General features: G+C 42.3%; 1 protein-coding gene across 6 annotated transcripts; it reads left to right on the top strand.

Moving 5' to 3' along the window:
- Positions 1-24295: 24295 nt before the first annotated feature.
- KCNS1 (potassium voltage-gated channel modifier subfamily S member 1) lies at positions 24296-69128 on the top strand. 6 transcript variants are annotated; one of them, XR_016280390.1, is made up of 6 exons: positions 24296-24627; positions 43127-43271; positions 43538-44530; positions 59231-59424; positions 59522-59701; positions 69043-69128. XR_016280390.1 is itself a non-coding variant. In XM_089513947.1 (6 exons), the coding sequence occupies exons 3-5, from the start codon at positions 43565-43567 to the stop codon at positions 59663-59665; spliced, it is 1263 nt and encodes a 420-aa protein (XP_089370073.1). In that variant the 5' UTR covers positions 24296-24627; positions 43127-43271; positions 43538-43564; the 3' UTR covers positions 59666-59701; positions 69043-69128. The 6 variants fall into 6 exon arrangements, 5 of the variants coding, with proteins under 5 accessions (XP_089370073.1, XP_089370071.1, XP_089370075.1 ...); XM_089513947.1 differs by having other exon boundaries at positions 59231-59383; XM_089513945.1 differs by having other exon boundaries at positions 59231-59701.
- Positions 69129-72089: the final 2961 nt, after the last annotated feature.

Genomic DNA, 72089 nt, shown 5'->3' with positions numbered 1-72089 from the left:
CATTCTCACGAGGAATTTAAAAACATCAGGTTTGCAGGCAGATGTGGGCTGCAGCCACACTATAGAAATAATCCAGTTTGAAACCACTTTGACTGTCATGGTTCAAAGCTATGAAATTTTGGGAACTCTACTACAGTTCCCAGAATTCCATAGCCTTGAGCCATGGCATGTAAAGAGGTGTCAAACTAGCTTATTTCTACAGTGCGGATGCAGCCCTAGATGACTAGCAATCAGAGCCAGGCTGATTCAGCCTGTGTGGACCATGCAGGCTCATCATCAACCAAATGTCACTCTAGTTCAATAGTACCAGGGACTGAAATCCATTAATAAAGAATGGGCAGCTGGTGTCATCCTAATGAACATATTCAAAAGATGTATTGCACTGTCTCTGTAGTCAGTGAATTCTTCAGAGTAATGCAGCAGGGCTCAATAGCAAACTCATTATCCAATTGTTTTGTGATGTGTCGGGCTTCCTCACCTCCACCCAAATGTTTTGACGACATATAAGGCCTTCAGAGTCTTAATGTGAAGCGTCAGCTTTTCCCCAGAGTGAAACCCATGGCAGCTCAGAGGAAATCATAACAACTGAATTTTAAAAACAGTGAAAATCATTTCATTTAAATCAATATAAAATTGTTTTGAAAAGATACAAAAAATAAAAATAAATCACCCCCCCACCCCCAATAAGAAGCCCTGAGAGCATTACATATTAAAAAACTGCTTAAACAGAAAGGTCTTTGTTGGCCAGAGAAAGGAAAGCATGATCTCTGTGTATGTTTCTGTGTGTGTATAGAACCTATTGCTCTTCAGATGTCATTGGGCTAGGTCTGCACTGCAGAGATAATGCAGTTTGACACTGCTTTAGTTGCCCTGGCTCAGTGCTATGGAATTCTGGGAATTATAGTTTCTTGAGGCCCCAGAGCTCCCTGACATAGAGGGCTAAATGCCTCACAAAACTACAAATCCCCAAATTCCATCACGTTAGACATCTTAGGGTCCATATAGGCCGCCTCTATCTGTGCTGGATCAGGGTCACAGTCCTGAGCTCTCCTTTCCATGGCACAAAAAGGAGCTGCAAAAAGTGGCTCCTTTTTGTACCCCAGAAAGGGTGTCATAGTGCCGGTGTGCAGCTTTTCTGTGCACCTTTGGCACTGTGTCATATAGAACAGAGCTAAAGGAGCGGTGTGACACTGCACACCATGTGGAGCGGCATGCAGCGTCACACCAGCCTAGGCCGAAATCAGGGGGTGTGTCATGTGGATGCCATGTCCTGACTCTGCCCCCAGGCCAGCCTTAATGGCCAGTCTGTTGAGCCTCTTAGACACAGCCAACGTTCAGGCATGTCCTAGCCATCATAAACAATAGTCGAGGTGTTGTTCTACAACACCTGGAGGGTCATACATTTCACATCATTGGGTTTCATGATGGCATCAGTCAGGGTAAGTGAAGACAGATAAAAACACTTTCAATAATTTAATGAACATCCATGTGGAAAACACTAAAAAAAATAACCAAAAAGGAAAGCACTAGTGAAAACTCTCTCTCTCTCTCTCTCTCTCTCTCTCTCTCTCTCTCACCTCTCTAAAACTGAGCATTGAGCCCTAGTCAGAGATACTTTTCTTCAAAGGAAAATAAATAGAATTGAAAGGAAGGTGGGTTGAACAGTTTGTGCAAAATCAAATATTATTTCAAACAGCCAGTAGATACAACCATGAATTTATATCTAGACTACATACATACAAGAAATACAGCACTATGGCTAAAATACTGTCATTATATGCTCTGGCTTTCTTTCTTCTTGCCTGCCCTCTTCCCCAACAATTAATTCAGCATAGTTGGGGGGGGGTCCCCCTCATAGGAAGTGACTGAACCGAAAAAGATCCTAAAATAGATTGAACCTGACAGATTGTATAAATCTGGCAACAGATGAAACACAGCACTGAGATCCAGGACAAGAAAACCCCCAAAACAAATCTAATTGAAATGTCAGTCAGTGCAGTCACTGAGCCCAGCTGCATCACCATGCCATGAGGCTGCACCTTTCCATTGGCAATGAGGTCCTGATGGAGTTCTGTAAATTTGACACCAGTGGGAGGGTGCCATGATAATGAATCATGCAGTGATTATCAGATATTGGTGATGCATTGTGGGGCTGGCCTCTCACAACTACCCGTGCCTGTCTCCTAACCAATTATTATCATCTTGGCTTTTTCTGTCTGCTGCTAATCCATATATATTTATTTAAAATGCGCTTTTGTCATTGCAACTGCCAACATAAGGATGTCATATGGTTTTTCTGGAACATGTTCCAGTTTGTGCTTACATGAATATTTGTGTAATCAGCTCACTATTGTTTATATATTTTTGGTTTTCAACTGCTTGTTGGGAGTACCTATTGTGTTGCACACAACAGCACACAGCAAATGTTACCATTGAGCCCACAAATCCTATAATACCTCCCAGCCAGAAAAACTGTGGGATTGTGGGAATTTTGAGCCTGTTAAAGGGACCTGCATGATGCCCTTGTCACATGCTAGGATTGCCTTGGGTTGGAGCGCCCACATGCTCCGCAACACTAGCACGTGACTAGGGCGTCATCGCTGCACGGCACCATATAGACAGCGTGCGTAGCGATGAAGTTGCTGCTGCACTGCATCCAAATGGATCAGTGCAGCAACGACGTGTTTGCGCCGCTGTAGGCTGCTTGCGGCAGCGCAAAAAGGAGTCACTTTTTAGCACTCCTTTTTTTGCTGAGCAGCACCGCACAATTTGGTTGCTGCAGCACTGCTGAGCAGCAACAAAATGCAGCCCCAGCCCACCCTTTCGGGCCCATCTGTACCAGGCCATAGTCTAAAAAGCTCTATATTCTATAAATATATGGTTTTTAAAAGTAAAATATAGACTGTTAAGTGTACATAAGACTTTTAAGTGTTATATCATCATCAGCTAAAATGTATCTAGTATTCACCTATGATTTGCCATTAAGTTGTTGTATATTGTTGCAGGGTAGATTTTCCAAAACTGCAATAAATGGTCAGGTGTAAATTGAGACATAACTTTAATGAAAACCTTTAAAATATAGGTTTGCATTAAAGATACGTTTCAGGTCTAAAAATGTTGAAGCTATTTATCTGCTGCAGGGTCAAGCACTGTCACCCTCCAGATGTTGCTGGATATGGTGGCTAGGACTTCTAGAAGTTGTAAGCCAAGAACATCTGGACAACCTGTAGGAGAAATCTGTACATTGAGGGTCTATAGTAGAATGAAGACAGGAATTAATTGATAACCATATACAGGGCAGAAATCAACATTCAGGATGACAATCTGGCATGGAATCAAAGGCCCGATACATATGGGCTCTTTGTGGCATGGCGGCGGTGATTCTAGGGTTCGGGAGCCCGCACCCTAGTACATGCGGGCAGTGACATTTTTGAGCAGCACAACCCACACAAGGCATGTATTGATGATGTGTGGGCATCTCAGTGCCCACACATCTCTAAAAGGAAGTGGCGTCATAAAGGCTGCGACACAGCTCTTACAACATTGAAAAAAAGTAACCACTCTAGGTGGCTCATTTTTTATTGCGCAGCTGTGCCACGTGGTCTGATTGCCACAGCAACACTGCGCAGCACAATGGGCCGGCGTTTCCTTGCCAGTCTGTACTGCCCCAAACTTACACCTGACCATTTATTGCAATTTTGGAAAATCTACCCTGCAATAACTTAATGGCAAATCATAGGTGAATACTGGATACATTTTAGTTAAACACTATATAACAGTGATTGACTGATTGCACTTCTATGCAGCCTTTCTCTCAAAATGGGATCCAAGGTGGCTTACAATAATTTAAAAAGATCCAACTAAAATATTAATTTACAAAAGTTAAAACATTATTAAAAACATGGTTAAACCAGCTAAAACACTAAAAACACTTAAAACATATTTAAAACAGAGTTTCAGTACAAGACAAGAATGAAAAACATATATTACCAAGAAAGCACCAAGAAAAAGCTCTTCACATTGAATCTTTCCCAGAAATTTCAGATTGTTATTGTTATTAGTAGAAAGCACCAGTTAACTGATGCTAGTCTAACTGCATTAATTGCTTTTCCTTGAGATTGTTAAGGAGTTTATGACACAAGCCCCATCCTCACTGCAATCCAGCTAGTAAAGGGAACTGGATACATACTGGTTTTGAAGTATTCTATCTCACACATCCTTGCAATAGCACAAATGGGGCATGGCACTCTCTTCCACATTCCCCCCTAACCCCACCTCCCACTCCTATGCCCTATCCAACATGCCTTTCAGGGTTTTGTGTGTGTGTTCTTTAAAAATATATTTTAATGCAATCCCAGAAGAAGGTGGGATGTTAACAGTAAAAAGGAGAAGAAGCAGAAGTGTATCCAAATCTCACCGATGTTAACATCATTAGAGGCAAAAAGCATTTGCCCCAAAGGTGCATCACTTAGTCTTAAATCTGTGTAGTCATGTCACTGCAGGAAGTCTCAGAATCAGCTTTACAGAAATATGTTCCTTGTCTTCAAGTAGACAGAACTAGAGAGTTATTGGGTGGTCTTTTAAGTGCTTATGCATAAAAAAATATTGTTTTTTGCTAGCATAATTCCTATAGCAGCAGATAAAAGACTGGGACCATTGCTTTTTTGACTTGTAACTACCAAAATCTCTCAGGCAGCATAGTCAGAACTTATGCTTCCTGAGATTATTTTAGAAGCTGTAATAAAAAAAATCTTTTCCAAGCTTTGAACCAAGTCCTCCCACAACAAAATGTCTTTGCTGTTTCTTCCCCACTAACCACTTCCCCAGTCTTTGCTTTTGGGCAGCTGACTCAACTGCTTCTCCTTCACTGGCATATTACATGGTTTTGCAGATCGGCATGCAAATGTTGACATCCATCCACCTAGGCAAGAGCTGAAACATGGATGAATGTCACAGTTCCACTTAGCTTTAATTTGTCCATTAATTAACACTCGTTGTTAGCAAGCAAAAGTAACATCACAATAACAATGTGGTTATCCTCTTAGGACCTACTTTCTAGAGCCATAAATATCCAGACTGTAATTGATTCACTATTCAAAACACACCATCAAACGCAAAGTTAATTGATGGCAAACTTACAAGCTGAGACTAGAGCTTATTGCAAAAATGTATAAACCACTGAAGCATTTTATACTTTCCAAATATCAAGATCAGAGACACTTAATTAGAGGCTATTCCTTTGAGCTGATCTTTATAGCTTTACACCCTTGGGTTTCTAAACGGAGTCAACCCACTGTTAGTATTCTCTCTAGTAATTCCCAGACAGATGTCAGAAAAGGAAGAGCCTGTCCTCTAATGTTGGGACACTGTAATTCTAAAAGCATTGAACACTTGGCAGTCACATACAAAACCAGGAATATGGACATAGTTGTACATTATGTGCAAAGTTTTCCAAATAGCAATAAGAGACAGTAAAAATTCATGACATGCAAGGTTGACAATGAGGAAAAAGCTGTTAATAAATTTGTGTTCTACGTAAAGACCAAATGGAAGTATTGATTTCAGTAAGCAAAGGGATCTTGTAGCACTTTTGAGACTAAGAGAAAGAAGCTGTGACATAAGCTTTCGTATGCCACAGTTAATTTCAGTTAATGTATTTTTCTGTAAAATTAACCTATTGTCTACATTCATAAATGATATGATCCACATATTTCTGTTTTTATGAAGGGCCCCATCCAAAATACAGGGTTTTTTGTTGTTGTTGTTTGGTCTATATAAAAGGAAAAATCTTCCAGATCTCAGACTGGGAATTTCTTTTATAATAAGGATTCCTGCCAGCTCTTTAAAGGATGGACTCTCTGGCCTTGAAATAAGGGCCATCCCTTATAATAAAGGACACCTGATAACCCTAATGATGTGTACAAGGAAAGTCAACAACAAAATTACAAGCTTTGAGTCTTCAATGTAGATGAACCCTCAGAGCTGGTTCATCTTTGCCTTACTATGAAATACAGAAGGTATCTGGTATCAAGATATTAAGTCTTTCTTCATGCTTCCAAGGCAGCAAGAGAAATGAAGAGAAGAAAAGGACTGGAATGGCTGTAGTGAAGAAGTTGCAGAGCAACAGCAAACACCTCCTACTGGGTCTCCCTCTGTTGAGCCGGCAGACCCTGAGCTAAGTATGACCCATGCTCTTGGGGTCCTCTGCCATAGCCACCACCAAGGAAGGGGGGAAAGGCAGGAGAAAGGAGAAGAAGGGAAGGCCAAGAAAACTCTCAAACCGCTTTCGGCAAAAGGAAAAACTTTGTTGGCTTGAAGAGACACGTCCTGCAGGAGCGTAGGCAGGAACAAGACTGGGACTAGGGGGGCTAGCTCCTCCCTATATAGGGGGGGCGGTCTTTCTTCTATTGTCCCTGCCTACAGGAGCAAATTGGGAGGAGCTAACCCAGAATACAGGAGGTTATGACCCTGTCTGCTGGGAAATCTGAACAGACGTATTGCTAGACTGCTTGCATTTTATGATGCAATGCTAATTTCCTTTCTAGAAATGTATACAAGAATATGGAGAAAAATTAGAGCCCACCTGCTTCATCATCTTGTTTAAGCCCCAAAGCTTCACACACAGCATAAATGTAAGACAGCCCAGAAATGACCCAATGGGATCTTCTGGCTCATCCCACATAAAACTCCTCAAAGCTTCTGGCCTCCTTTAAGCCATTTTTGTTTCCTCCGTATTCATGCTTATGGGTTGTTTTAATTTATAACAATTGCTTGCTGGAGCTTCCAAGACTCAAGATCACTCTGAAGTCCTGAGGCTTTTCTAGGTGACTTTTTAAAGCATTAATTTCTTTTAGTGCTTTTGCCCATGTTTTACTTGCTGCCAAGAGCCAAACTACACCTGATGATAAATGCATTTCCTAAGTCATGCATGAATCTTTTTAGACATGCAAATCAGAACCATCTGATTCAGCACTGTAGATGGGAAGATTTAAAACTTCCCTTCTCTTGCCAATAAGTGCTTATTGCCCAAGGAAAACTGAAGGAGGCGGGAACATTTTTTTTTCTTTCAACCTAAATACATGATCAAGAACCAATATGGTGTAGTGGTTTGAATGTTGGCCAATGCCTTTGGGTTCAAATTGCTGCTTGGTTCAAATCACTGCTTGGCCATGGAAACCCACTGAGTGGTTTTGGACAAATCACATTTTCTCAGCCTGTGATAGGATCATTTTAGGGTTTCCTTAAGTCCAAAACAACCTGAAGGCACACAGCAGCAACAATTACATGAACACTTCTTGCAACCTTTTTCACATTTTCCAATTCCATGTCTAAATATAACTGCAAGGTTAATTGGTTTAAGGGTGTCAAAATTTTAACCAATCAGTGTAGCCCTGGCTTTGTTTTACAGCTGTTAGCAGATGCAACTTTTTTTTTTTACAGAATGCAGCCGCAACCTTTTTTTTAATAGGATGTAGAAATATGTGGTAATCTGTTTATTGCTAGGACATTAAAAACTGATGTTAAAAAAAGATATCATCTGATTCAAAGACTGGTAGCTCCAAGAAGTTTCTTCCTATAATAATATAATAATAATAAAGATTTATTTCTAGCCTGCCCAATCACAAAGAATCCAGGCGGGTTACAACAATAAAATACATCAGATTACAATGGAGTTAAAAAATCAAACCCTAGACCTACCCCCCATTCCCAGTACTAAAACAGAATTAACCAGTAATAGTATAAAAACATTAAAAACATTAAAAACATTAAACAACCAAAAAATTGGCAGAAACATAGGCAGGGAAGAATAGACAGGTGAGGGGACAAATATCTCTATATCTGGGGAGGGGTAACTAAGGTGCGTTACAGATGGGCCCCTTGAGGTGCCGTCATTACGTGTGAGGGGCAGCGCTTCCTGACGCGCCTTGCCCCTCACGCATAATGAGTGCATCAAAATGGTGGCACCCTATAGATGGGCGCCGCCATTTTGACGTCGCGGACGCACAGCGTCCGGAGGTCACGCACGCGCAGTGTCCAAACATTGCACACCGGAAGTGGCACCGCGAGTGCGCGCCTCATGCTTTGCGGCGCCTCTTCCGGGGCCCAGGAAGAAGCGCCATTTTGGTGCTTCTTTGTTGCTGCACCCGGGAACCGCGCGGTTTGGCTGCTGCGGTTCCCGAACGCAGCAACCGGCAGCAGCGCAAGACCACCCCTTTTGGGCGGTCTGTAACGCGCCTAAGAGATCCGTCTTGAGTGCTTTCTTAAAAGCTGTCAGAGTGTCAGACAGCTTTCTTAAAAGCTGTCCTATTGGTAAGCAGTGTTAGAACTCTAGAAATTGCCAGCTGTTGCTGTTAATTGTTATTAAATCAGCTTCAACTTGTGGTGACATCCCAAGATAGTCCTTCATCAACAGCCTTGCTCAGGTCCTGTAAACTCAGGACTGGGGTGTATTTGATATAATCAATCCACCTGTAATGCAGTCTTCATCTTTTCCTACTTTCTCCCACTTTGCTGAGCCTTATCAACTTTTCTAATGACTCATTATATTCTCAAATATGACAGCCTCAGTTTGATCGTTTTGCCAACCCATGATATATGTAAAACCCACCTCCAGCACCACATTTCAGAAGAGTTATAGGGTTGCCATAAGTCAACAGCAATTAGCAACAACTGTTCAATAGGACAGGCTCTCCAGCCTACTCTAGTCTAGGTCCAAGCCCAGGTCATATATCCCACACCCTGTTTAAGCCTTCAGTGTGGAAGATTTCTGGGTTAGAGAACACAAATGCCTTCTTCCTGATATGACCATCCATACTCCTAACTGGCCTCTCCCAATGATTTCATCAACATAGTTCTGATGCCCACAGAACACAGAGATTTAGAACAAATAACATGATGATAAGTTTGACACACATTCCATTCGTTAAAGAATGACAGAAGTACACATTTGCAAGGAAATATGGTTGGGAACATTCTAGAAGACTAAGCACGTCTGAAAGTTCAATAAGATCCTTTTAGGTTTCAGAACATTATTAGAAGTTGGTTCTAAAAAATAAATCCACACTCAGAATACCTAAAACATTTTAACTCACCATTAGGGGTGCATTTTTACATTGTGTCAGCAGAGTGCAACACTCCATTTGTGTACTTGCTCCTACTGTTCATACCAGAAGGCAGAGTGTACAACTCTGGGCATTTAGTGGACAGAAGAGGGCAAAATTTCCATGGGCAGCACCCAGCACAGCTTCTGCAGCCAGGAAATGAGAGCTGATGTTGCCCATCAAGATTGTACTTATTGGAGATCTGGGAGGGTGAGACCAGCATGCTACAGCTATTTAAAGCTACCTTCTGGGGAGTGTTGCATTGGGAGCATTGGACACCTCCTTCTACAACACTCAAAAAAAGACATACACTTGCAGAATCAGACTGTAAGAGTGTTTGTCACCAGTAGGATTCCTGTCTAAATTTTCTGTTTGATTCCACTAAAAACAAAAGCTAAAGTTCTATTTAATGGTCTATAGTTCCTAACTTTACAAATCCATAACTACATTGAAGAAATGCAGTGACACCTGGTAGTGAATTGCAAAATATACATCCAGGCACCAACAAGAAAGTTCTGAAGCACATTGGGTGCTCCTGCCATGCATCAGGCACATTAGGCACTTCTGGTGAATATCAGACACTTCTCATGCTCATTGGGCACCTGTGATATTCATTGTTTAGTTGTTATGCATATTGGACACTTTCGATGTTCACTGGATTCTTCTGATATACATTAGGCACTTCTGATGGGCACTGGGCCTCCTATTGCACTCTAGGACTTCTTAGTTAGTGTCCAGTTGCTGCACATTGGTGCTCATTACAATCTGGGCCTTGGCACCTCAGTCACTTCATTGGCTACCAAGGTGCAATGGACACCTGTACATTGTAGCATCTCAGTAGCCCCTGGGTGAATATGGACATTGTGAAACTATTCAGTTCTGTTTCTCCACACAAGGGACTGCACTTACAAAGATGTAGGTGCCATGCTGAATTCCAGCCAAAAACAAAACAAAGAATAATGATTACTGTATTAATGTGGGCCTGATATTTATTAATCTTCACATATGCACACCTACATAAATGGGGAACTCATGCAAATTGCTCCACTTTTCATATAATTCAGAATGTTAATTGCTAGCCAAAGAGGCCAGTGCCACCTGCTTTAAAAGTGAATGTGAACTATTTATCAGGTGGGCTACAGCTGTTGCCCTAAGCTAAAGCACCCGGCAATGACCAAGATTACCTGCCCCAAGAATTTAAGGTGCCAGAATATTATATGATTGCCCCAACAAGCCCAGTCTTTGGAACAGTATCACCTAATTTGGAATTCTTGAACCAGCACCTCTAAATGCTCATCTTAAAAAGAGAACACACCTACATGGGAAAGGGGGAAAAGATGGAAACAACCTACTTTGGTAGGCCCCCCTCTGCCATCTTTCAAAACAGCAGCATAAATCACTTCACCTCAAAAATGTGCCTTACAACAACCACCAGAGCTATTAGGGAAGCAGAATCAGTCACCAAGTGACATAAGTGTAATAGGTTTAATTATGTTCAAGATCGTTTTAAAGGGGGAAATACAATTAGAAGAGATGGAGAGAAGTGTGCAGGGAAGATTCTAATGAAAGATATGAGAACAACCCAAAGCAACACAACAATGAAATATCTGAAAGAGGATATTAAGCAGCACAAAGGGCTATTAAGTAGGAAATGAAAAAGCAAGAAAAATCTATAGTGAATAGGAAAGAATTAATTAAGATTCTGGGAAAGAGAATTGGTTTATTGATGGATATTGAGAAATGGAAGCAGGGATAAATCATACAAAAATACTTGGTATGATGGAGAGGACAGAAGGACATAAATGATTGCTTTATTTGCAGGAATAGTTAACAGGAATGGCAGGAGGAGAAGATATACTCCATTTAGGACTCTTTCAAAATAACCAAAAGAGCCTAAACAGAAGTGATATTATGATAAATGTTTCTCATAGAGAATCAAGCGATGAACATTTATGAGAAGAATGCAGCTACTTCAAAGTTGGGTTGTTGGATGATCTTATTCTTGGCTAATTTGCTGGCCACTAAAAATATAAAGGGATCTGCAGCATCTTTGAGATGGACTACACAAAAGCTTAAATGTCTTTTTCTTAGAATCATAGAATTGTAGAGTTGGAAGAGACCACAAGGGCCATCCAGTCCAACCCCCTGCCATGCAGGAACTCTCAATCAAAGCATCCCCGATAGATGGCCATCCAGTCTCTGTTTAAAAACTTCCAAGAAGGTCTTGTTGGTCTCAAAGGTGCTGCAAGATCCCTATATATCTTTTTATGCTGAAAAAGACTGAAATGGTTATGTCTTTGAATATTACTAGCCATTGTAAGAAACAGATTCTAGGTCCAATCCTAAAACTCAATCCTATTTACCTAAACATAAATTGTACTGGCCATCAGGGGAATGATTTTCTCATAAGCATGTTTAAGATTATACCGAGAGATCTGCAACATAATTAGAAGAAAGTGTTAAATATACTAGGGAGATGCTATGTGGATTTGTTGTTGTTATGAGCTTTCAAGTTGTTTCCGACTTATGGCAACATGAAAACAAACCTGTCATGGGGTTTGCTGGGGCTGAGAGTGTGTGACTCATCCAAGGTCACCCAATGGGTTTCCATGGCTGAGCAGGGAACTGAACCCTTATCTCTAGTCCAACATTCAAACCCCTGCACCACACTGGCTCACTATCTGGATTTACTAACACATATTAAAAGTTCTTAATTGACAAAGGCAGGTTACATACCGCCGAGAAGCAGTGCTGTCCCCCTGCCGCCGCTTGCGGTGTCCAGGAGCCGCAGCTGCCACACCGCGGGGCTCCCGGACGCTCAGTGGAAGAGGCGCCGCAAGAGCCCCGGAAGAGGCGCCGCAAGTGCCAAAGGGCGCACTCACGGCGTCACCTCCGGTGCATCACGTGCGGACGCAGAGCGTCCGTTACGTCAATATGGCAGCGGCCGTGTGGAATGGCCGCCGCCATATTGTACGTATTGAATACGTATTAGGGTTAGGGGTGTGCGGAAGCACCACCCCTTCCTAACCCTAATACGTATTCAATACGTATTTTTGGCGGTCTATAACCCGCCAAATATCACTTACTATGAAGCTTGGAATAGGCATTTGGCTATGTATGTCAATATTGATTTATAGAATTATAACTGGAAAATGAATATTGGAATCCTGGCACATGTATAGTTAGTAGAGGATTCATGTAAAATTTTGCCAAAGAGGTCAAGGACTCCAGGTAGCATCAAAGCTATTTTGTGGAGATTACAGGGTACATATAATATACATATAATTGTTATCTTCAGACTGCTTTTAATCATAGAAACAGGTGATACACGGACTTATATGCAGACAGCAGAAATGAATACAACTATGGATACATTAATTTAGAAGACTCTGGAGTTAAGAATGAGAATAAACTAATTTTTGACCAAATAATGGCAACAAGATTACTAAGAACAGAAAACCTGAACCCTAAAGACTCACTTTCAGTATGCTAATAGATTCATTTAAAAGTCTGATAAATAAGTGGCTTTTTAGAATTAGCACACAGCATATATTTAGAAAAGTGGGATATTGCTCTGCTGATGTATCCAAGTTATAAAATGGCATGAAGCCTATTATATGAGGAATGGGTCAAGCCTTACAATGAGCACAGTGAGGTGGGTGCCTGAGGGAGCAGATTTAGGGTGATTCAGAAGAGTAGCATGTTGTTAGTTATTTAATTTCTTATAATTCTATTTTTACTGCCAGGAAGGGAAAGAAGCACTTGCAGGATTTTCTGCGCCAGGTGCCAAAATAACTTGACTAGCCATGTACTACGTGCCTTGACTTGAGAAGGTGAAGCTTCTATTTATTAGTCTGCCTCAGGCAGAAACATATCCTGAGCCCACCCTCATGAGAAACAAATTCAGTTGGTCAGACATATTATGTATTATTGAAGGGAAGGGAGGGGGAGAGAAGAGATAGTCTAGTTTTATTTTTTATTTGTAATAATTTTATTTTAGTCTGTTTGATATCAAAGGAGGAGAAGAATAAGATTTCTTGGAAAAACAAACAAGAATTCTTCAGCAATAGTTCACCATTAGGTATATCTGCTGCTCTCACATATGAAATAAGGGCTACATCTGTACTGCAGAAATAATCCAGGTTGACACCACTTTAATTCTCATGGCTTGGTGCTATGGAATTCAGGGAGTTGTAGTTTTGTGCGATATTTAGCCTTTTCTTCAGAAAGGTCTGAGGCTACAGCAAGCTACAAATCCCAGAATTCAATAGCATTGAGGCATGGAAGTAAATGTGGTATTAAATTGGATTATTCCTGCAGTGCAGATGCAGGCAAGAGAAGACTGCAGGCTCTCCCTTTCTCTCTTGCAAAAATCTTTGCCTTTTCCATTCCAAATCAAATCATCTTGATAGGGGATTGACCCAAAACCCCAGCATGACAGGAACCCACACAGAGTTTATACCAGAGCAGCCTGTCCAGCCTCAGCCCTTTTCCCAGACCCACGATATACCATTCTGATATGTGCACATATGTGTCACAGTTGTACATGGATGGCCACAACTTAAGATACGTGGACAGCAGAGATTCTGCAATTGTGGAAAAAGGACAGCACAAAAATTATCAAAAAAATTATCTGACATTCTGCTGATAATATTATCTTTTTGGCTCATTGTTTTGATCTTGTCACAAACTTTTGATGTCCATTTAATGACTACGTGCCTTTTAAAGGATCCAGTAAAGTCTTCTTTGAACTTTTATGTCCTTATGCTTTAGTTCCCTGATATCTTTCAGCACATCTTCATTCCTTCAGCTCCATGAAATATTGCATTTTGACACCACTTTAAGTACTATAGTTCCATCCCATGGAGCCCTGGGATTTGTAGTTTTACAAGGTCTTTGGTCTTCTCTGGCAAAGAATGCTGGTGCCTCACAAAACTACAAATAGCAAGATTCTGTAGAATGGAGCCATGGCAGTTAAAATGGTATCAAAGTGCATTATTTCTATAGTGTAGATTCATCCCAAGTGTGACTTGCCCAAGGTCACCCAGTGGGTTTCCATGACTGAACACAGATTCAAATCCAGGTTTCCCAAAGTCCTAGTCCAACACTTAAACCGCTACAACACACTGGCTCTCCAGCAATTCCTTTAAGACCAATGTTATGTGTTGTCTATATGATATACCAATCAGCAATCTTGTTGCTGCATTTTGCAGTAGCTGTAGCTCCTGAGTCATCTGCCGTATATTGCAGAAGCTACCTCTCATAGTAAACTCAGTCAGGCTGGCACAGGAGACTGACAAACACACATATACTAGCTGTGTTGGATGGGAGATTCTAGGAACTCAACCCCAAAAAGTGACTTAGCCAAGATCTATTTTAGCTTGGAAGATCTCTTTTGAGATGTCTGGAAATGGCACACCCCAAGACTTCTTTCAGAAGCAAGGAGAGGGTCCCTATGGCTTCCTGCTCAGCAGCAGCAACAGGATTCATCTTAAATCTACCAAAGATCATGCAGCTCCCAGGCAGGTTGTAAAGAGGTGAGGTCAATATTCAAACAGATCATCTGTAGCAAAGTGAGAGCAACAGGAGAGAAGATGCTGAGAAGGAACAAGCCAAGAAAGGTCCAAGCAACACTCTTGGCTAGTCAACCAAGGAAGAGCCAAGGACAGACACAAGGAATGACATAACCTGAAGCAGTCCAGCACTGCCTGCAATGTTTTACAAAAGGTTTCTTTAAATGCCAGCATATTCTTATGCTGTTCAGCTCAGTTGACAGGCTTACAGCCTTTGCCTCTAGATATGCAGGATCTTGGTTCTGCACCTGTAAAAACCAGACTTTGGCAATGAAAGATGATTTAGGCAACAGCTGTTTTGTTGGAAGGGGTGCTTTAAAAATCTAGCTGTTAAATGTAGCAGTCTACTTATAAATCCAGTTTTACAGTGTCTCCTATCTCCTGTAAATAAAAGCCGATTATCCATTTTCTCCCCAAGCTGCAAGTTCATGACAGCTCTGGGCTGTTTAACTACCTCAACTAAGCTGTCTCTTCATGTGTTTCCTTAGTATCCCTCTGGCTGTTCCTGTGCTGGTCTTTATATGGAGCACTAAAAGGTATGTTTCAGGGGGCTTTTATTTCCATGTGGAGCCCATTGTAATACAAAGAGGTGTGCAGATGCAGCAGCTTGATTAGGGCCACCTCCCATATCTCATTGCTATCTACCAAGGTGTAATGGAGTGGGCAAAGGCAAGGTGTGCCAAGGGATGACTCATTTCATGCTTTGCAAGGACTGCTCGCTTCTGCCTCTGCACGACTTGCTTCTGGAGTGGAGAGAAAACCACAAGAGGAAGCTTCATCTCCCATCCACAGGCAGGGAATTTACCAGCAAGTGTGGGTTTGCCTATAAAATCTCCACTGGGCATTGAAAGAAGGGAGGAGAGGTATACCTGAGTATAAGATGAGCAAGGGCAGGTGGGGGGTAGGGAGGGCTGCAATAAAGAAATGGCAAGATATTTTCAGTTGACCTGCTTTTGTACTTGTTTTTATGCCCACATCATTGTGAGCTAGTTCAAACGTCATGTTCAATATACATAACCATGTTCCTTTCCAGTATGTGTAGTGGCATCAGAAGAAATAAGAGCAAGAAAAAAATGAAGTCTCAAAGTAACAGAGAACATGTCTAGTTTCCATGTAAATTCTGTCCTTTTTTTACTCTGACCTCCAAGATTTGGGATTTTCTTTGTGATCCTTGGGCATCACCGTTCATTTCTGAACCACATTTCCCTTCATCATCCATTATTTTGGCTCCTTCTTTCCAAGTAACTGGCACACAGATGTACTTCTTTTTTTTTCTTTTGATACATTTAAGCTAAACTCTAAAGAGGAGAAAAATGCTTGTCTAACATTTTAGTACAGCTGTGCTCTTATTAAATTCTCTCTCTCTCTCTCTCTCTCTCTCTCTTTCTATTTCCTTTCCTTTCCTTTCTTCTTTCTTCATTGCATTTAAAACCCACCTTTCCTCCAGTGAGCTCAAAGTGATATACATAGCTCCCACCCTCATTATCCTTGGTAGAAGGATAGCTCAGACTATAAAAGAGTGACTGTCCCAAGGTCACCCAGCCTTTTACTTTGTACCACATTTGAGAAAGAAATTCAATGACATTTGAGGACAATATTCTTACAACTTTATGAAGATTAACATGAAAATGGCTGGTGTAGTAGCTATGCCTTAACATTAGGCTTAAAGTACAATCAGTACATGATGATGATGATGATGATGATTATATATATATATATATATATATATATATATATATATGCTGGGCTGTCAAAATGCAGAGGAATAATTGCATTCATTCAATTCAGTGATCACACACAAAAAAGAGTCCTGTGGCAGCTTGTATGCTAGGGGGGATTTCAGGGGCAATTTTGTCTTCACAAAAGGCAAGGTTTTAAAGAAAGGTTTTCTGCCAGTGTGGTGTAGTGGTTTGAATGTTGGGCAATGACTCTGGAGACTAGGCTCTGAATTCCCATTTGGCCATGGAAACCCACTGGGTGACTGAGCAAGGTACACTTTCTCAGTCTCAGAAGAAGGCAATGGTAAGTCCCCCTCAGAACAAATTGTGCCAAGGAAGTGATAGTGATGCCTCACAGTTGCCATGAATTAGAAATAATTTGAAAGCACATAGCAACACCTTCTGCCTTGCTTTAGTGTAGAGTTACTACTCCCAGCAGCTTCCATGAATACTGATTCTCCTTTTTTGACTGTCAATGTTTTTTGGGGGACTGGATCTACAAGGGAACTGGAAACATACACAATTTATGACATAGGCCAGCTTAGAAGATAAGGTACAAGAGTGTCATATGTCAGGTGTAACTATGGGATTGTACCATAATGAAAATGTGTGTCCTTGTAGTCTACATATAAATATGGGCCTGTTACAGACTGCCAAAATAAAGCTGCTTCGGGTCTCTTTGGAGGTATGCTATTTAAATGATGCATGGGTCCTGAGAGTCCAGAGGTTGCACCAAAGCCACACTCCATTCCTAAGCACTGGAGTGCAGCTTTGGTGCAGCTTCCGGATTCTTAGGATGCATGCATCATTTAAACAGCATACCTCCAAAGAGACCCGAAGCAGCTTTATTTTGGCAGTCTGTAACAGGCCATGGATTTGTCACCTTAGGGTCATCATAAGTCAGAAACTACTTCAAGGCACACAACAACAACAACAACAACAACAACAACAACAACAACAATATGGTGTCTGGAGGGAGTGGAATTGAACAGTGGCACCAAAAGTACAGCCTCTGATCTCTGTAAACAAAACTTATGTATACACAGAATAGACCTGGTAAACAGAGTGTGCATATAAAGTAGGACTGTCAGGAAAACAGACAACAGATATTAATTCTCATAATCAGTGGTGCAGTCTCTCACCTGCAATGCACATTGACTTACCCACACATGCAACCCTTTAGTGTACAGAGGGAATCTTCAAAAGGTCCTTCCTGCTTAGTATGTCCAAGCAATCCCTGATAACATATGGCCTTCCTGATCCTCTTCTATTCTCATCTGACGTTACCCAGAACTTCAGTGTGACAGCTACTCCTGCAAAGAACATGAATATACACTGTTATATACAGTATATACAGGGCCAGGACTGCTAGTACCTTCAGTTTAAAGGGCCAGGTTGGGAACACGGGTTCGGAACCACTGGCATACAGCAATGGAAAAATATATTTTCTGTCAAAAACTACAGGTACAGTCAAACAATACAGCTGCTGAGTATCCTTGGGTAATTACAGTAAGCACAGACAGAGGCTGCTGCCACACTGCAGAATTAACTGCCATGGTTCTATCCTATGGGATCCTGGGATTTGTAGTTTGTTGTGGCATAAGAGTGCTGTGACAGAGAAGGCTAAATATCTCACAAAACTATTGAGGGGTGACAGTTAATGCAATGTCAAACTGCATTAATACTGCAGTGTAAATGTAGCCTGTGTTCCCACTGTATTATTCCTTGTATATACTATATAAGTATATATAAAATAAAATCTGAGGTTCTCTCCTCCCTACCAGGCCTATCCTGTGTATACATAAATGTATTTAAAATATATAAAGTGTATACATAAGTATATATAAAGTAAAATCTGAGGTTTTCTAGATTCCTTCCTCCCCAAAAAGATCAGATTGCATGGAGTCTAACACTGTATACCTAGATTACAACCCCATATATTTGCAGTCCTCGCCTCTGTGGAACATCTACAGCCTGTTCTATAGACATGTAATTTCTCTTCTCTCTACACACAACTGCATGATCATAATTTGTTGCAAAAGAGTCTCCCATGAACTAAAAAAAGGCCTCATCTGAGAGGATTCCTTTAACCGCTATTCATCGGTTCCCTTCAGGGCAAATCTGCTTCTGATAGAATGAGTGCCTGGGGAAAAAATCCAGATAATGAGGAGAATCCACACAAGCCTTTTATAACAGGACGCAGACTAAAATGCATTTAGATCCAGCCCCTCACATCCCGCAGGGCAAAGAAATCCTGACGTCTGTGTTCATAATTAGCCCCATGTAAGACAGGCGCTCTGATGAATTCACATGCATTTCCTTCTTGGCTTCCAGGCTGCTGAGCCATCCATTTCTAATTACCATAAAAAATAAATAGCTTTTACTTCATCTCACAGCAGAACAGTATCTTCATCCTCTTCTGAGGTGTCCCTCCTCCACTCCTTGATATCTCCCCGGCTACCTCATGTAAAAAACAAAAATAGCTGGAAAAAGCTTGCCATTGTGCTTGACTGACTCAAATTTCAAAGCCATTTCAATTGGCTTCCAATTAGATCAGAAGGCAGTGAGGATAATATCACGGGCCTGACATTAAGCACTGTGAGTTAGGTTTTATAATATTTTATTTTACCACATGCCCATCTGTAAATGCATCATGCTGACATCTTTTTAATTGGCTGTGTGGTACCATGAGCCTGCAACCAAGAACTTTAGCAGCAGTGCTCTGCTGTCTAATGCCCTGTGCCACCAGGGCACTTGATTGAAGGGAGCTACCAGTTTGGTCTCTGAGTGTGAATAACATGGCCCTCCAGATGTTGGGCTGCAATTCCCAGCAGCTCTAGCTGCTGAGGAATGTTTGGATCTACAGATGCCCACACTTGGAGGATTGCATGATTTGCTCTGTTGCTGTCAATCTATATCTCTAATTTAGCCACAGGCATCAGTATGTAACCACAGTGGGGGGACAGTTAGGACATTGCCACTCACCTAAGAATGCTGTCCTCTAAATGAACTTTTCCTTCACTCCCCAAATTTGTAGTATTGAAGTAACTTAAAACTTCGGTTCTTCATGTAGAAATATAATTGAAACATCCAAAGAAAAGGGGCAGACAAAATTACTGTTACTAAGGGAATCCAGACCTATCAAATGTAAGTGTGAATGATCTTTAATGGAGATTATTGCACACAGTTTATCCCATCTTTTCCCTGACGGAATACAGGTGTATTTAACTGTCAATAACAGATCTTACTGCATTCTCCTGAGGCCGGGTGTATGCAACCTATGTGAAGCGTGGGCATATCCTACGGCTTTTCAAGAAAAGGAAAACCCCATCCTTGAAAAGCTCAAGGAAAGGAAAATCCCATCCTTGAAAAGCTGCTGGATAAGCCCAGGTTGTATACAGGCTGCATATACCCAGCCTCAAAATACAATAAGATCCATTATTGACAGTTAAACACGTGTGTATCCCATTGAGGAAAAGACAGGATGAGTTGCGTGTGATAATCTCTCTCTCTCTCTCCACGCAATGCTAGAAATTTGAAGACTGAAGGAAAAAATTCATGGGGGAGGGCAGAATTCTCATTTGGAGTGGTAATACGTTCATTCCCCCTCCCTTTAGCTATTGCTTCTCTTTTATGTGATGAGGAGGAATAAACTGGAACTGACAGGTTTGTCAGGGTTGACCATGTAACATGAAGCCTGACTCTGAATCCCTCTGTGTTCAACCATATTTGTGCTGAATGAGACTTACCACCTCCTTTTCGCCAACTGACATGGGAGCTATAAATACCATGTATATTTTATAAATTTTTCCATGCTTCCTCTCTCTTTTTTAAGCCTTCCAAGCACATTTTCTTTTGGGTGCCAGAATTTCCTTGTAAGGTGTCAGCTAGGGATGATGAGAATTGTAGTCAAACACATCTGAAGGGCCCCACCTTGGGGAAGATGGTTGTTTGCCTCTTTCTGGACCATTTCCACATCGATAATGTCATTGTCTGAATGGTATTACCATTACTGTACAAAACATTTCCGCCCTTTGCCTTTGACTGCAGTGCCTTTATTCTGTCTTATTTGCCAGTCCTCTCTCCAAATGATCCATACCATGGAATTTTATTTTTAAAAAGAAAAACAAATTGCTGTTGCATCCTGACTTTGTTTTTCATTGATCTTTCCCCAGTGAATCACTATCACCACCAGTTGAGAGCCACCACCAGCTGAGTCAGTGCCTCCTGTTAGAACCATCCATCCCCCAATTAATAATACTTTGCATCACGGGTGGGCAAAGTGCAGCCTGGGGTGCATGTTTTTGCATCTCTCCAGACCACCCTTTTGCTTGCAAAGAAAGGTGTGAAGTAATTCTCCTGGAAGCCTCCAGGAGCGATAATATACCTTTTAAATACAAAATGCAGTAGCTAGGGTACTGATTGAAACACCATTCAGAATCCTTACAACACCAGTTTTAAAGCTATTGCACTGGCTGCCAATATGCTTCCAGTCCAAATGCAAGATGCTGGTGATAACATTTGAAGTCTTCAAGGGCTTGGGAATTTAATGCTTGAGGAACTACCTCCCCCTATATATGTTTGTCTGAGAACTGAGGTCTGTTGGAGAGAGCCCCTCTTTCTCCCACCAAATACATTATGGCAGCACATGTGAGATAGTCTCCTCTGTTGTGGCACCCCTGTTATGGAATACCTAACCTTCAGAGACCTGTTGTGTGAAATGCTTGTGTCATTCCAGGGCGAAGTCAAAACATGGCTTTTTATTAAAGCCTTTGAGGACTAACTGATGTCATCCAATTAGCACATATGCCATGGTCAGCATCATTTTAAATTGTCTTAACTGGTTTTAAACTGTCTAGATACATTGATTGAATATATTTTCAATCTTTTAAATTAGTATTATTGTTTTCTTAAATTATCTTAAATTGATCTTACTGCAAACCGCTTTGATATCTTCAGATATAGCGCTGTATAGAGATATACCATTGACCCAGAGAGCAAGGTTCAAATCGATTTATCCAAAAAGACGCAGAAAGAATCAGCGTCAAGAAGACGCGGGTTAAATGGATCTAGCGCATGACACACACCCCTCTTCAAATCATTTCAGCAATTTGGTTCAAGTGCAAACCAGGGTCATTTAAACCACTTCAAACTGATTTGCAAGCCAGTTTAAAAAGTAGTGGGAATGAGGCCCTTACTTGTCTCATTTAGTGCACCGATGAGGAGGCTCATTCCCCGATCAGGCTAGTGACTATTTTCCTCTCTTGCATGCAGTTGTAGAGGCATTTCTTATCTTTGTTTACCTTCCAGAGCATCTGGGATTTATCCCAGACTGTAGCCAATTCCTTAATGATCCTGACTGATACAGACACACTCTCACGCATCTAATTTCCTGTACAGTATTAGTTCATATGCCATTTACCTTCCATTCTACAGGCTATACTAGGGTACATTCCATTCTTTAAAGTTATATGAGCAGGCCAAGCAGTCAAAAATTGAATACGTCTGGCCTCTAACGGGGAGAGTACGGTGAGTATCTCTCCTCAGTACTTGATCTGCAGCTCCTTGGAAACATTTGGCCAGAATACTGCCAGCTGCAAAGGCGAGGCTTTATGATCATGTTCAGTAAGTAGCTGATGACCAGAAACATGACTCTCCAACAATTATGAGATTCCAGAGACATAGCCATGTTCATCTGGAATATCAGTATGCAAAGGTATCTTGTAGCATCTTTGAGACTAACTGTGTGAAAAAAAGTTATCGTGTAAATAGACTAGGGAGATTATCACACCAGAGCCAATTCAACAATAATTGTGGCAATGAAAGCTAATGCAACAGTAGCGCTACAGTGCTTGATATTTCTGCACAGTCATGCAATCGTGTGATTATTGTGACGTTATCATATAATATCGTGATTGCGTTTCTCATCATGAAATCATGTTTCTGTCTTGCACAGAATAAAAGACAACAAAATAAACTGTATTACTTCACCACACTGTTTTAATCCAGTATAAACAAAATTGTGCACCATACCTCAAAAGAAGACTGAAATCCACTGCAAAACCAAGGAGAATGGATTGCCTCCACCACAATGCATTTTGGGTATCCTTTGTTGGTTCTGGAGTAGTATGAATAAAGTGTGATTAACTTTTGCACTCTCACAATCACGCTTTATTGGTGCTATTGAGAAGCCATTCATGGGATTTCTCCATGAATGGTTTGTTTCTGGAGCATTCCTGGTTTTTCTCAGGATAAGTCCTGGATGAGTCTGATATCATTTGAAAATCTATCACACAATTGCACGATTGTGCCCTTTTCTTCCCCCCTTTTCCCCATCTGATAATCTCCTAGGTCTACTTCCTCAGCTGCACATAGACAAAGTCTATGGAAGCTTATGCTACAAAATCTTTCACACAGTTAAGTCTCAAAGGTATTACAAGATCTCTTTGTATAAAATTATGAGATTGTAAACCCAGTTTACAGTCTTGTAACGGATGAAAAGGATGCCAGCCTGAGTATTTCACAAAGGTGAAACCAGGCTTGGTTCAAAGGAGGCTTTTCTGCATCCTTAGGGTCCCCTTTCCCCTGAATTCATTGCCTTTCATATAGACCGACCCTATATACTTGAGACAAAAATGGGGCATTGGGACGGCAAAAGCAGGATGGGATTGTGTAATCTTTCCTGAGCATGAAAAAGTAAGAAGACGTTAAGTTTTAGTACATGAACTAAAGCTACTTGAGCTAACCATTCTCTTTCAGGGAGAGAACTCATACAAAAATTTAGGGAGACATAGAGGAGGACTGGATTTCACCATGATCGTACCATGATCACTTCCCCAATGAAGTAATCTAGCACAGCACATTTTGGCCTTTCAGCACCTTATTGTGAAATTTCTCACACTCCATGACACCATTTTTTTGACAACCACAATCTCAAAACAGGAATCTTCAAGCCATTTTTGCAACATAACAGGCCGTTTTTTCTCGAAAACAGGACTAAATTGACATTTATATTAAAAAGGCAGAATGATGGGGGGAAATGGTCCTGTCCAGTTTAAAACGGTACTTATGGTCAGCCGACTTTTCAAAGGTCTCCTTGGGGAAATCCCTCAGCCAAGGCAGCATGCCAAATGCCCTTCCTTGGCTTGGAAAACCTCCATTCCCACCTCCTTTTGCCTTCAGGGCCTGTCCTACATTTCAACCTACTGTCCAGGAGGAATTCCAGAATGTCCTCCACTTGAAGCAGGACAAGAAGCATGAACTTCTGCTGACATTATTTGTCTTTTGAGCTTTTCTTTGGCCATTGTCTACATTTTGAGCATGACCAAGAAGCATGAACTTACCTTTGTGTGAGCGTTTTTATAGCTTTGGGGAATGTCCTCCATTTCTTTTCTGGAATGCCCTCCATTTTGAGCATGCATTTACACGTGTGGGAGTGTTTTGAGCTTTTCTTTGGCCATGCCCTCCATTTTGAGCAAGACTAGGAAGCATGAATTTACTTTGGTATGTTTTGAGCTTGTCTTTCTCCTCCATTTTGGGGTGAAAGTACCTGGAGGCAAGTGTTTGGGGCTTTTCTTGGGTCCTGTCCTCCTCCACTTTGGGGCGAAGTGTCCGTGGTGAGAGGAGTGTCTGGGGCTTTTCTGTCGCCAGGTCCTCCATTCTGGGTTGCCCTTCCCTTGAGAGGAGGGTTTGGGGCTTTTCTTGGGTCGCTCGGGGCCTGCCTTTTTTCCATTGGGGGCTGAATGGCTCTGGGCCCACAACAAACTCGAGCTCCCAGAATGCCACAGCCTTGAGCCAGAAAAAGAGCTAAAGCGGTGCCAAAGCGGGTTCTCTCCCCAGTCTGGACGGAGGGGGCTGGGGCTGGGCCTCGTGACGTGGCTTCCAAGAGGCCGGGGATGAAGGGCTCCCCGAACTTGGGCGGAGAAGCAGCAGCAGCAGCAGCAGCAGCAGCAGGAGGAGCATCTCTGGAGCGGAGGCTGGCGAAGACCAGCAGCAGAGCTTCTGGGGCTGAGGCTGCTGCCTTGCGCGCCCAGAGGAGGAGGAGGAGGAGGAGGAAGAGCTCCGGGCTGAAGGGGCTCGGTCTTCGCTGCCAGCCCAAGGGCGCCCGGGAAAAGGGGGCTTTGGAGCCGACCATGGGGGCCCTCCTCCGCCGCCCAGGGAGCCGGGGCTGAAGAAGAAGAAGGAGGGCTGGAGACCCAGAGAGAGAGAGAGAGGCTCCGGAGAGACACCTGAGAGGTAAGCGAGGAGCCCTTCCAGTCAGGATCTCACTCCTCTCTGGACCCTCCACTCCAAGCCCCCTGACAGCTCTCCTCAAAAAGGCAACAGATCCGGCCTTGGTGTTGAATGCTAAGCAGGGTCAGCCCTGGTGACTCCCTGGATGGGAGACCGACCACCAGCAGCAGGTGCTGCAGCAGGCTCCGTTTCAGAGGATTGGTGGGGACACCCTATATTGGGGGGGGGGTTCTTGGTAGGTTTCTTCAGAGAGGGGTTTTTTCCCCCTTCCCATGGCTGTCCTCTGAGGTTGAGAGTGTGTGACTTGCCCCAGGCCACCTCAGTGGGTTTGCATGGCAGATGGATGGCATGTAACCCAGTGGGTTTACGTGATTCGAACCCTGGTCACCACTGCACCACATTGGCTGGCCAGAAACACACAGACACACACAGACAGACATATGTAGTTGCTGTTGTTATTGTTGTTGTCGTGTGCCTTCAAGTCATTTCCAACTTATGGGGACCCTGAGGTGTACCTGTCTCAGGGTTTTCTTGGTAGTTGTCTTCAGAGCAGGTTTGCCATTGCCATCCTCTGTGGCTGAGAGTATGTGACTTGCCCAGCGTCACCCAATGGGTTTATTTATATAGCCCTTCACTCTCCTTTTCTATATATATATATATATATAGAGAGAGAGAGAGAGAGAGAGAGCCCTTCACACTTCTTCTTCCAGGGCACTCTTGGACTGGCAGCCACCTCCTGAAGAACAACTTCACCCCAGAGTTTTTCTGGGCTCTTCTTCAAGTCAGAAACAAATTTATATACCACAGCAACATATACATATACGATGCTCAAACCACTGTGCCATGCCAGATCACCACAGATATATACAATATATCTGTCTATATATACACAGATATATCTGTATATATCTGTGGCGATCTGGCATGGCACAGTGGTTTGAGCTTTGTAAATGTTGCTGTTATGTGCCTTCATTTCTGACTTGTGGCAACCCTAAGGTGAACCTGTCAAGGGGTTTTCTTGGCAAATGTCTTCAGCCCAGGTTTGCCATTGCCATCCTCTGAGGCTGAGAGGATGTGACTTGCTCAAGTACACCCTTGGAGGCCAGTGGGTTTCCATGGCTTAGCCAGTATTTGAACCTGGGTCTCTAGAGTCATAGTCCAATGCTGAAACCACTACCACCTCTGGTATTCCTTGCCCAAGAAAATCCTATGAAACTCAAGGGGTCTCCATTGGGCAACAGGGGACTTAAAGGCACACTATGGCCCGTTACAAACAGGCACCCTAGCACGGACTCAGTCCGTACTAGGGTTAGAAAGGGGCGTCTCTTCCAGACGTTCCCAACCCTAGTACGGACTGAGTCCGTACGAAATGGGGGTGGCTGTTCCACACGACCGCCGCCATCTTGACGTAGATGCGCTGCGTCCGCACATTGCACCCCGGAAATGATGCCACGAGTGCACGCTTCGGCACTTGCGGCATCTCTTCAGGGGCGCAGGAAGGAGCGTGATTTTCGCGCTCCTTCTTTGCAGCGTCTGGGAACCGCACCGTTTGGCTGCTGCGGTTCCCAGACGCTGCAGCCATTGGTGGCAGCAGACCACCGCTTTTCGGCGGTCTGTAACCTGCCTTAAACACCCCATTCATCATGGCTTACTCCCAAGTGTGAATGGGAGAAGAGTTGTAGGAGAAAGACTGCTCTTCTGCTGGCACTTGCTAAGCCACCCAGAGGAGATCCAAAGGTCTCCTGGACACTCTGAGATGCCACTTCTGGGCTTTCTAAAGAAGGATCCAAGGCATTTCAACAAGTAGACTTTACAGTTGAGTTGCTAAGGCTACACATATGGAAGCAGTCTGTCCTTTCTCACGATGGGTGCCGTTTGCTGTTGTTGAGTTCTTTTTCAAGCCACTTTGGACTTACGGCTTTAGAAAGCCCAGAAGAAGGTGACATCTCAGAGAGTCCAGGAGACTTTTGGATATCCTCTGGGTGGCTCGGCAAGCACCAGCAGGAAAGCAGTCTCCATCTTTTCCCCACAACCCTGCTCCCATTCACACCTGGAAGTAAGCCCTGGTGGCAACCCTATCACATGGTTTTCTTGGCAAGATTTGTTCAGAAGGGATTTGCCTTTGTCTTCCTCTGAGGCTAAGAGAGTGGAGCTTGCCCAAGGTCACCCAGTGGGTCTCCATAGCTGAGGAAGGATTGAAACCCTGGTCTCCAGAGTCCTACACTCAGACCATTAAACCATGCTGGCCATTTACCTGCTGGCAAAAAGAGCATCACTTTGGGATCATAAGGCATGATTTATGACAAGTGGCTATATGGGAATGTATTGCCCCTGAACCATTTCTGAATACCAAAGTATTAAATTACAGTAATAAGTAGTATGAAGAGGTGATCTGCTAATGAAAGAAAAAACGAGCTGCACTAAGCAAATGCAGAGTACTTTTAACCACAGATAGATGACATACGATGGTAATTTTCAGGTCAGAAAGATTTGAACGTAAAAAAAATTAAGGTTGGTCAGGTTTGATTTTGGAAATATAAGAATATCATATTCTTGGACTGGTTGCTCTCAGGTGGACTAGTGTTCCTGCATCTCAGGTTTCCATACCTTTCTCTCCTAGGGACTGTGGAAAAGTTTCCCAGCATGTGGACAAACAGTATGGGCATCTCTTAAGTTGCGCATTATCAAAGGATGCCCTTGCCACAGAACTGAGCCCAAGCAACCTAGGCAGTCACTTAAACTTGCCCAAGAATACGCACAGCTATTACCAAAAGAATAGGCACAGCTATTGACAAGCTTTGGCATTCCCCAATGCATTGCTACTTTCTCTCCTACCCATAATCAATTTGGGGTCTTAACTAACTATTAAGAAGTATTGATGCAGTGCAGAGCTTGGAAAAGTTATTTTCTGGGGGAGTTAACAACATGCAGCAGTACCGGATGGTGAAATTCTGGGAGCTACAGTCCAAAACCACAACATTTCCAAGCTCTAGGAATTGCAGTCGGTAAAAGCAGAATCTGGAGCATGTTGAATGTAGTGGTTAAGAGTGTTGGGTTAGGCATAGGGATGCCCAGTTTGAAATCATCACTTGGCTGTGAACCTCAGTATGTAACCTTGGTCTTGTCACCATGGCTCAGCCTAACCTTCCTCACTTGTGGATATAAAATGTGGGTGGAAGACCATGTCTTGAGCACCTTGAGCAATAAATATAAGAATTCAACACAGATAGGTTCTGGGGGGGCTGATTCCAGTGTTGTTGAATGTGCAGAGAGATGCCAAGGGTTCTGATTAGGTGAATACTTTTGGAGAGAAGCTGGTTTTGCTTATATAAAGTCTTCCCTGCATCCAGCCCCCTTATCTGCTAGATACCAAAATGGAACTCACTGCAGGGGAGATCACTCTTTGCAAAGGCATTGTCCATGAGGCTACTATAGAAAGCAGTGCAGCAGAGAAGGAAGCATTTCTGTGGCTGTGGAGAGTGATCGCTCAAACCCATGATCAGCCGTGGCCTTATCTGTTGAGGGCTTTAAGATAATCAAGGTAACCTACTGATGCATGTGCAACTTGGCGAATCCTTGAGTTTTGATCTAGTACATGCCAGCCTCATAGACCCCATAGGTACTCTTGAGCAACCAACAGAGATTCCTCAAGTGGTTGTCCTATTTCATTATGCCTTTGGTAGGATCAGCACAAACCAGATAGGGTAAAGATGCATGTCAAATCTCATGCTCTCTTTTCCCAGGTGCCAGTTGTCACACACAGTTGATATTTATGGGAACACCCTGTTCTATTGGTTTAACATTTTTAAAAGGGATTGCCCTAAGACTTCAGTGAGATGATGGTTTCAGAATGTTCTTGGAGATTATGCAGATATGTTGTTGATGTTCCAGTGTCTTCAGGCGCATAATATATGGATTATAAAGTACAGTTAGCTGGATGGTGAATTAAAGGCGGCTCATCGGTGGCATGAAGAGGTAGGAGAAGCTAAAGGGACATTGTGCATATCTCATTTAAGACTTGTTGTTGTTGTTTTGAAGCATGTAGATAGAACCCATTTTCCCTTGGCTTCTATATGTTTTTCTCTTACGGGGAAGTGAGGGGATAAAAACATTACAGAAAAACAGCATGCCACACTAATCTTCCCCACTGTGTAGCAAGATTCACTTGCCAGATAGTGTATTTGTTTGTGTCTCTTAAAAATAAAAATAAGTAGAGAAAATATGGTATAATTAGTTAAGCACTTCAGACATCTGGAGTACGGCTGCATCCGCAGTGGCCATAGCTGTCTTTGATATAAAGACCTCTGGACCATCAGATGGTGTCTGATAACAGACTTGTTATTCTGACCTTGGGACTGAAATTAAAATGCAAGGAGCATATTCTCTCCAGGCTCTTTTTCCTCCTGGCCTCCCCCAGTGCAGTCTGATCATTCTAGGTAAGGACTGTTGATTGGAAAGCCCTGGGGTCCTCATCAGGTTTCAGTGGTGGGAGGAAAATCACTCTGACATTGCACTTGACACACGTGGTACACAGATTATTGAACAAGGGATACAAACATTTTGGGTAACTGGGCATGGTTATTTTTGTTAGCTAGAGGGAGTGGAGACAAACTAAGTGCATCCCTCCTGTATAAGCTGCCCAGGGCATATTGAGTGCAGTTTGAGAAAATACTGGCTTAAAACCTATGACACTGATGTGCTTTTTTTTTTTTTTTTTTTTTTGGACAGCTGTGCATGCAGCCTCCTCATGCTGTTAGCATTTTCTTTCCTGTTCTTTTTCTTTACTTTTTAAACCAGTAGAAGCACAACCTCTGTGGTGGAGCATAAAACAAGTTTTCCCTGTTAGTTGCCAGTATTAAGCAGCAGTTGGCTGCTGGTGAGTTTATCTGGGAACCCTCCATATTTGAACCAGTTTCAGCGTTGGGACAGGAGTCCCCAAGCAGGACAAATGAGACATTTTAACAAGGCCCTTCTGCATTCTGCTTAAAAGATTACTGTATATACTCATGTGTAAGTCTAGAAATTTTAGTCAAAAAATTGACTCCAAAAACCTGAGTCGACTTATGCATGGGTCAATGTAAATACTGTACTTTAATTCTTATAAAAAGTGGAACCATCTCCTGGTGAAAGGCAAGAGCATAATCTATCCTGCCCTCTGTACTCTCTCATCCATCCTGCCTTTAGTGCAGTGCTTCTCAATTATTTTCTGTCATGCCCCCCCTAGGAAGAAGAAAACATTTCGCGCCCCCCGCGCGACTGTAAATAGTATCATTTGTCTATAAAATTGTTATAAGTACACCTCTGCATAACACTGTATCCTGAGCCTCGCGCCCCCCTTTATGGAGCCTCGCGCCCCCCCTGGGGGGCCCACCCCACTATTTGAGAAGTACTGCTTTAGTGTGACCACAAACAATTTTGCTTGCTGAACTTTGTAAGTTCTTTGGCATTGTTTTCCGTTGCTTTTCTCCTGGAAACTTTGCTTTGTTACATGCTCCCAAATTATAACCTCGACTTATCCACAGATCATATCAAAATCCACAATTTTGGTCCTAAAACCTGCCCTCGACTTATACATGAGGTCAACCTATAGTTGACAATATACAGTCATTCATGTGTCAAGGAATGTAGAGAGTTTTAAGTGTATCATTTGCCAAGAGTCTGTAAATCACAGGGGAAAGTGTGGAATAAGTTGCAGTGGCCTTTATCCATACAAAAGGAGAAGAAGATGCCATGCTTAGTCTGGCAGGTTTGTGTCCTGCCCCTTCTAGCCTTTAAAATGATTTTGTCAATCAACTCTGACATGTGGTAAAAAGGATTAGATTGAGATGACCAAAATGCAGCCCTGGGTCCCTATGCTGACCTCCAAGGCTGATTTTGGTAGCCCTTGGCCCTTCCATACTCCTGGACAAAAAAGAAGGTGAATTGCCTTTTCTGGAAACCTCCAGGACTGAAGATTCACCTGTTAAATAGGTTGCAGGGGCATCCACCACACAATTGTGAAACGGTTTTGCCTGAAAGCTAATGGTTGACTTCTGGTTACTTCCAGATAGTTGGAACAGTTTTGGCAGTCTGTATGGTTCCTGAAGGATCCTGGGATAGAAAACTGGCCCCTGGACTGTCCATAACACCTCTGGAATAGATAATGGAAGTATGAGCTACACATAGATACACAAGGCTTTTGTATTGGACGCAACAGGTAAAACCAGTCATGCAGGGGGAAAAACAAATATTGGAGGCAACAGGAAAAAAACAAGCATAGAAAATGGCCTTAGTATGTGGGGTATACCAGATACGGTATGGTGTTGTTGTTTTTTACAAAACGTAGGGAGTTTGGCTTATCCACACATTTTATTTATTATTATTAAATTTATTATTGCAATATTTACTCATATATTCTGCCCTTTAATCTGAAGATCTCAGACTGGTGTATCTGTTCAAGCTGTTGTCAATACTTAAATGCAATCAATACCTCTCTGATACAACACTGTGCGTGTAATTCTTATTATATGGACAGAGCTTCATTCTTTGTCATGAACATTGCTTACGCTGAGCAACTTGTAGTAATTGGTCTTTAAGAGTGGCTTGAGAATTTGCTTCAAGAGAGTTAACAGAACCCTTGCTGCCCCAACTCAAAGAGCAAGGCAGAGATGTATAAGTGTAACGTTAATAAAAATGCAGTTGTTGAACTGCACTATGACACAAAACTTTGAAATCTTATTCTTTGAAACTACAGCTATAACTGGCCATGCTGTTTGGGGAACCCTGAAAATTGTAATTCACATACTGTAAGTATCTTTTCCTAGAACGTCCTCTACTTACACCCCAAACAAAAAAAAATATTTATTTTCCCCTTTGCTGCAAATTCCTTGCTATTTTGTCAAGTTCAGAACACTAGTGTGCCAAAACTCCTTTCCTTCTCTCCCTACCACAGGTTGGAGCTCTGTTTTATAAGCATCAACGTGTGGAGAGCCATGAAATTACACAGGCATTTAAGGATGGGGAATCCTTTGTGAGGATAGTGGTGGCTTGCTAAGGAAAGACTTCAGTTACAGTCAGTCTTGGATTTCACTCCCTTCTTTTTCAGTGTCAGTTTTTTAAACATACTTTTTTTTACTGTGCCATTCATTGTTTAATTTTCATTTTGTAAGCTGTCTTGAATAATTTGTAGAAAGGTAGCATCTGTGTTTCTCTCTTTTCCTCCCTCCATGTATTTATGCATCCATCTCCTTGTATTTCTCAATTAGTAATAATGTATATCTTCTTTCTAATGAAAAATTATTATGTGAAGAGCAGAGAGAAGCATGAAAAGCTGCCAGTTCAGGAGATAATGCTGAAATTAAGGTAGAGAAATCTTTTGTCTAGGAGTGCGGACTTTACAGACCCCATTTAAGAATCGATAGATAAAGGCATGAATATATTGTCAGTTGCTTTTCAGGTAATGGGTAAGAGTGGGCATCATAAGTGGTTTTCCCTCTCTCATTACCTCTCCCTGGTGGCATCACTGGGGTTGGTGTCATCCGGTACAGTAACTTGTGGTGTCACCCCCCTCCCCCCGTTGACCTCATCCCATACCACACCATACAGAATCCTTACTAATGTTTTTTGTACTAATGTTACTCATAAATCGTAATTCCCATATATCACTGAATGTAATGGCAATAGTTGTGGCATAAACAACTAGCAAAATTAAAGTAATACCTTTAAATTACAATATCATAAGCATTGCCTAAATGTATTTACATTTACATAGTTTCCTGTGAGTAAAGTGAAAATTTGTTAAGATGTGATTTTATAAAGAAAATTGTAAAAGAGTAAAAAAAATTAAACAACAACAACAACAAAAACTGAGGTTTTCTTTGCCCTCTGAGCTTTCCCCCCTCACACCACCTCTTCTGCTGAGCTCCAGGGTTTTAAAGAGATGTGGGTGAACACCACAGCCCATTTTCCCCAAAAAGTAGACATTTAGGGAGCAATGGTGTCACCTCCCAATAAAGTGTCACCTGGTGAAGATAGTACCCCCCCCCAGTACCTCCCTAGTGACACCTCTGCCTCTCACCCTTTCCAAAGTAGAATCATTAATTGTAACATATTGTATCCAAATTCTGTCTAATCCTAAATCAAAAACTAATCTTTTCCATCAAGCCTTTAGCCCTGGTCTAAACTCTCTCTCCCCCCCCTCCCTCCCCCCCCCCCCCCTCTCTCTGTGTACCTTCAAATCACAGTCAACTTACAGTTACCCCATGAATTTCATCGAGTTTTCTTAGGTGAGGAATATTCAGAGGTGGAGCATAAAGGGAATTAAAGACAAATGGTAAAAGTGCATGTCTCTAGCCTACCACTTTTAAAAACTGAAGAAGGAAATTTAATAGCAAAATCAATACTGAATGAAGGTCACTAAGATGTATATAGACACTCTATCTTGAACATCAAAGCAGATAAACAAAATGTGGTGAAACATTTTGCAAATTAAAATAAAACATGTTCTTGATCTTGACAAAATTGCAAAAGCAGGCTTGATCCCAAGTAGATTTACCAGAAAGATCCTTGTGTGTTTAGGTATATAAAATATAGTAGGGTGGAATTGAGACTTACACATGTTTAAAACCATCCCAATAAAATTAATTGCAGTTAAGTATCATTGATTTCAACAAGTCTAATGGATCGAGTCCTTTCAGTCATAAGAACAGCTGTACTATCTACAAGCCTATCCAGTCTAATATTCTGTTCATATGGTGGTCATCATTGACATATGGGAAGCCCATAAAAAAGATGAATGCCATCCCACCCTCTGTTGCTTGATCCACAGCAGCTAATATCAATCCCATCCAAGGACAAGATTGGGGTATAAATTCAACAAACAAACAAATAAATAAATATTGAGCACTGAGGTCCTCTGTATCCCACCAGTTAGAGCAACATAGTTCATGAGGATAAAGGCGAGGGACTCCTCTACTGTGGCACCCCAGTGATGGAATAAGTGCAAGAGCCTCTTGTTCCTCATTCAGCAAAAGACATAACACTTACATGAAGCACATTTGTGTTGCTATCAGGATTCTAGCTAAATATTTAAATAAATAAAACAATAAAGACAAACATTGGCCCCTAGTAACTGGAGGCAATATATAGCCACCAAAGGAATCATATAATCTTAGAGTTGGAGGGGGCCACTTAGTCCAGCCTCTTGTCATGCAGGAAAACACAACTAAATCACTCAGAAAAATGGCCATCCAAGCCTCTGTTTAAAGACCTCCAAAGTAAGAGAGACTGCCACCTTCTGAGACATTGTGTTTTACTGTCAAACAGTTATTACAGTAAAGAAGTTCTTCCAGATGTTTAGGTGGAATTAAATCTTGCTCCAGTCTTTGGAGCAGCAGAAAACAGGACATCTCTTGAAATATTTTAAGATGTCTATCATATCACCTCTCTGTATTTCAAGGATAGAATCACAGAGTTGGAAGAGACCTCAAGGGCCATCCAGTCCTACTGCCATGCAGGAAGGCACAATCAAAACACCTCTGACAGATGGCCATCCAGTCTCTGTTTAAAAGGAGACTCCACTGCACTTTGAGGTGGCATCTTTCAGTCAGATGCTCTTACTCTCGATGTTTAGGTGGAATCTCTTTTCCTGTAGGCCGAATCCATTGTTCCATGCCTTATTCTCTGTAGCAGCAGAAAACAAGCTTGCTCCTTCTTCCATACAACAGGCTTTCAAGTATTTAAACATGACTATTGTGTCCCCTCTTAACCATCTTTTCTCCAAGCTGAACATATCCAGCTCCCCAAGGCATCCCTCATAAGGCTTGAACCTAACCTCTCTGAATTTATCTAATCCTCTTTCAAAGCTGTCCAAGTTGGCAATTGCCATTTCTAGTTCATTAAACTTTGTGGCAACAAATTCCATCATTTAATTATGTGCTGTGTGAAGAAATAATTCATAATTCCAGTGTGAATTTCACACCACTCAGTTTTAGTGAATGGTTTCTGCTTCTAGCATTATGACAGAGGGAGAAAAACCTTTGTGTTTCTTTATTTTCTCCACCTAATTCATAGTTTTATGCATCTCCTCCATGTCTCTCCTTCCTGGTCTTTTTCTGAGCTAAAGGCAAATCTTGAGACATCATAATGGAGAAGATTGTTGAATTTGTAGAAGCCTGCAAAATCACCAAGAAAGCATGCCTATTTTAGATAATGGGGGGAAAATACTCCTTGTTTATGGAAATATTTTACTTTTCATATATAAAAGTAAGAAGCAGTAGAATGTCATCTTGTCCACAGCAAATTGTTTGCAAATTTCCAGAATCTATAGAAGGAAACCAAAGGAAACCTTGTATATATGTTTTGCCCACAGACCTTCAAACCTGCTGGGAATCTTAACATTTAGAGCTTTTCCTCCCCACTGTTCTGATAGGCTCTTGCCCTGGGGGTGCTGCTTGTTATGTAACTTGGTGGGGAGTACTAATGTGTTAAAATTCAATAGCAAGACAATAACAATACTCCAGCTGCTGTCTTTCTACATGAAAGATAGGGGCTCCCCTTAGATCTTTAATAATTAACAGATATTATTTAATCTCACTCAATTCACTTCAGACAGAGGGTGGGTGGGACAAGCCACACAGCAAACGCCATGAGCCTTTGAAGCCACTGAGCTGTGCAATATTAAATTGGATTTCTTTGTGGAAATTTTAGAGCAGAGAGAAAGATCCTACAGTCAAAGAATTCTCAGATCTGGACTCCTGCTCCTCTTTGGTTTTAAAGGTGCCATTGATTCAGCATGAGGTCTGCGGTAGAAGCCTCTGTAGTGGGCCAAACAAGGAAGGGCATTTGGCAAATGAATATACATACATACATACATATATATATTTCAAGAACCAAGCACAGATTTTTCATAACATTGCAAAAATCTGAAATGGGATGTAGTCATAGTTAAAAATGCAGGTGTACCTCAGTTAATGAAGTACAATTGGCCCTCTGTATCTACATAGTCTTTATCCATGGATTCAGCTATCCACAGCTTGAAAATATTAATATATATATATATATATATATATATATATATATATATATTCCAAAAACCAAATCTTGATTTTGCCATTTTATTTAAGGGACACCATTTTACTACCCCATTGTATTTAATAGGACCTGAGTATCCATGGGTTTGGATATCCATGGGACAACCTGGAACCAAACCCCAGTGGATACCAAGGGCTCACTGAAGATGTATTCCTGGGAGTTACGGCTTTAACAGAAAATTCAGTCAAGAGGCAGAAATAACCAAAAAATCATTGAGGATAGGTTCCTACACACACACACACACACACACACACAGAGAGTAATTCGACTTTTTATTCAAACCTCTCAATAAGCACGTAGGAAATGAAACAACCAAGTCAAGTAAGCCTTTCATGAATAAAAACATTTTGTAGCTTTGAGAGGCCACTTGAAGGCTTCTTCCAAATTGCATCCAAGGACAACTTTTTATTCACCAGCTTCCACTTTTTCTATAATTTCCATTTGGTGTCCAGACATGTAGGTCTATGTGTTTTTAACATACTGAGGATAGTTAGTGAGGCAGACTCACTAACTCCCTCATTTTATCTCTGTTTTGCTGTTTGTACATGCTTAGTAAAGGATTCTGGAGACAGCTGCTATTTACCTTGCCCATTGTTGGCTATGGTAAAATGCTATTCTTTACTGCAGACATGCTGCTGCAACCCAACACCAATAGCCTGTGTTTTTCAAGCCCTCCTCCACCACTCTCTCAAGGCCAATGCTGCTTTAAACTTAATGTTAGACAGAGGACACGGAGGAAAAGAGATTATGTAAGTGTAAAAAAGAGTTTGTAAAAAGAAGCTTCCTGATGTTTTGTTAGCTGAAGTATGCCTGTAGTGCCCATTGACCAAAGTTAGTCTATTATTTTAAATATAATTCTGTGTGACTGGGTATTTCCATGATTTTTTGCATTACTCAGGTAGCCTTGAGAACAGCTGACAAAAGGTCACTTATTTCCCTGCAGCCCAGAGCCATGCATTTCCTCTCCCCCTATCTTTTAAACGGCCACTCATGCCAAAGAATTTGCACTTACTATGAAATGTGTACTCATCACGGGGCCATGGCCAGTTTCAGCTGTCAGCCAAGTTTACCTGTATGATTTAGATATCTGTTTGCCACAGTTATGCTACATTTTCATTGTATTTGTTGTTGTTGTTAAATTGATCTCAACCCATGGAGACCCTGTGGATGAGACATCTCCAAGACTCCCTGTCCTCCATTGTTCTGCTTAGTTCCTGCAAAGTCATATCCGTGACCTCCATAATAGAGTCCATCCATCTAGCATGTGTTTTCCTCTCTTTCTATTTCCCTCCACCTTTCCTAGCATTATTGTTTATTCCAGTGACTCGTGCCTTCTCATGATGTGTCCAAAGTACAACAGCCTCTGTTTTGTCATCTTGGCTTTCAGGGAGATTTCTGGCTTGATCTGCTCTAGGATCCATTTGCATCTTTTTTCTTAACTGTCCAGTTCTCACATCCATATATGGTAATAGGGAATAAAATGGCTTGCATGATTCTAACTTTTGCGCTGAGTTGTAAATCTCTGCATTTTAAGATCTTTTCTAGTTCTTACATAGCTTTCCCATTCTTCTTATTATTATTATTTCCTGGCTGCTGTCCCCATTCCTGTCAGTGTTTGATCCCAGGTATGAGGACTCTTTTACTATTTCTGTTTCTTCATTGTCTAGGGCCTCATTCACACTACTTTCTGAACTGATATGGAAACCGCTTTAAAAGGGTTAACACTTGCACTGGTTTTTCCTGGCCCTAATTTCAGGGGGTGCAAATCCCCCTGAACCCAGTACTTTTGAAATGGAGGCATTTGCCACATCTTTTCAAAATAACCAGGTTATTTTAGGGAACTGCCAATGGGAATGCACTGCCGATTCCATTTTGGACACTCAGGAGGGAGGGGCAGTGGGCAGAGAGACAGAACATATCCATCCCATAGGTCTTGGCAAATAGCCATTGTTTTTCCTCTCTCGGCACTCACAGTTCTGTGGATGAAGATACCAGCTCTTTAAATCCAGTGAATTCAAATTTTCCACACAGTCAAGTGGTCCCTTTAATCACCACACAGCTGTTTTTCACTTCTGTCAATGAATTGGTTCCTTTTCCCTGTTGGCCAGAGGTCAGGGATGTTGAGGAAGGAGTTCCTTGGGGGGGGCATGGTGCGGCGTGATTTTTTAAAAAAAACTTTGATGCTTTCTGTGCACCATTGCATTTGCATGGCTTCACAGAGGGGGTCATGGCTGCCATGGGGGATTCTTCCCTGGCATGGATGAATTCGTGGCTGCCATGAGGAATTCTTCCCTGGCATGGATGGATTCATGGCTGCCATGGGGAATTCTTCCCTGGCATAGATGGATTCATGGCAGCCATGGGAGATTCTTCCTTGGCATGGATGATTCGTGGCTGCCATGGGAGATTCTTCCCTAACATTAATGGTTTCATGGTGGCATCGATGGGATCGCTGCTGGAATGGGGGATCCGTGGGTAACCTGGAGGGGATTGTACCTGGCTTTTGCATGACCATGCTTTAAAAATATTGCACAATTGCTTTTTATTGTTGAACAAGATCTGTGGTTTGTCACAGTGATGAAGATGCGCGTCACTTGGTTGATAGTTTTTTAAAAATGCCAGTTCCAATCACCATTTTGAATTGGTTCCATATTAAATGTGAACATGAAGTGGGTTAAATTGCCATGGATGGAGCAATTCGAACCTATCAAACACAAAAATGTGAGTGTGAAGGAGGCCTAGGTTGAATTTGTCTAGATTCCCCATTGTCATTATTTTTCTTTTCTTTATGTTCAACAGTAGGCCTGCCTTTGCACTTTCTTCCTTGATCTTCCGTAGTAATTGTTCCAGGTCTGTGAGGTTTTCTGCTAGTATTATGGTGTTGTCTGTATATCTTCCTCCTATTTTCATTCCTCCTCCTTCTTTGTTCAAGCTTTTTGTATATGTTCTGCATGCAAGTTGAACAGATAGGGTGAAAGGATGCAGCCTTGACTGACCCCTTTGCCAATTGGGACCCATTCTGTTTCTCCATGTTTTGTTCTGACAATAGCCTCTTTTCCTACATACAGATTTCTCATCAGGATTCAGATGTGTTGGCATTCCCATGTCTTTAAGGGCCTCCATAGCCTTTCATGATCTATGCAGTCAAAGGTTTTGCTATGGTCTATAAAGCACATGCTGATAAAATAATTCCCCCCAATAATGAACACAGGTGATGAATGCTAAGATAAATAGAGCAAAAACAGGGTCTACACTCAGAAACACAAAGGAGGCATTGTTAGCTCAAGAAACCTAGGGATTGTAAAATAAAATCTATATAAAAAAACCCCACAAATCTACCAGTGACAAATAACAACAACAACAGAACAATGTTCTTTGTAGCTATGAAATGGTGCCAAATCAGTTGGAAAATCAAAAGTACAAAAGTGCTCTTTCTCAGGCTAAATGACACAGGAGCCACATTTCTTGGAAGTGAGATGGCTGGCTTTGTATCGCATAGAAACAGAATTAATAGGAGTACAGGGCTTGGTTGGGGCTTGTGAGGGGAGTTGTGTGTGTGTGTGTGTGTGTGTGTGTGTTGTTGTTGTTGCTGTTTGTCTTGAAGTAATTTCTGACTTTTGGCAACTTATTCCAACTTAAAGCTGAGAGTGTGTGACTTGTCCAGGGTCATCCAGTGGGTTTCATGGCTGACCTGGGTATTAAACTCTGGTCTCCAGAGTCATAGTCCAACACTCAAACTACTCTCTCTCTCTCTCTCTCTCGCTCTGTGTGTGTGTGTGTGTGTGTGTGTATACACACACACACACACGCGAAAGGGAGAGAGTCAGTGTGGTGTAGTGACTTGAGCATAGGACCAGGACTCTGGAGATTGGGGTTTGATTCCCCACATGGCTATGGAAAACCCACTGGGTGGTCTTGGGTGAATCGCACACATTTAGAAATCACTTGAAGGCACACAGCAACAGCAAAAACACACTCATACAAACAAAGTTTCTCAAACTCTGGATTCCTTTAGTTCTCCTGAGTGTAGTCTACTCTTACTTACAGTGATTCTTCATAGCCTTTAACAAAGTCTGTTCCTTCCCATCATCTGTTCTCTTATCCATTTAACTGGAGATACCAGAGATGGAGTCCAGGATCTTCTACAAAAAGACATTTGCTGCATCAAGGAAGTATAGTTGATTCCCAATACTGTGCTGGTTGATGAAAAGGCACTATTTTCATGGGACTAGATTAGTGAGCAAGTCTTTTGTAAAACTTGGAACATTGGAGTGAACTTTGAGCATAGAATAATATATGAATGTATTGTTGAAATAAGCAAGCGCCATGTATAGAACTGGGAGCAATCCCAAACTCCAGAGCAATTTTTTCCTGCAACTAATTGTAGCTGCCAACAGTGTTTATTGATTTGTGTTTTATTTTGAGTTTATCTTTTTGTTCTTTCACAGATACTCTTCTGTCCAGGAGCTGAAAGATCAGTTTGTAATTGCCTCTGTATAGACCAAATTGCTTTTCTGGCACAAGAGCTTTAGAAATTGCACTTTTGGATGAGCATGACCAATGGGCTTACAAATATACATGACAAAAACCTAATACAGTAATTTCCTATACTATTTATTGTGCATAACGTTTGGGAGCTCTGGGATATCTGATAGACTGCCTTTTCCTTTAGGAATCTGGCATTCAGAGGCGAATCTTGGCTCTTCTTTAGCCTTTGCAGGCAGGATTTATGCAGTTGTTACTCTTTAATATATTTTGTGTTACTGTTGCCTGCTTTTAATAATTCCACACACTTTGAAAAGTGGTCTAGTTATAAACAAACAAACAAACAGATCTGTCCTAAATGCTCAAAAAGGACCAGGTCCTATCTGATCTTGGATAGGAGACTGCCAATGAATACCAGGTGCTATGGACTATCTTTCAGAGGAAGGAACTGACGCAACCACCTCTGAGGATTCCTTGCCCAAGAAAATCCTATGAAATCCATGGGGTCACCCTAAGTTGACATGCGACTTGAAGGCATGTGTGCATGCACACACACACACATACACACTACCCTTGCTCTTTTTTCTTGTATTAAGTGGTCTCTTGATTAATCAGTCCAAAATACATGTTCTGGCATTACCTTTTTGTTGTTATTGTTGCTTGTGAGTTTTTAAGTCAGCTTCAAATTATGGCAACCCTATAATAGGGTTTTCATGACAAGATTTATTCATTGCCTTCCTCTTAGGCAGAGAGAATATGACTTGCTTAGTGCCACCCAGTGGGTTTCCATAGCTAGGTGGGATTTGAATCCAGGTCTCACAGAATTCTAGTCCAACTTCACTGTAGGACCAAACAAATATGCACAAAATGATCGGCATGGTTTTGAGCTCTTGATATCTTTTTATCAGGTAAGATGTTGAAAAAGTCAGGTGGATAAGGCAGAGGAAAATAGGGGAGAAACTAAAGTCATTAAATCTGAATGGTCAGAGACTTAAGACAAAATGGAAAGAACTTGAAGCAGACTAGAATCTACTAGGGATGTATTCACACTGAAGAATTAAAGCAGTTTGACACCACTTTAACTGCCTTTACTCTAGCCTATAGAATCCTGGAATTTGTAGTTTGGTGAGGCATTAGAACACTCTGACATAACAGCAGGCTGAATACCTCACCAAAACTAAAAATTCCAGGATTCCATAGGATGGAGCAATAGCAGTTAAAGTGGTGCCAATTCCATTAATTCTGAAGTATGGATGTATCCTTGGTGTCATTCAGATTTCTAGGTTACACATATAGCTTTTGAGGTAATCAGACTTTATATGTCTGTTTCTCTCCCCCCCCCCCAACTATCCTGAATGTAATCTGAAATAGAGTCCAGTATTTGTTTTAAGTCTGTGACTTTTCTTTCCTTCTCTCACACTTTATGACATCATAGTCAATGCAGTATCTCAACCCACTCCTTCTCTTTTCCTGCAACTCAGTATGTTTTTTCTATTAGCTTGAAATCTGGTCATTTTTACAGCTTGCCACCATTTTGTCCATATTTGGCTGTTTTTGGCAGACATGGATTTTGGATTTCTGTGGATCAGCACAGTTTGTTTTGCCTTGATAAATCAGTGTTATCCTTGGTATGATAATGGGTAGCCATATCAGCAGCTTCCTCCTTGCTTTGTCTGCAAAGGCCTCCATTGTCACCATCACCACCATTATCATTATCACCAGACAAGGAAACTAACCCAAATTAAGTGGGAGAATTATTATATTGCAGATGTTGTTCATCTTGTGCTGAGTTTGATCAATAACTCTGCAAGGAGATGGCGTCACATAAAATGTTTCTTAACAGACTGTAAAAGGAGGGTGGCATCACAGAAGGTAATATTTCTTCCCTGCCACTGTCTGTTCTGTAAAGTACCATCTGGAGGGATTGTTCAGCATAGTAAATGGTGCGGTGACTCTCAGTTGCTGCTTACATAGGGGGTGAGTCATCTTTTGCCTGATGTGGGAAATTTCACCACCTACTTTGCTAGTAAAATTGCTCATATTTTGTTCAACCTAGGAGCTGCAGTTTTGACTACAGAGGTAGAGTCTGAAGAACACAGAGCTCAGTTTTGACTTGAGTATTTGGATCATTTCATTGAGTTTTATCAATGATGAAAATAGCATGCTTGATAATATGAGCTACAACCTTAGTATAAATCCAGTTGCTTCTCCCAAGTATAGCAGATTGACACAATTGCAGAATAGTCAGTTAAAGGCTAAGTAAATCCCATTGATTCAATAGGTTTACTCAGTAGGCTGGGAGTAGAAATTGGCCTAAGGCTTCTGTTTCTGTTCTGGCCTAAATAAAGGCATTCTGGTTAAAAACAATAATTATTTTGCCCTTCCATTCTAGGGAAGTGTTTGCCCAGTGATTTATCTCTGTGTGTATATGTTTGAAGGGTGGTGCTATTCAACTGAATACTTGCCAGGGTCTCAAACAAGAATATGTGGCCTTCTGGGTGTGTTTTGCCTGCCAGTTCCATAATTCTTCACCATTGGCTTTGCTAGTTGATAGTCCCACAATATTCAGAGTTCACCTGTTCTTAACAGTTCTGAAATAAATGCCATGATCCCAATAGTGTTTTAGTTTTGTTTTAAACAGCAATGCTTCCTTCTCCCATATTTCAGTTCATCATCATAGACCAACACAACTTCTCCAATACATTTGTGAGAACAGTTTGTTTCTTCCTGGAAATTTCCAAAACAGTTTGATTTGGAACAGTGGGGGCGGGGGGAGATAGATACTATTATGCTGGAATATATAGTCCCTGAGTGAGCCTCAGCAACTCATTAGATCTCAGCTACTTTCATACTTCAAGGGAAAGGGATAGGGTATATATAATGCTCCAACAACCCAGTATTGTTGCTTTTAATTCTATACAAATACACTCTCTCTTTCCCTTATAAGATTCCAAATAACATGATGACTCTTTAACAAACAAAGCAGGGAATGGAATAAAAGTAGCCGGAAGACTGAATGGTGGTACAACAACACCCTCCACTGAAAATCACCCTCTCAAATCTACTTCTGTCTAGAAAATACAACTGTAAAGGTTTGTCTGGAAACCCTTATATTGCGTAATGTACCTCAGCCCTGTATTAAAATACTACTAATTAGAAAACATGTCAATAATTCTTTCTCAGTCCTGTGGGTGGTAGCTATTCATAGCTTAAAGGCTAATTCAGTTGACAAATTGTTCTAAGAAACGTGGTTAGGTATGCAAACCAACTATGTGACTCCCAGTTACAATAATGTTCTTTGTATTATTGCTTTTGTCTATCAGAAAGTGTTTTAAATCCACCCTTCTCTTGTCTTCAGGTCAACCTAGTCCCAGCTCTACTGATCATGGTCAACAAGACCTTAAACTACTGGGATCCCAATTTTGAGGATGAGGTCATCAACATCAATGTTGGGGGCCTGAGAAGAAGACTTAGCTCAAGTGCCCTCTCCAAATTCCCTGACACTCGTCTCGGGCGCTTGCTGTCCTGTGACTCTGAGGAGTCTATTCTGCAGCTGTGTGATGACTATGATGTGGGCGCCAAGGAGTTCTACTTTGACCGGAACCCTGGCTTCTTCCTCTATGTTCTCCATTTCTACCAGACCGGCAAGCTGCACGTTATGGAAGAGCTGTGTGTTTTCTCCTTTTGTCAGGAGATAGAGTACTGGGGCATTAATGAGTTCTTTCTGGACTCGTGCTGCAGCTACCGCTACCATGAACGGAAACTGGAGAGTGGCCATCACAGTTGGGATGAAGAGAGTGAGGTCAGTAGTGTGGACACTTCCCCAGATGAGATCTTGGACTTCAATCATGACCTGCTTCACTACAGCACATTGTGCTGTGGCAATCTGCGCAAGCGCCTTTGGCTCACCATGGAGAACCCAGGCTATTCCATCCCAAGCAAACTCTTCAGCTTTGTCTCCATCAGTGTCGTGGTGGCTTCCATAGCAACCATGTGCATCCACAGCATGCCAGAGTACCAACAGCCTGATGAAGAAGACAATGTGAAGGATGACTCTGTGCTGCAAAATGTGGAGTATTTTTGCATCTCCTGGTTCACCTTTGAAGTGACTGCCCGCTTGCTGTTGGCACCAAACCGGAGGAAGTTTTTCAAGCACCCCCTAAATCTGATTGATATTGTCTCAGTCTTGCCTTTCTACTTCACCCTTTTGGTGGATGTCACCATGGGGAGTGACTCAGAGTTAGGGAATCTGGGCAAGGTGGTGCAGGTCTTTCGACTCATGAGGATATTCCGAGTGCTGAAGCTAGCCAGGCATTCAACAGGCTTGAGGTCCTTAGGGGCCACCCTGAAGGTAAATCTGTAATAAGTAAAATTTCCATTTTCTTTTATGTCTCAGGCTTGGCATGTTTGTGGAGTCTTCATGGTATATGGAAACTCAGAGTGAAGCAGCAGTACTTGGAAAAGTTACTTTTTAAAACTGCAACCCCAGAACTGACCAAGAATAAGGTCAGTGATCAATTGTTGTAAAAAAAAGGTAACTAGTAGTTGTCAAAAAGTAATTTGGAATTGACCAAACGTTACTTTTTATGGTAACTGGAAAGTAAAAGAAAGTTAATTTTGGCACTCTTGTCTGGCTTTGTGTTGTCATTCAGTCCTAGTAACAGTTATGCATGTATTTTGTACTTTTTGAAGTTAGATTATTCTAATGCAGGGATGTAAAACCTAAATTAACCGGAAATCCAAGCTCCCATACTAAGTAGATACCTCCCTCTGATATTTCTGCCATGCATTTTATTGCTACCAGTATGATAACACACATCTACCCTCTTCATCCTCTTTTCTTGCTATGGCTTTTCTCTTTCTAGCATGGAGGAGGGTAAAGTTTAGCCCTCCAAATGTTACTTGGCTGTAACTACCAACTGCATAGCCTGCATAGCCAATGGTGAGGAAAACTGGTGAGCCACACATTCCCCATCCTTGCTGTAGCCTCACCTACCACTACACCTCACCCCACTCCATAAAACCATTGGTTCTCAAGGAAAGAATACTTTGAAAGAAAAGGATAAAGAATTACAGGCAGAATTAATTTGTGGATTTACATCTTCATGAATGGACTTACATCTGCAGGAAATGGAATGGAACAGTTTCATAATGTCCATATTCAGCAAGGAGCTGCTGTGGTGTTCCTACATAGGGGAGCCAGCAAAGTGACTGATGTGCATCAGCACACTAGCTAGGGAGTGCCAATGTGCATTAAGACAATTTTGCTGATGTGCCAATGTACATCTTTGCAATTCAGTAACATGGTTCCTTAGCACCTCAGTTACATAGTAAATGTGCATGAAGTTAGACTGCTAGAGAATTCCAGCCTACATTTTTTCTTTGCCAGCCTGTGTGGAAGAGCTGTGAATTAATAACCTTCATGTTAGTCCTAATCTCCAAAGAGCTGTTTTGCATAGTTTGCGATGTAAGCCTATGCATGTCTACTCCGAAGTAAGTCCCTCTGAGTTCAATAGGATGTCATGGACTACGGGGGTGGCAGTTGCCAATTCACACACACCTACAATTTCCCCTAAAGCAGCAAGCCCAAGTACTTCAGTTTCCCTCTGAAGTCCCTATCAAAATGGTGGGAGGAAGTAGCACACAGAACTGGGATCTTGAGTACACACTATGCTCACCCATAGGATTGCAGCTAAAAGCAAATTGCTGAATTATTCTCTTGTCACAGAAACTCAGTTACCTTGATAGAGCACTAAAGACCTGCTTTAATTGCAGCATATACAACAGGTTGTGCTTTTGTTTCGTGCACAGCCCTCTGAGGTGTCACAGATGGAGGCAATCAGGGATACCTAAAATGATACTCCTATCTGAAGGCAGGAGTTTCCAGATTCTATGAAAAATTCATCTCCCCCTCCCCCGCCCCCACTTTTACAATTTACTTCTAGGCTTCTGTTTCCATAGTATAACATTAGGATTTTGAGAGTAGGGGAAGCACACTGAACATTTTCCTAATCATGAACACTGAAGGTGTGGGATCCTGCTTGAGCACCTTGAACTTTTAAGGGTGAGCACCTTGAAATTTGAAGGGTGATGCTTGGAATTCAGGATGTATTTTCAGCTAGTCTGATCAAAGCTCATTTATCTGTGAGCCTGCTGCCAGTCAATCCTAAAGCTAGCCTGCAAGAGCCAGCATTCATCCGATACCAGAAAGAGTTTCAGGGCCAGCTGGATGTGTCCGCATGACTGGCTGTCTGAGTGAATGGCTGAGACAGAGAATCGGTAGCACAAAGACTATCTAGGGACTGAAGCCTGCACTGCTCTTCTTCTTCTAAAAGGGCTCAACATTCATAAGGAGAAATTAAACCAATTAAGATGCTTTATCTGCAAGAACTGGGGTTGAATTTGCCAGGTTTAGCCTTCCAGAGCATAGCCTGAAGAGGGGGTCCTGCCAAACAAAGGACCATGGTGAGGATTATGTTTGTATCAGTGTATTTATCACACCTCAAAGATTGTGATAGGTGGATGCAGAAGGGGTTGCCAGGATTTGTCTGTAAGCATTGAATACTTGGACAAATGTCTTGGAGGGTGGGTGGGAATTGCTCAGGAATTTCTTGGTCCCTGGCTTTCCCAGCTAACTCTCTGTCACCCAGCTAAGATGCTTTCAGCATAGCACTGAAAATTTGATGAAGGTAGAATCTCACTTGAGAACATCTGCTGCTGCCTCAGATTTAGACTTTTAATGTGCCATGTGTGCAAATTGCACAGCAGCACTCATCATAATTTGCCTCCCACTGGGTGAACTTCCAGCTCTGTTGGAGGAGTAATTCATAAAGTGGTGAGAGTATGAACTAGGCTATGTGAGAATATGGCTAATATTATGGCTTCTCTCTCACATACCCTTTGGGTTTTCTCTTATTCTGGACTGGGCAATATGTGACCCTCTGGCATGTAGTTGGACTGTACTCATCATTAGCCCCTGCTAATGGAGAACCACAGATTCCATAGCCTTGTTCTACTCTGTATAGAAACCTCTTCAAATAACAGAAATAACACTCATCTAACACAGCTTTGGCTGTATGTTCTAGGTGAGCCAAAGGATACCAAAAAAGAAGAAGAAAAGAGGCATCAACCTCTTTGTAATGCCCATGGATTCGAATAAAAAAGAGTGGATGCCAACTTGTGGTTTCTTCTAGGCAGCCCCATCCCTACCCCATATAAGAACCATTTGGCCTTTCATTCCCAAGAATCCACTTAACATTTATCCTGAATTGTTGTATTATTTTTCCTCATCGTTGTCTTGCTTCATTGAGTGCTTTATAACTGTATGAGCATTTTTAAAGATTCTAACACAAGCTTTTGAGTATTAATGCTTTGAGTTGTGAACTGACCGGCATTACTCTCTCACATGGTTTGGAGGTCTGGTTTTTGTTGTGGTTATAGCTGGACTGGACAGTGAAGAAAGCTGATTGAAAGAATATCATCTCATTGGAAATGTGCTGGAAGAGAATGTTATGGATACCTTGGACTACTAAAAAGATGAACAAATGGGTCCTAGAGCAAATCAAGCCCAAACTCTGCAAAGAAGACTAAACTGAAGCTGTTGTATTTTGGACTTACCATGAGATGATGTGATTCTTTGGAAAAGATTATAATGCTTGGTAAAGTGGAAGCCAGTAGGAAAAGAGGGAGACTATACTACAGCTGGATTGATTCATTCAAGGAAGCCACAGACCTGGGTCTGCAGGACCTAAGCAGGACAATTGATGGCTGTGAATCTTGGAGGTTTCTCATTCACAGGGTCACCACAAATTGAAGTTGACCTGACAGCAAATAAGAACCCCTATCTCTGAGATCCAGCATGGTGTAATGGCTTGAGCACTGAACTATGATTCTCTGCTTGCCCATCCCAGTAAAGCATGTGATAGGGTCATAGCGTCACCATAACAATAACAAAATATCTGTTATCTCTCTTGCCCCTCATGTGTTTCCTTTGCGCACACAGCCCATTGATTGAGGTGAAACTGGAAAAGTTACAGAGAACAATGTCAGTTTCACTTACTTCCTTGTTAATCCTCCCCCCAAATATTCTGTGTACATTAACACTGGCAGATAAACATGCATTTGTTTAAAAAGTCCCTTTCCTTGGAGCAGCAGCAGAAAAGCTTCATGCAATACAAAGTCTGAAGTCTCAACAAAGAGGAGTGGAGGTAAGTAGGCAAGTGATAGCCACTGGTGGATGAGTAAAGTGGTTGGTTGGTTGGTTGGTTGGTTGGTTGGTTGGTTGGTTGGTTTTAGAGTGTGCACAGACACAGAATATGCCATTGGAAAATTGATAGGCATGGCAGTGGCAGCTGGTTGTTTCGTTGCCAGTAGGGCAATGAATCAGCTCCTGGTTTTAATCTAACGGGGTGTTCTCACTGGCTTATACTCCGGGTTACAAATCAAATTCAAGGTATAGCCTTCCTATTTGAACCCGAATTAACTCTAGAACTGTTCTAGAGTAACCTGCAATCGTTCTTACTACGATTCAAATCTGAATCGGGTTTCTTTTTAAATCCAGGTTAGAGGCTTATAACCCGGAGTAAAAAAAATAGAAGGGTCGAGCCTACTATTTTTCCTTGATTCAGGATAGGAATCGGAGTATTTAAATAGGAACGACCAGCCTCTGAATCAGGTTAACTGGATGGGAGGAGCAGAGCGCGATGGGCTGGCTCGGGGGAGTCGCCCTTTCTGTCCCCATCCGTCGTCGCCATCGCCATCTTTGCTTCCCTCACCCCTTTGTCCACGGCGGTCTTGAGATAAGGATTATTTTCTTTATTTTTTTAATGGTTTACAGGTGCTTAATCTCTTCAGCACTTTAAGCGCCTGGAGTCCCGGCCGCTCAAGCACCTGCATCTGTCAAAGGACTCTTAAAGGCTTCCCCCGGTGGATTGCAACCTCCCCTCTGTGTGAGGAGAGCCATTGAACACCATTTGTAACAGAGGAGAGGGTAGATGCACAGCAATCTGGGGGGAAATAGAGCCTTTCCTTCTCTCTTTCCCAAACGGAATCTGGGGAGACATAGGAAACCCTGGGTGTGTGTGTGTGTGTGTGTGTGTGTGTGTGTGTATTCCACTTCAACCCACTGCCTTCTCCTCCTTGATCCAATTTTTCAAACACAGAGAGAGAGAGAGAGAGAGAGAAAGGAGGAGGCTGGGTCCATAAGCCAGCCTGATTCCATGCCCTCCTTTCCCAAGGCATGTCCTCCATTGCTCCCCCCTGTCCAGGAGGACTTCCAAAATGCCCTCTCTCTCCCTTTGCACAGTCCAAAACCACACACTCATTCACGCAGAGTCCATAAGCCAGGCTGCAAAGAGGAGGAGAGAGGCTGGGCCAGGGAGGTGTGTGTGTATCCCTTTAAGACGTCTCTCCCAGGGACAGCAAGGCAGCTTATGTATGTGTGTTTGCACGCATGTATATATACTCATATGAATGTATATTTGTGTGTGTGTGTGTGTATTAAGGTGAATTATAAAGTAACAACTTTTTTAATTTATGAAAAAAACCTCATCTGTAGTTCAAAACCCACTGTAGAAATAATACAGTTTGAGACCCCTTAACCTGCCCTGGCTCAGTACTAAGGAATTATGGGAACTGTTGTGTTTGTGAGACATTTATCCTCCTCTGCCAGAGAGTGCTGGTGCCATAATAAACTACCATTCCCAGGATTCCCTAGCACTGAGTTATGGCAGTTAATATGGGGAGACACAGAAGAGGACGAATAAGGCTCCTTCTTGTCTGCGGAGACGCAACAGAAGAGCCTCGGATGCAGCCAAGCAGAAGTGCTTTGAGGAGGTAGTTTTCTCTCTCCCTCTCTTACTTTTGTTATTCGTGGGGAAGGATGGTTGAGGGAGAGAGAAAACTGCCTGCCTCCCCAAAGCACTTCTGCTTGGCTGCCTTGGAAGAAAGACCCCAGAGAGGCTGGGGGAAGTTCCTCCAGAGAAGCAGTCATCCTTCTGGCTTGGAGATTTGGGGAGAGATTTTTTGGAGGGGCAGCAGCCAATGAAAATCGTCTGCATCCGAGGCTCTTCTGTTGCGTCTCTGCAGACAAGAAGGAGTCAGGTAGTGGGAACACAGGTACAGGATACATCGGTGCATGTTACTCCGAATTATTGTGACGTCATGATGACGTCGCTTTGATTGACAGCTGAAACAAGTGAATGTGAACAAAAAAGTAACAGAACCGGTTTAAATATACACCGATTCATCCATGAATGGGAACAAAACCAGGACAATTACAGCGCATCAAAATAAAATGTTAAGTAAATGGGAATGATGAAGATAAAGCGATTTGAAAAGCAGGATAAAACTAGCTGTATTTTGAGTCGTTTTATAATGAACCACTGTATTTAAAATCGTTGTAAATCACAAGTGAGAACACCCCCTAAATTTGAAAGGAGTTATCCAAGGTGCAAAAACTTATCCCCAGCATAGGCTCAGCATGGTGACAGGGCATTGGCCTGCACTGAAGCTTTAAAAGTTGAAGAAGCTTTAAAAACATTGGAGGATTATGGTAAGTTGGGGGGGGATACAGTTCAAAAGGCACTTGCTTTAACAGTACATATTTGATGAAGCAGCAGAAACTGATAAGTGTGATTAGATAACTTTTGTTACTAAATGAGGGCAGATTCAGAAGTGTATCATTGCTCTTCCATAGGTCAGAATGGTTGAATCCTACTGAGATGCTGACACAGGATTCAAACAAAGAAGAAAATATGACTTATGTTTGGCTCTTCTAAAAGTGTGGGATGCCTGACAGGATGTTTGTTAGGAAATTATCTTTTTAAAAGAACCTGCAAGAAAAGCAAGCTGTGAAAAGTGCAGAACCAGTGGAACATGAAACAGCAATGCAGTGCGACAGCGGCCCATTAACTTGGCTCCTCTCCTTTGGTTTGATGTTTGTTTTTTTAATACAAAGTAGCAATGGAGCAGAGAGCCACTATCTTTTGTATATCATGGGCAGGGAACATGTAGGTTTCCAGATGTTGTTGGACTATAATTCCCATCACTCTCTGTCAGCATTTCCAATTGTGAGAATGATGAGAGTTGCAGTCCAATAATAGTATGGCCAAGATCCTACATGTGTGTATGCATAGCTCCACAAGTGCATTTCTGTATCCTCACACTGCTTGGCAGATGTTAAGGCCCAGAAAGGGCCTTTCTGCTGTCACTTGTGGTTGAGGTAGGGAAAGAGAGGTGATTCAGACCAAAGAGAAGCAGCTGGTCTTGGTTTGTTTGATGAGGGGGAGAATGGGGGTACACTCTTAAATGGAGTGCATCTGCCTTTTCCTTCCCCCCAGAAGCCCCAAGCAGCCAGATCTTTATAGTCTGAATCAAATCTCCATTTTCTTCCCTTCCCTTTGATAAGAATGAGCCCTTCCAGCGCTTGGAAACTGCTGGGCCTGGGAAATTTTAGACAGAGTGCAAGACCAATAGACTAGCCCTCTGTGTTTAATCCAGAAAGGGACTTAACATGCACATATGCTGCATTTATGCATGCATAAGTCCCTAAGGATGCCAGCCAAGTAGTCTAGTTTGGGGAAAAGACTGTATCTCTTGATGCAGTATATTGGTAAGCTCATTCTTCTAGGCCTGGTCTCTCTCTCGCAGTGCAAATGGATTTCCTCTTTCTTAAACAGCTCTCATGACAACAGCAATAGGTTTCCAAAACTCGTTTTAGTTGTCATGTGGAATTAGATACTTATAACACTGGTAGAATATTAAAATTCTTTACTAATACTAAATATGCATTATTATCTAGCAACTTTCTTTGAAAGGTATTGGGATGCAATGGATAGAATGTAGTGAGACCCTAAGTATATCCACACTGCAGAATTAAAGCAGTTTGACACCACTTTAACTGTCATGACTATCCTACAGAATACTGGGAATTTTAATATGGTGAGACATCTGAGCTCTCTGACAGACCATGATGAATACCTAACTAAACTATAAATCCCAGGATTCTGTAGGCATTGTGGTAGACGAAATGGACAATAATTCATTATTTATAAATAAATAAATAAATAAATAAATAAATGGCTTAATTGGATTTATAGGTAGTAATGTGCATAATTCTAATATACTGAATAAAATGCAATATGGATGTCTAGATTTGAGAGGTTGTAATATGGCAGTGCTAAAGGATCTGGATCAGATAAATGGGCATTTCTTGCATCCATTAGTAGGTAAGATGGCATCCTCAGTGGACTGAGGCATAAAGCTGTAGTCCCATTTTCCACCAACAACTGCTTGTGTTCTTATTTTGGCTATACTGGCAGTTAATAGCCAGTAGATGAAGCTTTTGATGTACTGTTAGGTTTGCCCCTGAGAGTACAAGAAGCAAGCAGCCTGCACTCCTTTCTTTTCAATAACTGGGAGAATAATACAATTTTTTAAAGAGAGAAGTTACCACTTACCATGATAGCCTTTTTTGGTTTTATGGAGTGCTTCACCATGCAATTTAAGTAATAGGTAACCCTGGAAATACAAAGAAAGTGCACAGCAATTATATTGGGAAATGAAGACTGAGCGGTGGGAGGAGGAGGAGAGCTAAAGCATCCATGTTACGAGGCAACACAGTCTGTGTCGATCTTCCACTTCACTTGGAAGAAGTGCATTTCTCATTTATTTCCTTCTGCTGTAAGCATGCTTTGTTTTATTGCTCCCCCTCCATCCTGGCGGAGCAAGTGGAGTGAAAAGCTGAAAGTAAAAGTAATGGCTGCTATAAAAAGATGAAAATGTGTTATTGATCCAGGAGTTTGGGACCCATTATCTGCAAATGTAAACTGCACTCTGAGATCTTTGTCTAGCTGTTGCTTGGTGTGCACCATCCCCCTCTCCTTGCTTATAGCACTAGGATTCCCAGTTCCTAAAACAGCTTGAGGGAGTTCCTTTTTTTTTTTTGGATGACAAACTCCAGCATCCACCAGCCAGCAGAATCCACCAGCCAGACAGTGCTCCATTGTTCACTCAGACTTGCATCCTTCCATAGGTCACTAAAATGAATACCTAGCTTGTTGGGGGCAATTGGCTTACACATTGTAAACCACTTAGGCAGTGTTTAAATGCACTGATAAGCGGTATAGAAATTTACTTGCTACTTGCTTGCTATTTCACATTTATGGCTGGGGCTGTACTCCTGTGTAATTTTCATCTCTCTTTCTCTCTCTCTCTTTCTGTTTGACAACTTTGTTTTGTGTCACTATGCTGTTGTCTGTGCTTATCTGTCACTTGTGCTCTGCCTATAAATAACCATCTTTTTTTGGTCCTTCCCACAATTTCTGTCACTTGGTGATGGAGAGGGACTTGCATCCCCCTCCCTACTTCTGACATGCCCAAGCAAAACATGTGTCCATGACATTGGTGGATCAACTTGTCATCTTTTGACAGTGGCATGGGTCATGCCGCGTGAGCATCAGTTCCAGTAAGAGTTGATTGCCAGTCAGTTTCTCATGTTTTGCTATGCCATAGAGCAGTTTCTGAGTGGAATTATCAAGTGAGGGGCTTCCCCCCTCTTTCTTCAAGGATTTAAAGTGGTGTGTTCAATGGAGTCTGTGAAGCTAAAAAGACTAGATAATTGCTTGGGGAAAAATACTTTTTGAAATGCAGCTCCTTGAATCAAATAAGCTAGTAAAAATGGGATTTGTAATTGGTTGACTGACAATCCAAAGGGTGCTCAGCAATGGCTCCTCTTCATCTGAAGAGAAGTGACTAGTGAGGTGCCACAGAGTTCTGTCCTGAGTCCAGTGCTATTCAACATCTTTATCAATGACTTGGATGATGGAATAGAGGGCCTTATTATCAAATTCATAGAGGACACCAAATTAGGAGGGGTAACTACTACCCCAGAGGATAGGATCATAATCCAAAAATAACCATAACTGATTAGAAAACTGGGCCAGAACTAACAAAATGAATTTCAACAGGGAGAAGTATAAGGTACTACACACAGGCAGACAAAAGAAAATGCAAAGATATAGGATGGGTGACATATGGCTTGACAACAGTACATGTGAAACAGATCTAAGAGTCTTAATAGTCACAAGCTGAACTTGAACCAGTAATGTAATGCAGCAGCAGCATGCATAAATAAATAAATGCCAATATGATTCTAGGTAGCAACAATAGCAATATAGTGTCTAGATCAAGGGAAATAATGCTGTAGTGCCATCTATTCTGCTTTGATCAAACATCACTTGGAATACTGTGTCCAGCTTTGGGCATCACACTTCAGGAAGGAACAGCAGTCTCCAGGACCAGATGAACTACATCCAAGGGTATTATAACACCTGGCAAATATAATATCGGAACCATTGGCAATAATCTTTGAAAACTGGAGAACAGGAGAAGTCCAGGCAGACTGGAGGAGGGCAAATATAATATCGGAACCATTGGCAATAATCTTTGAAAACTGGAGAACAGGAGAAGTCCCAGCAGACTGGAGGAGGGCAAACGTTGTCCCCATCTTCAAAAAGGGGGGGAAAGAGGATCCCAACAATTATCATCCAGTTAGTCTGACATCAATACCAGGAAAGATTCTAGAGCAGATCATTAAACAGAGATTCTGTCAACATCTAGAAGGCAATTCCATAATCACATAGAGTCAACATGGGTTTCAGAGAAACAATTCATGCCAGACAAACCTGATCTTTCTTTTTTATATATAAGAACACACTCCCTCGGAGTGTAGTGGAGTCTCCTTCCTTAGAGGTTTTTAAACAGAGGTTGGATGGCCATCTATCAGGGATGCTTTGATTTAGATTTCCTGCATGGCAGGGGGTTGGACTGGTTGGCCCTTGTGGTCTCTTCCAACTCTATGATTCTTTGATTCTAAGGATGTTGATAAGCTGGAATGTGTTCAAAGTAGGGCAGCCAAATTGGTGAAATGTCTGGAAACCATGCCCTATGAGGGGTGGCCTAGGGAGCTGACAATGTTTAGTCTGGGAAAGAGAAGGTTAAGAGGTGGCATGATAGTTGTGTTTTTGAAAGGTTGTCATATTTACAATGAAGCAAGCTTATTTTCTGCTGCTTTCAGAGACTAGGGCACAGAGCAATGGATTCAAAGTACAGAAAAAGAGATTCTACCTAAACATTAGGAAGAACATTTTGATGGTATGAGCCACTTGGAGTGTGGTGGAGTCTCCTTCCTTGGAGGTTTTTAAACAGAGTCTGGATGGCCATCTGTCAGGAGTGCTTTGATTGTGTCTTCCTATATGGCAGGGGATTGAACGGGATGGTCCTCATGGCCTCTTCCAACTCTATGAGTCTGTGAATCTTCTAGGCTGCACAGCCATTACTGGCTACAAGATTCTGAGAGATATGGTCCAAAAAGGTAATTTGTCCAAGATCTGCTGTACACAAATATGTCACATCTCATTTTCAGTTATCAAAGATCCAACCTGGGGGCTAAGAAAACAGATAAAAATAATGGTTATGCTTCCTAGGAAGCATTTTAAATCTGCCATTCTTTGCACTTTATGCTGCCTCATATGAAGTCAGATTGTTGCATTATCTCACTGTAGTAATTATGCCTATTGTCAGCATTCAATTATTTGTTTGTTTGTTGGATTTATATCTCTTCCCTTCTCCCTGTTGCTTTCTGTATTCAAAGCATTTGCTGTATCAGTGGATTATGGTATTGCTGGCTAGAGGATTCCAAAAAAGGTAAATTTCCAAAGTCTGTCCTTACTTAGGGATAAGCTTCGTTGAACTCCATGAGGCTAGCTTTTAACTGGCTTGAACAAGGATCTGTTTACATATCTCACATGCTGTTGCATGTATTTCTCAACTGTGTTTCTGAATAAAGAACCAGTTTGGTTTGGCTGCTTCTCATATGCGTTGTGAACCGAGAAATTCCTGATTCAATTCCCACCATGATTACAGCCTCCTCTCTTGGCCTGTTTTTACCTGTCCTTCCATCTGCCCTGCCTTCTACACTGGTTACGAACACTTGTGGAAATAATACTTTAAAAGCTGTGCAGATACGGTTACTCGGTTAATAGTTTCAACAGTGCACTAATAGTGCATTTTTATTAATGTTAAAGGAGATATCCACACATATTCAAAAGGTGGCATTGCAACAGTTCCAGGCGTGTACTGAGATTGAAGGTCTTGTGGGATTGATTCACCAGCAGCGCTTACAGTTTGCCCTGCATTTGCCTCCACACCTTAGGATTGCACCTTCCCTCCTCACACATATGCTTTAGAAGTGATTCTCTTTGTTTCACTTGTTTGTATAGGAAAGGAAGACAGACGGTACACCACAGAATCTCCATCCCTGAATGTCTTTTGCTGCCCTGGAAAAGAGGGTTAATCTAGCCCTGTCTTCTTGGTCCCAGAACTGGAAACATTCCATCTCGATCCTCTGTCCTGAGAATTGGCATTTGATATTTTCCTCTTTCTTATGGCTGATGTCACCATCTTGTAGAGAAAAGGGGGAGTATTGACAGACACAGTTTCTCCTGTCACAGGACTGTAGTGTTGAGAGAAGCTTTGTCTCTCATACATTCTCTCTGCTATAAAATTGTCTTTCCCATTTTCCCCTGAAGTTGCTTGCATCAGCAACCTCCTTGGTCTTTCCTGTGATTGTATTGGCATCGCCCATTCAGCAGATGGCATTAAGTGGCCCTCCTCCTCTTTTATTTTCCTGTTTAACAGTCCATGAAAAGGAGGAGAGTGACAGATATTTATTTCTCACCAGGAAATCAATCTTATCTGTGCCAAACTGTTGCAGACACCAGACAAATGTTTGCCTTGGCTGAATGCAAACCAAGGCCTGGCCCAGCGTATGGCTGGCGGCAATGCCAATCTGGTATCAAACAGCAGCTTGTTCCTCAGAAGCAGCCTGGAAGTGCCAGACAAATTATTGCTGGTCCCATGTCTTTGCCTTTTACAGAAATTGCATTGAGAGTTAGAGATGTCAGTCTTATTTTGTTCTTGCATATGTGAATGAAAATTTTCACAAGTTTAGAAGCAAGGTAAAAACTTAGAAGTTTTTCCCAATTTTTGGTGACTGCATTTTGGGACTGTTTTTGCATGGGGTGAAAACTGAGAGTGGAGGGTTGTGTGTGCACAAAATCTTTTTTGTGCACAAAAATTGTTTTAGCGCAGAAGAGATACAACATTTTTGTGCACAAAGTGGAAAATTCAATAGGCATGGAACACTCGGTGATTTTTTCAGTCTCAAAAAACTGACATGGCATAGTGAGACTCACTTTCTTATCAAGGATCATGTGAATTCTCTTTACAACCTAAAATGGGAGTTGGAAAAGCACCAAGGGCATGGATGGTAGCCTGATCCTTGAGACTCAATTCCCATTAATCTGAGGGGTGACCGCCAGCAGAGCTTTTTTATTCCTGTTCTGAGAGGTGCTAAGTAATGTATTGATCTGGAAAGGCGCCTGGAACCATAGAAAAGCAAACATTGAGATGGCGGGTGTAAGTTAGCAAACTAGCCCAAGACTGCAATCCTATATTCACCTTGGTTATATGAATCCCAGGGAAATAATCAAGGATTACAGTGTAATCCTATATACATACCTTTAGAAGTTAGGCTTGTAGAGTTCAAAGAGATGCAGTCCATGATAAATTGTTATAGGATTGCAGATTTCAGCAGACTAGTCACCTGTAGGATTGTAGCCTGTGAAGTATAATTCTGCAAACAGTCTGAATAACAACAAAAGTAATTCACAGGCTTTTCTGCAATTCAAATCGCCACCCCCACCCTCCAATTAAGTGGGAGGAGAGAAGTCTAGCTAGAGTACTTTATTATGCTGATTTTTGAGCTGTACAATCCTGCAGTCAAATCTAAAGCAAAGCAAAAATCTATAGCAAGCAGTTTCAAATGTTGCAGCTGTAAAATATGAAGAGGCTGCACATTAGGTTTAATGTGAGCTCATGTGACTGGATGTCTGCATTATAAGCTCTTCAGTGCTCAAAGCAGGAGGGATGGCTGTGGCATAAAATGTAGTTATCAGGAACTGCTCAGCAGTGACTTGCATGGACTCTACTATGAATGATTTACTCTGCAAATCCTCAAAGAAATAATTATTATTTTCCCAAACATACACTAGTGGAGAGCCTAAGGGCAGAGTCACACAAGAAGGCATATGTGGAATCCAAAATTGGTGAGAAGGCAATTCAGCCCTTACCCTATTAAAACCTATTATTACCCAGCCTGCTGATTTCCCCCCTCAAATGCTCTTTTGGCCATTTTGGTCAATTTGTTTTTCATCCCAGCTGAGCTCTGAGGCTACAAGCACTGACCCAGGCAGAAGAAAAGCTATCACAAAATGGGGGGGGGGGGGGGGAGTGCAGAGGAGAATTGGTGAGCACAAGAAGGGTTAAGCACCACTTCTGTGTCCCTTTGTACTTCCGCATTGGAGCAGTAGTGCTGAGCAGCTTTCACCAGCAAAATGCCTTCCATTTAATAATAATAATAATAATAATAATAATACTTTTTTTTTACCCCGACTCTCCATCCAGCTGCCATCACTGGTCACACCGGCTGGGAATGATGGGACTTATAGTATGATTCATTTGGAAGGCTCCACATTGGGGAGTGCTGGTGCTCACAGTACTGAGCAAGATGGACCAATCACCTCACTTGCCTAAGGCAGCTTCCTGTGTTCCTGTTACCATAGCAGATTCAGAATTTGATTTGAAATGTGTCCAAAGGCAAGACCTTTTAAGTGGATTCATGCATAGCTGAGAAACATTACTGTTTTTGGATGAAGATTCCCAGAACTCCCCCCTATTTCAAGTATGGTTGGGAGTTGTAATTCCAAAAAATAACATTTTAAAGCTCTGGTATATTGGATTTGCCAACTGCCTTTCCACATAATATAATCAGGAATGCCACTGTTGCAAATAGGAAGGGAGCTAATCAGATCACTCATGGCGTAAAAAAGCTAAGATGGGACTCACTTTCTTTCATATTAAAGATCTCTTGGTGATTGGTCCTGAGGCTTTATTGTCCACATCCATGATATTTCTCTGTTTTTCTTTTCAGCACAGCTACAGAGAAGTGGGAATTCTTCTGCTGTACTTGGCTGTTGGGGTATCTGTTTTCTCTGGAGTGGCCTACACTGCAGAAAAGGAGGAAGATGTTGGCTTTGACACCATCCCAGCCTGCTGGTGGTGGGGAACAGTTAGCATGACGACTGTAGGCTATGGAGATGTTGTACCAGTAACTGTTGCTGGCAAGTTGGCAGCTTCTGGTTGCATCCTCGGTGGGATTTTGGTGGTGGCACTACCTATTACTATCATCTTCAACAAATTCTCCCACTTCTACCGCAGGCAGAAGGCCCTTGAGGCTGCTGTGCGGAATAGTGGCAAGAAGGAACCGGAGGACTCTGAGAATTACCCAAGTCAAGAGTCTGAGATTTTAAGTGAAATCTACCAGAGAGATGATGACCTCACCAGAAACATCCTTCCAGTTCATTGAGTGGATTGAAGACAGGGTCTATTCTGGTCTTAGAAGGCAAGTCGCTAATGAGATGGTAGCAAGAGCATTACTTCTGCTGACAGAGACTCCATTTGTTGCCAGTGACCTGTTCCAGTAACAATAGTATGGTAACCTCCTGCTCTGAGCCAGTATAGCATACCCATTGACCTTATGCATTTGGACTTCCAGTATTCCACCTGGACATGCACACTGTGACTACCCTATTCCTTTATCCACCATGAACACTTGGCTCCAGAAGCCCAGAATACTATATTTCTTGGTACAGACTGTATCACAGCCCTTCAAAACAGTAAGAGAGGGTAGCTTCTCCATTACAAGCACTTTCTAATGATGTCCATTCCCTACTCGGGGAAGACACTACTAGCTTCCCTCAGGTGTGACTTGTAGACAAGTGTCAAAGTTTGGAATGTAAATTCAAGACCAGAATCTAATAGGTAGATTATGCAGCCATATGGCCTTTCACCTGTCACCTCTCTCTAGTAATTACCACGCATTCTCTTGGACAATATTCTGCAATTCACTCCAACCAAATATTTCTCCACTGTCCATCAAGAAGTTGAAATGCTCTTCCACTATTTACCAAAATGCTGATGCTCTTCTTATTTCTTTTTCAACTTGTTTCTACACCATGATTTATTATTGATTTTCATCTGTTGCCAAAGAGACTGGACATTGGTTCTGAAGATTATCCTTAGTGCTGTAACAAATTGTTGTTTATGACTTCCACAGAGTGGAGATTTATAGAGGAAGGAATCTCCTGACTTGCCTTATAAATGTTTGTCTGAAAGAGACCCATGCAGGATAGCAGTAACTTGACAGAGCCTAGAAAGAGTCTAAATAGTTAGTTACAGAGCTGATGAAGAAAAATGGATGAAGATGTGTGTGTGTTGTGATGCTTGAGTGGATGAGGGCTGGAGCACATGTTACAATCACTAAGGGAGGGAAGGGGTCATAGGTATGAAGTTCCCTATTATAAGGTCTCTACCACCACCAACCCACATCTCTCAATGATTGGAATGAAATGGATTGTTTTATTTAAAAACAACAACAACAACAACAAAACAGAACAAAAACCTGTGTAAGGTATAGGGAATGTGATTGGGAAACATATATTTACTTATTTCTCTCTTGATATTGGTACTAAAAACCACCACCCAATGAAATGTATTGACAATAGGTTGAGTGCAGGTATAAAGCAGTATTTCAAACAACACATAATTAATTCATGTAATTTACTGCCACAAGATGTGGTAATATCCATTGGCTTAGAAAGCTTTAAAGGGAGTTCAAACAAATTTGTAGAGGATTAGGTCTGTCAGTATCCATGAAGGCTAAATTGAGCTTCCACATTCAGGGCTAGTAGACTCCTACACACCAATTGCATGTCCTTTTGTCCTGATTTTTGAGCTTGAATGCAACTGGCTCTTTTGATTACTGTCACGTGGTGAGAGAGTCCATGTTTCTTGTTCCTGGCAGCTACTGGTAAATATATGGAGAGACTGTATGATAATGATCATTCTTGAACTTATTGTAAGATTTGGAGAACGTGTCCTCAGGATAATAGACCCCAACTACCAACATCAAGATCAGCAGTTGGGGATAATGGGAAACGGGCCACATGTGGAGGGCTACATGTTCTGCATTTCTGTTATATTTTCTGTCATATCCCTAAAACAGTGGCAACATATGCTCAAGAGGGCATGCTTATAAAATTTGTAGATGACACTAAATTAGGACAGGTAGCTAATACCCCAGAGGACAGGATCATAATTCAAAATGACCTTAACAGATTAGACAGCTGGGCCAAAACTAACAAAAGGAATTTCAACAAAAATGTAGGATACCACACTTGGGCAGTAAAAATGAAATGCAGAGATTCAGGGTGGATGACAACTGGCTTGATGCCAATACATACAAAAGGGATCTAGGAGTCTTAATGGACTATAGGCTGAATATGAGTCACCAATGTGATACAGCAGTTAAGAAAGCCAATGCAGTTCTAGGCTTCATCAATAGGAGGATAATGTTTAGTTCACTCTATTCTGCTTTGGTCAGACCTCACCTGGGATATTGTGTGCAGTTCTGGTCACCACAATTCAAGAAGGACATTGACAAGCTAGAGTGAGGAGTGACTTAGGGAGCTGGGAATGTTTAGCCTGGAGAAGAGAAGATTAAGTGGTGACATGACAGCAATGTTTAAATATTTGAAAGGATGCCATATTGAGGATGGAGCAAGCTTTTCTGCTGGTCCAGAGATTAGGGCACAGCAGTGGGCTCAAACTACAGGAAAAGAGAATCCACCTAAATATTAGGAAGAATTTTCTGATGGTGAGAGCTGTTCGACAGTGGAATGTGCTGCCTCAGACAGTCATAGAATCTCCTTCTTTGGAGGTTTTTAAATGGAGTCTGGATGGCCATCCGTTGGGAGTGCTTTCATTGTGTCTTCCTACATAACAAGGAGTTGAATTGGATGGCTTTTGTGGTTTCTACCAACTCTGTGTTTCTATAGTTTTTTGTGGTTTTTGGGAGGTTATGTGGCCATGTTCTAGAAGAGTTTATTCCTGATGTTTCACCAGCATCAGAGAATGCTGACCTAGAAAAGTGTGTGTGTGTGTGTGTGTGTGTGTGTGCGCGCGTGCGCGCGCACACACACATACTGTGTTACCCTGTGTAAGGAGGAGGGATACAGGATCACACAGTATATATATATACCCACTCTTTTCTAGGTCTGCATTCTCTGAAGATGCCAGCCACAGATGCTGGTGAAACATCAGGAATAATCTCTTCTAGAACATGACCACATAGCCTGAAAATCCCACAAAAAACTATGGATGCTGGCCATGAAAGCCTTCGACTTCTATGTTTCTATGATTCAGATCTGCTATACCCCTGCACAGCAGCTGCATATCTTTGGCCTGGTATAGATGGGCCAAAAGTGGCGTGCCACCGCTGATGTTAGGGTTTGGGAGCTGCACGCTCCCAAACCCTAGCGTGTAACAGCGGTGACATCATGGCACCATCCCATCCACAGGGTGCCACCATGATGACAAGTGAAGTGCAGCTATGGAAGTCGCTGCATATCACTTATGTCACTGATGTGCCAATGGCACACTTGTGACATGTGCTGGATGCCTTAAAAAGAACCTGTATTTTCTAGGTTCTTTTTACTGTGGAGGGACGCCGTGTGGTTTGGCTGCTGCGGTGTCCCTCTGGAGTTAAAATGGACACCTCCAGCCTGCTCTTTCAGGGTGGTATGTATCACGCCTTTGTGTCCTGGGTTTTGAATGCATCTAGCTCTTTTAATTACCATCACATGGAGGAGAGAATGCATGTTTTTGGTACCTAACAGCTACTGCTAATTATATGGAGACTCTATATGGTAGTGGTCATTCTTGATCTTATTGCAAGTCTTGAAGAGCATGTTGTCCTTAGGATAATGGATTCCAACTACTATCATCTTCAGCCATCAAGGCCAGCCATTGGGGATGATGAGAGATGGGGCTACACATGGAGAGTCATAACTTCCCCATTTCTGTTACCTTTTTTGTCCTGTTTCTAAAACAGTAGTAACAAATGCTCTAACATTTGAATTTATCAGAGGCGCTTCCTCCTAGATTTTTTATTGGGGGGGGGGGGCTACAACTCCGATAATTCTTCACAATGGGCTCATTGTGACTTGCACTTAAAACATCCAGAGTGTAACAGTTTCCCACCTCTGCCTGCTCTTACTGCAGGTGATCTTTCTACACTACTCCTAGTATGTAGAGAAGACAGAAATAAGCACAAGTATCCTTGAAAATGTTTTCATGTTGGCACATTCATGTACCTGATGATTGGAGATGCTTTGGTCATACTAGAAGTTCTTTACCTGAGTGAACAGCTGTGGAGGATGGACAAACATCTGTCTATGATGCTTGCAAATACAGCTAATAGTTTATTTTCTCACCATGGATCATAAGGAGCAATATATGCCATTTTGCACACAGATAGGATCATGTCATCATTAGCAGCACATTACAAACAAAAAGAGAGAAAGATGCCACTGAAACTTTAGGAAGATTTTTTTCTTACTCTAAGAGCTATTCAACAGTACAATAGACTGCCTCAGACAGTAGTGGACTTTCCATCTTTTCAAGTCTTTAAGCAGAGGTTGGATGAGCATTTTTGGAAGTGCTGTGTACTATGTATTCCTGCATGGCAGGGGGTTGGATTAGATGGCTGTCATGGTCCCTTCCAACTTTAAGATTCTATGAGTTTCAGAAATAACTGACTAAATGCTGCAGAGCAGAGGAGTTTTGATTAGGATGGAAAACTGCCTGAATGCTAACTCTCTATTGTGAATAGGATTTCTTTTGGTGATTTTATCTAACCTTTGTCTGTATCAGAGAAATTAATGGGGATGTAATTGCAATCACTCCAAGAAGCCAAACATTTAAATTTTTTTTAACCAATGTCTTCATCTTGTTTACTTTTAAAAAGTAGAATATTGGTAGTTTAAATGGTGCTGATTTGGAGATAAATTTGTTATCTATTTATTTAATATATTTCTAACTCATCTTTTAGGCAGGAGTAGAAATCATATGGCACCCCATCTTTGTTAGAATGCAAGTCTCAACATTCCTTACCATTGGGTATGGAGGATAGGGCTACTGAGATTTTCAGACCAACAGTATGGTAACCATGTCTGTTTTAAGGCAAGCTTCTCAAATTGAAACAAATGTAAATGAAATAAGATTAAATTGGACTATATAATAAAAACAGTATCGGATTCAAAACAGTAGAAAGCAGGTCAGCAATACAACCAATCAAAACTGTGATAGAAACCCTTTAAAGTCTTTAAGGCGGGGTAGGCAACCTTTTTGAGCCGGGGGCCGGGTTGCTGTCTGTCAGACAACTGGGGGGCTGAAGCCGGGGGGGAACTTCCACCCTCCGGGGGCGGGGCCGTGTGCCGGGGATGGAGCTTCCACCCACCGGGGACAGAGCCGCATGCCGGGGGCGGAGCTTCCACCCTCTGGGGGCCAGGAGGAGGCCTCCAGCGCTGACAGCCGCTGCCGGCTTTTTTGCCGGCCTCTGACGGGGCCCAAGGCCGGCAAAAAAGTCCTAGAGGCCCCCTGCCGCCGCCGGGGCCCTCCAACAGGGCTCCAGAGATTGCACCGGGCCTCCTAGAGGCCCGCTGCCACTGCTAGAGTCCTGTTAGAGGGGCCCGGGGACTGCAATAGGCCTCCTAGAGGCCTGCTGCCACCGCCGGGGCCCTCCAACAGGGCTCTGGAGATCGCAATGGGCCTCCTTGAGGCCCGCTGCCACCGCCGGGGCCCTGTTGGAGGGGCCCGGCGACTGCAACAGGCCTCCTAGAGGTCCGCTGCTGCCACCAGGGCCCTCCAACAGGGCTCCGGAGATTGCACCGGGCCTCCTAGAGGCCCACTGCCACCGCCAGAGCCCTGTTGGAGGGGCCCGGTGACTGCAATGGGCCTTCTAGAGGCCCGCTGCCGCCACCGGGGCCCTCCAACAGGGCTCTGGAGATCTCACCATGCCTCCTAGAGGCCCGCTGCTGCTGCCGAAGCCCTGTTGGAGGGGCCTGGTGACCGCAACGGGCCTCCTTGAGGCCCGCCGCCGTTTTGTTTTTTAAAATGGCGGTGAAGTCTCGCGCGGCCTTTCCCGTCATGCCCCGCGACGGGAAAGGTCATGCGAGACTTCAGCCGCCATTTTAAAAAACAAAATGGCGCCCAGAGCGGAGCGGAAGCGGGGCGGCAATCGGTGGCAGGACCGCGCCGGGGCCGGTGAAAAGGCCTCAGCAGGCCGCATCCGGCCCATGGGCCGGAGGTTGCCAACGCATGCTTTAAGGTCTAAAGGACACAAAAGAAAGTGTGGAGTTCTGAGAACAGGGAGTTCCACAAATGGGAGGCCAACATTATCAGCCAACTTGATTGATCATGATGTTAGGTCACAGAGTTGAGTGGTTTTTTTTGCACCTAGTGACATTATGTGAGTGTATGCCAGGGGTAGGCAACCCTTTTGAGCCGGGGGCCGGGTTGCTGTCCCTCAGACAACTGCGGGGGCCAAAGCCAATAAATAAATAAATAAATAAATAAATAAATAAATAAATAATTTTTAAAATAAATAAATAAACCGGGACAAATGTAGGACAAAATTTTCAAATGGAGGGCACTTTTTGAATAAAAAATGGAGGACACGTGAAAACATTTGCTGATTTTTTAAAAAAAATGTTAAGATAAATGCATGTTTCTGAGGTTTCTATAGACAATTGCCCCACCATGCCCCTCGCACAAGACGCCAAAGGCCCCGGCGACAATCGGCGGCAGGACCGGGCTGGGGTCGGTCCCAAGGCCTCGCCGGGCCGCATCTGGCCCACGGGCCGCAGGTTGCCTACCCCTGGTGTATGCAGTCCCTCAAATATGGGTAACTTATATACTTGACATTTCCTATATTGATTTATTTTGGTCGATTTTGGGGCTCCTTATCTGAGTGAACCAGCAGGTGTGTATTGCAATTTTGTTTGGGACAAGCTACAGCTGGGCTGGACTCAGAAATTATGAACAACTCCAGCTCAATTGATCCCTTTTGGAATTGATACAATTCCACTGATGATGTAGGCCTTGTCTGCACTGACCAGAATACTCCAGGGGTATCCTAGACCTGCATCTTGCCAGCTTGTCCCCATTACCTTGGCCTTCATTCCTGCACCATGCTGGCTATCTGCATGAGCATCTCATTGAGCTGCCCAGCACATCCACCACAGATTGGTCCCCTCTGAATTCAGAATGAGGCCCCCAGCAATAGTCATATGCTTGGGGCCCTAGTTCTGACTTCAAAATAAGTGACCTGTGGTGTCAGTAGATGCACTGGCTGGCCAAGCTGGACATCTATGCAGACAATTGCCATGATATGAGAAAGGAAGGCTTTGGATCTTCCCAGAAGATCTCGAGGAAAAGATATATTTTTACACCATTTTAAGGCTGGTATAGCCTGGTTCTGGTGTGGAATGTACCATACATCATCCGGACTGCTCACACCAGAACTGATGTTTGTGCAAATAGGATGATGCCAGAATGAGCAAGAGGGGGTGGGTGAGAGAGTAACAGGCCTTTTGGCCCATGCAGACAAAGACCATATCTAAGCTTTTCAGCTTCCCCAGCCTATTTATCAAGAAGAGAATGTGTGAAAGATGTTGTGCTTTCTGAAAGTGATGCGGCTTTCCCTGAAATTAGAGCCTTAATATCATGCTTGTAATGATCCTGTTCATGATTTGATCAGAACTGATTATTATAGAACATAGAGCCCTAGCTCATATACGTTCTCATCAGAGTAGTGCCATGATTTGCTGTTCCAGTAAAGAGGGAACCCACTTTTATTTCAATGAAAAGGCCCCAGCTCATAAATCCTGCCCCTCTAAAAAAAAAAAAAAAGGGGGGGGGTAGAAGGGGAAAGCCTCCAAGAGTTTACTTGGCTGAATGCTTACTTGGAATGTCTGGCTCACTCTAGACATTATCTGTAGAGATGGTAATAAATGCTATGAGGCAAGTGATGGCTAGCAGCATGTGTCCAAATTGGGGCAGAATGTTGGAGATATGAGTCAAAAATTATAGACCCACCTCATCATGTGATGGAACAGTGATCTTGGGTCCAGACATAGCCATGCTTAGAAGAGAACAGAAGTTATTAGTCATGACTCACTTGAGTCCCTTTGATTTCAGTCAGTCTAGTCCAGTATTTCTCAAATAGTGGGGCGCGAGGCTCCATAAAGTGGGGCACAAGGCTTCGTAAAGGGGGGCTCGTCTGACCTTGGCAAATACTGTCATATTGGATTTCTAGATCAGATCATCCAACTCACTCGCAAGCGGCGTCCCACATGGGGGGCGCGAAATGTTTTCTTCTTCCTGGGGGGGCATGACAGAAAATAATTGAGAAGTAGTCTAAGCATGACTAAGGCCCGAAACAGACAGGCCAAATGACACAGTTTTCCACTGCATTCGGGGTGTAGCATTTAGATTATGTACGCCCCAAGCACAGTGGGAAACCATGCTGGACCAACTCTGTCGGAAAAGAACTGGGCCAAAAAGGAATGGTAAAATACCACTCCTTTTGCTGGCCCAGTTCAAAACTGCAGTGGCAGCCCAGGCCGGGGCCAGCCTTGTGCAGTTGCCATGGCCTTGGTGTGAATGGTGGCAGTGTGGTCCCACTGCGCTTTTGTCAGCCCAACAGGCCTGTATCTAGATCCAACTTGAGAATATAACTGCTCTACGATATGCACAGCTTACAATTCAATGCCACCATTCAGACTGCTTCTGCTAGCAGTGCTAAGGTAGCTAAAATGTAGGAATTTGTTATTGCCCTCATAGACCTAGTTAGCCACTGTGGAAGCCTTTGGTCTAAGCCAGAATAGCTCTTATTAGTGATAGACATAAGTAGGAACCTTTTCAACCTTTCTAATGGTACTTTCCTGCTTACCAAATGCACTAGGATCCTTTTTGTCTATTTCAACTGGCTTTGAGCTGTTTCCCTTTAAGTGTTTTGCCAGGTAAACGTTTATTCAGTGGCATTTCCCTTTGTGCCAAACGTGTGGTGATATTTCTGCTGGCATAGCCATGTAATGCTAATGAAAAATAACTATTATGGGATTAACAGACTGCGGAGCTGCAGGCATCCTCTAGGCGACAGAAAGTAAAACATTCCACAAGCACCCTTGGGAGTGCTGATTCAACACAACCAAACAGTCTGTGAATGACTAATAGTGTGTCTCCTACTTTACTAAACAGCTGATGGGACTTTATTTCAGTGTTGTCTAACCATAAACTTCCCTCTTAATCCCTAACTGAGAAGGCAGACCTCTTCTCAGTTTGGGAAAGACATTTGGCCAAGAAACATGTTTCTGTGCTTCCCCAATAAAGCTATCCAAAATGTACCCCGCTAGAACAGAAAGAGCAGTATTGTTTACATGTCACTGTACTGATAAATGTTCCCTTGAGGTTTTCTCTATCTGACTCTCAAGGGAAATATACAAATACTGTGATTTGTAGATTACTCAGAATCAATGGGAGGGGAGAGAAATATCTTAGCTATTCACTGTCACAGTTTTTGTCTTGGTTTTTCTGCTCCTTCTGACAAAAGGGAGCCAAGCCTTTTGGCCAGAGAAATGAAAGGGGGGTTCTTTTTATTATCGTTGGCCCAAAGTACATCTATGAGCCAGGGTGAGTTATATCTGTATTATCATGGTTTACTAGAGCCTTTGGCTGTTTTTGTTTATAAAGGCAGAAAAATCACTATGCAATGCTTTCAGGAGGCCATTTTTAATGGCAGGCTATTAATCTGCTCTTTTTTTTTTTTTTTTTCCTCTTTAGGAATCCTTACTTTTGTTGGAGGCAATACAGAATTCTTCCAAGCATGCCCCTGCCATTTCTGTATGTTGCTTCCACATGGGAAAATTTCTATGAGCATTATTTTTATTACCCATGTTGTACTTCCAGTGTGCATCTTGGGAGGGGGGTGCAGATGTGGAATAAAGCATCTAGAACAAAAGTGGAAATTGTGTGGCTTTCCAGATATTACTAAATTTCAACTCCCAGCATTCCGTACCATTGGTAGTACTGCTGGGACTTGCAGTCTAACAGCTCCCAAAGAACTGTATGATTCCCATCCCTGATCCAGAGTGTTTTCATATTATACAGCTATAGCATTATGATTCCACTTTTCCACTGTTAGAGCTGCATCCTGTGGAATATTAGGGTTTGTAGTTTGGTCAGGCACTAGAGCTCTCTAGGTGAGAATTCCAAATATCCCTTCCTAAACCACACATCTCAAGTTTCCATAGGACTGAACCATGACAGTTAAAATGGAACTGTAGTTCTATAATTATGTAGTGTGAAAGTGCTCCTAGAGTGCTCACCTTGGCTGCATCTGCACTGCAGAAATAATGCAGTTTGACACCACATTAATTGCTACGGCTCAGTGCTGTGGAATTCTAGAAACTGTAGTTTTGTGACACATTTAGCCTTCTCTGTCAGAGAGCTGTGGTGGCACAACAAACTATAAATCCCAGAATTCATTAGCATTGAGTCATTGCAGTTTAAGTGGTGTTGAACTGCATTATTTCTGCAGTGAGGATGCAGACTCTGTTTGCCAAATGATACTCAAGATGGTAAGACAAAGAAGGTTTTTGGAGGGGTTGTAATTAGTCAAGTAGCATCAGTTCACTTTGATAATCTAATACAACTGTACAGTTTTTATCAGACTGTTATAGTTATATATAGGAGAATAGTGGGCTTTTTTTTGTTAAGCACACCATGATCCAATTCAGGGACCTAGTATCTGTTTTCTTTAAGTGGAAGATGCTCCTTACAGATCTCTTGCATTGTGTTCAGTTGTTACCCTCATTGCCTTAGGGCATATTATAGAACTGAACAGTATTAGAGTTGGGAAGGAATCTACATGCAGGAATCTACAATTGCAGCACTTCTGAAAGATGCTGATCCAACCTCTATATATAGTCCTCCAAAAGAGGTAGAGTCCTCACCCTCCAAGACAGCCCATTCCACTGTCAAACAGCTAGTAAAGAGGTTCTTCCCAGTGTTTAGTTCGAATCTCCTTGCAATTTGACTCCATTAGTTCTCATTGTAGTCTCTGATGCAGCAGAGAACAAGCTCGCTCCATCTTCTACATGACATTTCTTCAAATATTTCAGGATGGCTATCATGTCACCTCTCAGGTTTTTTTTCCCATGCTCCTCAACGTTTCTCCTTAAAAGCATCTACACTTTCCTTCCTTATCATCAGAGTTCTCCCTAGTGCTGATTGTAAGCAAACTACTTGCAAGCTCACTAGATAGAATCAATTGCCTTTCAGCATCAAAAAGTAAATGGCTATGAATGTGACTGGGAATAATGAAGAGAGTGATTTAATTATAATCACATGCCGTCCGTTTCAGTTCTGTGACAGAGATCCATGGTAGGGAAGAGGTTTATCAGTCTCTCCCACTTGCCTTGTTTCCCAGAGAAATTAATAATTGTTTCCAGGCAACCAGGCAAAGATGCTTTTGTAACCTGGAAAAAAGTTGGTTTAATCTTACTTTCTTTTGGCAGCAGATGACTAAAATCAGGCATTCGCTGAATTATACTGAGTTCCATAAATTCAGACAAGTGAATTGACATGAATTCAGTTTCTTGGATAAACTATGGACAGTATAAATGGCATGCAATTTACCATTACTTCACACTTTTGTTTAGTGGTGCGAAAGGGAGGTAGCTGTTGTTGTTTACTCATTACTGTCCATCCTTTCCTCAGAAATTGGGACTCAAGGAGGCTTACCAAAAAAAAAAAATTAAAACACATTGTTCTTCCCTAAATAAAAGCACCAGCCTTTGGGCTGCTGTATCATTGCTACTCAAGGTGGAGATCCAGGGACTGGTGCTGATCCAGAAGCTATCAAGTGCTGTTCCCTGGCAAGTTTCAAGGAAAGTAAAACTACCTATCTCTGGCACACTAGAAAGAAAATGATTGCCAGTCCCAACATCAAACATGTTGGAAGCATTTTCCTATTCTTCGGTGCCCAGGTACCAAATAGCCATGTGCACTAGGAGCCATTAGTAGCCTTAGCCTCTATTCAAGCCCCCACACAGTGAAGGAAGTGCGAACACTTTCTCACTAGCTATTCCCTATTTGCTATGTCTCCACTGTTCAACATTCTAGATTACAGGGGAAATGTGCAAGCTCCCCACTTGCAGATCTTTACCCACCAGTACTAACATGTTGGGGTGGCAGTGGGTTCTAGCAATGGGATATGGTGGCCATTTCCCCCAATTCTGAGAAGGGCCATGCTCTGACAGCCTGTATCTCCATTCTTCAGCATTTGTGAACACAATGCCAGTGATTGGAGAACATTTAGGATAGCATGTGGTCCCGTTCTGGTCATGTGGACATGCTTAGAACCACAGAAGTTCAAAGAGGTAGTCTTAGTCAAAAATGGCAACCGTGGTCTAGAATCCTGTAGACAAGGGATGGTCTTCCTGAAGCCTGCCTATCTTAATGTGGCACACAAAGGAACATTATGTGGCATTGATGGATTGCCTCTTCTCTCCTTTGAGATAGTTTTCAAGTAAGAGATTCCATAATTTGGTACCACTGCTTTTTTCATCCTTGATGTCCTTTCCTGATTGATCCATCCAGTTTGATCAGCTACACAAGTGAGACCTAGTCATAGGCATGCCTTTAGGTGTGCTTTCAACTACCCAGGAGACAATTCAAAGATGTAATTTAAAAGTAGAGGCAGGGAATCATAATGGATTCCAATCAGTATCTCCCTGTCTACATCAGCAGTCATCTTGTGCTAGCAATAAATGCATCTGTTTCCATGAGTTCTAAGAAAAGCCAAAAGGAACTTGGGCTGAATTGCC

The sequence above is a fragment of the Sceloporus occidentalis genome, unplaced genomic scaffold (genome assembly GCF_023333645.1).
Source record: "Sceloporus occidentalis isolate IW3139 unplaced genomic scaffold, rSceOcc1.0.p SCAF_3, whole genome shotgun sequence".
Lineage (NCBI taxonomy): Eukaryota > Metazoa > Chordata > Lepidosauria > Squamata > Phrynosomatidae > Sceloporus > Sceloporus occidentalis.
The sequence above is the reverse complement of the archived record's forward strand: the minus strand, read 5'-3'. Positions and strand labels throughout refer to the sequence as shown.

Bases quoted from the DNA above. Each gene is read 5' to 3' on its own strand.
- KCNS1 (XM_089513946.1), top strand. From the start codon at position 43,565: ATGGTCAACAAGACCTTAAACTACTGGGATCCCAATTTTGAGGATGAG. The intron at 44,531-59,230 runs GTAAATCTGTAA...TTTTCTTTTCAG, and splicing joins CCTTAGGGGCCACCCTGAAG to CACAGCTACAGAGAAGTGGG.